The sequence below is a fragment of the Lycium barbarum genome, chromosome 5, assembly GCF_019175385.1.
Source record: "Lycium barbarum isolate Lr01 chromosome 5, ASM1917538v2, whole genome shotgun sequence".
Taxonomy (NCBI): domain Eukaryota; kingdom Viridiplantae; phylum Streptophyta; class Magnoliopsida; order Solanales; family Solanaceae; genus Lycium; species Lycium barbarum.
Window position 1 is genome coordinate 24873706 of NC_083341.1, and position 72089 is coordinate 24945794.

Consider the following 72089-nt stretch of genomic DNA (forward strand, 5'->3'; position numbering starts at 1 on the left):
TTGAAGTCAGATCACCCGAAAACGTTTTCTTAAAATATTCGTTTGGAGGACTTCCACTTTGATATGGCCCAAGGGTCCTTCTTGAGTTGTGTTTAACTTCTCATATGTGATTCATATGAATTTTCAGATGTCCCAAAAAAAATCTCGATGTGTGGGTCCCACCTCAGCAATTAATCTGACGTTCAAAAATACGGGATATAACATTCTCTCCCCCTTTAGAACATTCGTCCTCGAATGTTAAACTGGCCTCATAGTGTATCATAATACTTCGGGGAGGTCTCCTTCGTAGACATCTCACATGTCACTTAGGTCGCTTTTATGTCGTAAGTTCATTGAGTAAGCTCCGAACGTTGGCCCCACGTTAATAAGTCCCCTTTTTGTCACGCTTTCTCCTCTTCCGTTAGTCTTGTCCGTCTCAGCCTACATGACTTTTATAGGGTTTGTAACCACTCCACACACTCTAATTTACATTGGACTACCTAGCTTCACATTCGTCTCTTGTTCCCACATTTGTGAAAATTTTAGCATATTTCCCAGGGGGTCACCCATCATGGAATTGCTCCCACCTGAGCACGCTTAACCCAAAAGCTTCACTGAAATTTGGTGCCTTGATGCCGATATTTTCGCGTAAGCTTCCTCACATGACCTTTATTGCATGCTCTGGAGCAAGTCAAAGTCTTACAGTTCCCAAAACATTTTCGTAACACGTCCCTTCTTTTGTAATTACCGTTTTACCCTTTTGGTTCCCGATGTTCACCTTCCGCCTGTGTGTATGACCACCTCCTGTCTTGGGCTTCCAGATTCCCCATTATAGTAATCGCACCTTCGTCTTCATGCCAAACCCATAACCTTTCTGGAACAACGCATCTCACCTATTGCCGGTTTGCAATATTTCCTTTCCACGCGCCTTCCTGTTAGGCGTATCCATTCTTACGGAATCTTCTTTACCATTCCTACTCTTCACAGTCTGTACGTAACAAATATCAATAATACTTCACAGAACATGCGGCTATATATCATATTCCCACCGTCCAGGACTTCCAGTTCCGAGTAACAGAACAATTATCCAGGCTTACCTTTGTAACTTGCCATCTCGTCACTTGTCTTCTTTCGTCACCACTAGGCGTCTACGAAAATAGACGGTTAGTATAAGGAATCTTATTTCCTATGACTGTGCTCTATCGCACGATCTGAGACAGAAAGAAGGTCAACATTTCCTAGATTCCCTGTAGCCTCCTGTGTATAGATGTGGCGCGCTACACACCCATAAACAAGACTCTACTGGACACGGCTCGTAGACAAACTCCTAGGACCGAACTGCTCTGATACCACTTCTGTCACGACCCGTCTAGGGGCCGTGACGAGTACCCGATACTTGTACCGAGCACCCCTTGTCTATCGTTTTACCTTTACCTCTTAGCAAGCCATGTAAACAGAGCCATTTTTTTTTTTTGAACATTAACATTAGCGGCGTCATTCTGAACATAGACTAATAAACTTTGTTATCACTTATACATCAACATTAACATGCCAAAACACCATATATCTAACTGTACTTAACTGACTGTACATAACTGTCTACGAGCCTCTAGACATAGTACGTTTATACATAGAAAGGGCTGAGTACTGCCGTGCCCGAATATATATACACAAAATAGTACCAAGGAAGTGAGGCTCCGGAATAACTGGAGCGCTGTCAACACTGCTGGTAGAGCTTCTAAGTATCAAATCCGCCTGTCTGCTGACCTGCGCGGCATGAAACGCAGCGTCCACAAGAAGGGACGTCAGTACGAATAGTGTACCGAGTATGTAAGGCATGAATAGTAGCATACGGAAAGTATAAAACGGAAATAACGACATAAGAGAATAATAGCACATGTCCTGAGGTAGAAACATAACCTGTATATATATATACCCTTGGCAGGTGCTATGCGTACTTAGCTTTCCTTTAAGAATCTTTCCTTGTTCATATACATATACATATAAAATAGGACATCTCATATTGCCGAGGCGTCGGCAGCCGATCCATTTAACCATAAATATACACATCCCGCGTCCGGGCATCCCGCGTCCGGGACGATATCATATCATGTAATGCCAACTGATCAGGTGGATATGCGTTCATAACGCTCTGCCCTTACCTCCATTTCCCCCGTATACATATGCATATATCATGTACATATATCAACGTCTATAGCTCTCTAGCTCTTTTATCATATACATATACGTGTGTCATGTAGGTACATCAGCGTCTATAGCGCTCTGGTGCGTTTATCATATACATATACGTGTGTCATGTAGGTACATCAGCGTCTATAGCGCTCTAGCTCTTTCGTCATGTGCATATTTTAAAAATATATACGCATATCCTACATACATTTACATGTCTTATATGTATTTACGTATCCTATAAACATATATCTCATATGCACGCAGGAGAGCCCAAAGAAGCATCATGTAGTCATCGGAGTGATGTAAAGTCGGTAACCTCCGATTACATTATAGAATACTCGTGATCGCTTTGTCTCACCTTGAAGGAACGAGTATTTTAAGGTGAGACTATCAACGGGGAATAATATTAAAGTAAACGTAGAATGAAATCGGGGCATCATAGATGACAGTTCATAGACTTTGAAATCTTTTAGAAAATAAAGTCATAGCTAGGAAATATAAATAATATTCAAAAATTAGTTTTATCATTTTCATGTTTACATAAGATACTTAGCTTAGTCATCTTAGTCATAGAGTCGTTCCGGTAGTACGTATCATAGGCATATTCTCTTATCTAACATCATTGTTATCATTATCGTCATGGAAGTGCCCTCGTTAGAGGAGTCACAGTACTTATCATTTGGTAACAAAATCGGGATAAAAGTTCCCTTTGGATTCACTTTAAGTAAGTCAAGCAAGACTGTAAGGAAAAATCCGAGAGTAGCGGGCCCACCTCGGGCCGGATTGGGTGACGTATATGATTTACATATATTACGTGTCATGTCATTACTTGTGAGGGTCCTAGGGTAATCGGGTCCTACTTATGCAAGTTCTAAGGGTTTAAGAGGTCTTTCCATTATTTGCACACTTTCTAGTTCAATTCTATTGAACAAAAAGTGGAAAACTTTAGGTGCGGATTCCGGGGGCTAGGGTTGTCCCCGAGGCTCGTACCCGACTTATTACGTCTAAGACATGCCATAGAAAGAAGAGTGAAGCCTTACATACCTCTTTCCGCTTCTTTTGCTATTCCGAATTCACGTTGCAATCTCGTCAAAATCTGCAAATTGGTCACATTTACCCAAACTTTCATTAGGGTACTTAGAGTTAGAATCTTAAGGAACCACTTGGCTACCGAAATTTCGGCAGCACCTCCTCTGTAAATATACCATCCTCAACATTCAACATAGCCAAATTTTCATCAATCACAATCCGGGAATTCAAACCCGACCAAACTATTAACATAATTCAACAATCACACTAAAAATTCACATATTCCATTCAAGGTGCATTCCAACACTTCAATTAACATTCTACCTCCTTCAATACTCTCCAATTCCAATGAAACAACAATAACCTTATAATACATATATTCCAACAACATCATAGTAATACCATTACATGTCTTCCATACAAAAACATTATTTTCAATTTACACAGACTTCCAATTGCCAATACTTCACCAAACTTATCAAGTCTTTATTTGCGATATAACATCTACAACACAACAATTAAGATATTAATTACAACTCGCTCATTATTCTTTCACAACTCACCAATATACACGACTATACATCAAGTATACACGGCCACATATACCATGCACACTCACACGGCTCCAACATGTATACACCACTACAATCTCTCCAAACTCAATTAACTTCCATTTTCCACATATCATTCACAACAATAACAACTAAACACTAATTAAACTAATTGAAGCATGACTCCTACACACATATATATATACACGCCCATATACTATATTTCTCTCCTTCATGAATTTCATCCGTTTTAGCATACTACAACACATAAAACAAGATCAAAACTCACCTTTCTTCTTCAACTTCTCACTTGACTACAACTTGACAACTTGTATGATTTTGAATTTTTCTTGCTCCAACAACAACTCCACCTTGTTAATCACCCTTTACTTGGTAGAAAATGATTTTTGGAGAATTTTTGCAAATTTTTCTTGTGAAAATTGCTCTTGGCCGAAATGGCCTTAAGTTTTTCTCCTCTCTCTCTTGTTCTTGCTTTTCTTGAAATTTCTAGAACATTATGTGCAATAAGATGACTTAGTCATCTTATTTATTGACCAAATCTTATTTAATATGGGCTTGGGCCATAACCATGGCCGGTTGGGCCTCACAAATTTGGGCCTTATTATTATTTTTGATTTTTTTGGGCCAACTCGGTTTGGTCCCGAGTTGGGCCTAGCCCACTGACCTTTCGACCTTAAAACGTTCATATCTCCTTGTACCGACGTCACCTGGGGACCCACGACCTATGGTTGGAATGCTAATTCAATTATCTACAACTTCTAGTTCTTGGTACTTTTCCAAATTCCAAACTTATAATACTGTGTTTGCCCCTTGAAGTCAGATCACCCGAAAACGTTTTCTTAAAATATTCGTTTGGAGGACTTCCACTTTGATTTGGCCCAAGGGTCCTTCTTGAGTTGTGTTTAACTTCTCATATGTGATTCATATGAATTTTTAGATGTCCCAAAAAAAATCTCGATGTGTGGGTCCCACCTCAGCAATTAATCTGACGTTCAAAAATACGGGATATAACATCTCCACTATCCCCATACGGCGCAGCGACTCATGCATATCAAGAATAAACTCATAGGCATCCTCAGACGAAGTACTAGAGAACCTCAGCGGCTCTAACTTCCTGAAACTCCCCACCAGATCCTGATCAACAGCAGTCATAACGGCACCATCCATGGGCCTAATATCCTCCCTAGGAGCGGGTATAGCATCAACGCGGGGAGCCATAGCTGCGGCGGGATGTGCTACCCGCATAGGTCCCTGCTTAGGGGGTCTGTGCCCCAACCCTAGTTTATGAACCCCTGTTGGGAGTAGTAACACCTGCAGCCGCCTGCTGGGTAACAAGATGAAGTAGGACCCTGGCTATAGTGTCATGCACGGCCTGCTCAGAAGTAACCTTAGGCTGTGTCCGTGTTGGGGTCACGCCATCCTCTACGGTCTGGTCTCTACCTGGTTGGTACTCGGGCTCGGGAGATGGAGACCTCTCTCGTCGCTAGCCCACTGTCGGAGCTCTACCCTTGGCTGAGGCAGCCTCGTGGCCTCTCGCTCTGCCGCGTCCTCTGACTGTAGCACGCCCTCGGGTACCAGCTGTAGCTGCGGGCTCCGGTACCTGACCTCGGGCCATAGTAGCTCGGATCTTTACCATCTGTGAGAAAAGAGATAAGAGTCAGATACCAATTTGGTCTTTCCAGATACCAATTTGAATAAAGTAGCACCATGGAAAGAAAGAAGGTGAGATTTCCTAATTGTCCCATAGCCTCCCGCAGATAAGTACGGAGCTCATCGTACCGATCCACGAGACTCTACTAGACACGTTTTTGTATTAAATACCGGGTAACCTAGGGCTCTAATACCAATTTGTCACGACCCATTTTAGCTTAGGTCATGCGGGCACCTACCATTACCACCTCGGTAGGCGAACCCTTAACTCAACGTTCACAATCAATAAATATAATAAAATAGCGGAAGAAGTAAAATGACGTAAGTCTCACAAGATAATATAATATAGATAAGTGCAGAAGTAAATAAATCCACCCTAGTAAATGGTCTGGTCATACAAGAGCATCTAAATCCAAATACTAAGGTATGAATAATAATACATAAAATGTCTTGAGTGAAAAGTAAGACATAAGCAATAGAAAGGTCTTCGAGGTTAGCGGACACCATGCTCACCCTGGAAAACTCAAGTAGAAGCTGAGGAGTCGATCAGCCACGAGTCAGAGAAGTAGAACCGACCTGATACTCTGCATTCATAAAGGAATGCAGCAAGTGCAGTTCAGTACAAACAACAGTACTGGTAAGCATGATAGGCCGACTAAGCATAGTTAACACAATTCAGAAAATAATGCATATAAACAAGTAAGCCAATCATGCATGAATCTAGACCGGACATCTTTCTTTGCTAAGAGATATTTTAAAGCCGTATGATCAGTGAAAACAGTAACCTTAGTACCTATTAGATAGGAATGACATTTATCAAATGCAAACACCGCTGCTAGTAATTCTTTTTCAGTTGTGGCATAATTCAGCTGAGCCTCATTTAGCGTCCTACTGGTGTAGTAAATGGGATAATTTTTTTTATATCTTCTTTGGCCTAAAATAGCTCCGACTGCTATATCACTAGCATCACACATGACCTCAAAAGGTTGACTCCAATTAGGGGATAAGACTACAGGTGCAATTGATAATTTATCCTTAAGAGTTTCAAAAGCCTTCAAACAATCACTTGAAAAATTAAACTTAATATCTTTCATCAAGAGGTTAGTCAAAGGTTTTGAAATCCTTGAAAAGTCTTTTATGAATCTTCTGTAAAAATCTGTCTGACCGAGAAAACTTCTAATACCTTTAGTAGTTGTGAGAGGGGGTAATCCTGCTATAAGGTCAATTTTTGCTTTATCAACTTCTATCCCTTTTGCAGTGATTTTATGTCCTAAAACAATTCCCTCAGTAACCATAAAATGACATTTTTTCCAATTAAGAGTTAAGTTTGTCTCTTCACATCTTTTAAGAACTAGGGTCAAATGGTGAAGACAATCTTCAAATGTTTTTCCAAAAAGTGTGAAATCATCCATAAAAATCTCCAAAAACTTTTCATGCATGTCCGAAAAAATTGCAGACATGCAGCGTTGAAATGTGGCAGGTGCATTGCACAAATCAAATGGCATTCTCCTGTAGGCATATGTTCCACGGGGACATCTGACAGTTGTTTTATCCTGATCTTCTGGTGCAATTGGTATCTGATCATAACCTGAATATCCATCAAGAAAAAAAAAACTTATATCCTGCTACTTTTTCCAACATTTGATCAATAAAAGGTAAAGGAGAATGATCTTTTCTGGTAGCATCATTAGGACGTCTGTAATCAATATAGACTCTCCATCCTGTAACAGTTCTTGTAGGTATAAGTTCATTATTTTCATTTTTTATGAAAGTTATGCCTCCTTTTTTCGGTACCACCTGAACAGGACTTACCCACGGACTGTCAGAAATGGGGTAAATGATACTTGTGCTAGTAGTTTTATTATCTCATTTTTTACCACTTCTTGCATTGTAGGAATCAATCTCCTTTGAGGTTGGATTATTGGTTTGTAGCTATCTTCCATGAGGATTCCGTGTGTACAAATAGTTGGATTAATCCCTTTGATGTTGGCTGCAGTCCACCCTAAGGCTCTTTTATGTGCTCGTAGTACTTCAATCAAACTATCTTCCTGTTCTGCAGTCAAAGAAGATGAAATAATTATTGGAAATAATTCTTGCTCAAGATAAACATACTTTAAATGAGACGGGAGAATTTTGAGTTCAATTTTTTGTTGAACTTCTCCTGGTTGCATCTCATCAACCACTGAATCTTTCTCCAATAACTCAGCTTCTTCTTTTATGTTGGGATCATCATTCTCTGCGATGCCTGATGTGACCAAGCATCTTTCAATTAAGTCTGAAATTAATTGATCATTTTTGTATACATCTGTAAAGTCACTAATCATGTCAATCAAAAATCACGAAGATGATATCTCATCTCCTAAAAATCCTAGTATCTTTTGCATATCAAAAATGACTCTTTCTTTGTCTACTCTCAAAATCACTTGTCCTTGATGGACATCTATGATTACTCTACCTGTAGCAAGAAATGGTCTACCCAAAATTATTGGTTCAGCAGGACATTCCTCCATTTGAAGTACTATAAAATCTACAGGGAAAATAAACTTATCTACTTTAACAAGAACATTCTCAATGATTCCCTTAGGTTTCTTAGTACTTTGATATGCAAGATGAAGAGAAACAACTGTACTTTTCATCTCACCAAGATCTAATTTTTTAAAAATAGAAAATGGCATCAAATTTATTAAAACTCCAGAATCACAAAGTGCTTTTTCAAAGTATACCCCTCCCAACGTGCATGGAATTGTAAAACTACCTGGATCTCTGAGTTTTTGTGGTAGTTTGTTTTGAAGTATCGCACTGCATTTCTCAGTAAGCATTACCACAGAAACTTCTTCTAATTTCCTTTTGTTTGATAAAATATCTTTTAAAAATTTGGCATATGAAGGCATTTGCAATAAAGCATCAGTAAAAGGAATATTAATGTGGATTTGTTTTAAAATCTCCAGAAACTTTACAAATTGATTATCGAGCTTCTCTCTTTTCAGCTTTTGTGGAAAAGGAATTTTCACAGGGAAAGGAGTCATTTTTTCAATATCATCATTATTTTTCTTGCCTTCCCTTTCTTCTGATGTTTCAGAAAATGTTTCAGTCATTCTTACCCTTGTCTACCTGGTGTTCGAGCTGATTCTGGTCTTGTCTCTCTGCATAAGGTTCATCAAGATTCTTACCTGATCGTAAAGCAATGGCCTTAAGGTGCTCCTTTGGATTTTTCTCTGTATTACTTGGTAAGGGACCTTGAATCTTTTTTGACACAAGAGTTGCCAATTGACTTAACTGAATTTCCAAATTTTTTAGAGCCAAATTTTGAATCTCCATTTTTTCTTCAGTGGCTTTAATATACTTGTACAATAGGTCATCGAGATTTGAATGGGCTTGTTGAGGCCTTTGCTAGTATGGTGTTTTTTGTTGATATGGTCTAAAATTCGATGGCCCGCGGTTTTGATTATGGTATCCGGGTGGACCCTATACCTGTTGCTTTTGAACATTTTGGGAGTTTTCATCACCATTTGGATTGCTTCATTGAAAGCCTAGGTGTTTTTGTGCCAATACTACCAAAAGAGTATGGCTTGTAACCGAGGGCATTAACCTGCTCATCATTTTTATTGCTTGCTTGACATTCATGGTTTAGATGGTTTCCTCCACATATGTCACAAGCCTCAGCTTAGCTTGACTGTTCTGTATTCACCTGAAAAGATTCAAATTTTTGTGCCACAGAAACAATCTGTTGTGTCAGTGTATTTAAAGCATCTGCTTGATTTACAGTAGCAGCCTTCTTGATGATTACGTGGTTAGATGGCCATTGAATGGAATTTTTAGAGATTTCGTTCATCATTTGTAGTACTTCTTCTGTAGTTGTTCCCATAACGGAACCTCCTGCACCTGCATCTATCACATTTCTAGATGAAGGTTTTAGATCATGATAGAAAATATACAACTGCATATGTTCAGAAATATCGTGGTGCGGACATTTTCTTAGCACTGATTTTAATCTTTCCCATGCTTGATAAACTGACTCAGTGTCAATCTGCAAGAAATTGGAAATATCTTGTCTTAACTTTGTGGTTTAGTAGGAGAAAAATATTTATTTAAAAATTTCTGAGTCATCTGATCCTATGTGGTAATAGACCCTTAGGAAAATTTCTGAGGCATCTCCTTTAAAAGAGAAAAGAAATAGCCTCAACTTTATTGCTTCAGTAGGTACTCCATTACACTTAGCAGTTTCAACAAGTTCCAGAAAATAAATCAAATAACTGTGTGGATCTTCACCTAGATCACCAGTGAAGATACAAGATTGTTGAATTGTTGGAATCAGGCCTGTCCTGATTTCAAAGTTGTTGGCTGCCACCGGAGGGTTCCTAACGCTGGATTCACAATTGAAGCGATTTGGTCTAGCATAATCCCTTAAGATTCCGTTTGCTGGTCTTGGCACCACTTCATCAAACTGATCTTCTACATGGACTTGTGGTGGGATCTCCGGTGCATTAACATTATCTCTTAATTGGTGCTCCATTTTGTCACAAGTTATGCTTTGAGACGATGTTTGTTCTTTCCTGCGTAAACGAAAAGATTTCAATTTCAGGATCGTAACTGACCAACTCTTTTGTAGAAGAGCGGGTCATAAACTTCCTAAAAATTTTAGAACTAGAGAAATAGTTCCTAAAGTAGCAATAGTAGTAGTACATATATTTATATATTTAAAAATAACAATAATTAAGAATAGTAAATAGGCAAACAAAAAATAGAAAATAGAAAATTTACTAGGATGATAAAAGTAGTTGGTAAGGGAAATAATAAGATACTATTACCCTTAGATAATAATAGTTACTATGTTAATACTAGTAAAAAAAAAAGGTAACTAATGAGATAGTTACTGAATGTTCACTACAAAAAAAAATAAAAAAATCCCTTAGTTGCTTTACGTTTAAGAACTAAAGGGAGAGAAAGAGGTAAGACTTATGTGTTATTAAAATAGTAACAGTAGTAGTACTAAAAACAGAAATAACTATAATAATAATAATAATAATAATAATAATAATAATAATAAGTTCTCAAATTAGTAACAAAATATTTAATCTGAAGTAGATGTATGCCAATCCCCGACAACAGTGCCAATTTGACGAAGCTAATTTGTATAAGGTTTTATGCTCGTACTTTGCCAAATTCTAGTATAGTTTATGATATCGTCCCACAGATATTTGAACCACTTATGCTACAGATTTGTAATATCTTTACTACTGTTTGAGAGAATCAAACTAATGAAGGATAAGTTATGTTTTTTTTAAATGAAAGTTACTTGCATTAAAAACAAACTACTTCCGGTGCAATTGTATTTAGAAAGTGTTGGGAATCGTTGAATTCACTTAATATATTATTATTATAAAATCTCAGTTTCTACGTGCATTTCTCTAAAGAATAATTGCTTATTGCTAATACAATTATATTTTCGCACTAAAAAATAAATAATTAATTAACACTCCGTGAGGTTATGTTATTTAATTTGTTTAAAACTTGTGATGATTAAACGAAAATATTCTCTTGCTTGAATTGTGCTAAAAATAGTAAAAAATTCGTGAGAATATTTTTACTTTGAACCAATAATCTTGTCTACAACAATTCCTCCGTGAGAATTAAAATCGAGGCAAGCAAGATTATGGGCTTGGAATAATATGTTAATAAAAATTACTATCACTCTACTATTTTATTCATCTGTTATATATATATATATATATATATATATATATATATATTAATTTTGCTCTGTGAGAATTATAAAATTAATATAATGATAACTTAGAAATAAAATATATAGACGTGATAACAATGAATATAAAACCATCATTCCAACACATTATGAAATGTAGATGAAAGGTGCAGGCCAAGAATGTAAACAACCGAAATAGTATTATAAAATATATCAAGTTTCATGACTATCCCAACAAAATAAAAAATTACTCCATGTTGGAGTTAATATTGATAATGGAAATGTTCATGTCCATTAAATAAGAAAATAGAAAGAAATACTCAAGAAGAAGAATTTCCCCTACTTAATTAAGATCAGGAACTAGAGTAATTCCAGTCATGAAAAATTATTTTGAACAGCAAAGAAAATTACTCTCTAGAATGATTCAAAAGCCAAGTCCTTCACTTTTCCTCCAGAATTTGACAACATTTTATAGCCATAAGGTGACTTCGTCATAACCGTTTTGCTTGTTGGTAACGGTTTTGGTATGACAACATGTTATGACTTCTCGTAACCGTTTTGCTTGTTGGTAACGATTTTGGCATGACAACATGTTATGAATTCTTGATTTTGTTGTAGAATTCTTCCGTATTCTTTCAATGACACTCTTGCTCCTTTTTTTCTGGCTTTGGAGTTTGCATAAACACAATTGCCTAGAAATTGAAAGGAAAAGAAGAGAACTTTTAAGAAAAAAAAAAGATGATTTTTCTATGTGTCTTATGTTAACCACTGACACAACTTATAATAGGATATGGCAAAAGTTGTTACAAAGAGAAGACTTAATGGAGATTAATGAACATTAATAGAATTAAAGGATCATTATTCCATATGTGACAAAATTCATTTGGTAGAATTAATGGAATTAATGGATCATTATTCCATATGTTACAGAATTCATTTGGAAGGAATGAATATGTTCATATTCTTGTAACGTTTTTATATTCTTTGCATTACACAAAAGCACAAAAGGTAGGATTAGTTTCAATCAGATGCAATTAACATGATGACGAGGGGTTTATATATATTGTGAAAGGTAACACTGGAAACAAGTTTCTCGAGTTGGGACCATGTTAAAGGCGCCTTAAAGAATTTGATACCAACATGGACTTGACGAGTAGTGGTGGCGGTATAATTTTCTCACCAATCTATATATAATATAAAGTTAGGCATAAAAAATCGTATGTGGCACATCTCTATGGCTTCTATTGATATTTATCTTTTTTCTCCTTTTTTTTTTTGACAATTTTGCCTTCATTTCTCTACATAATATACTAAATAATTGAATTAAGAAAAGCCCTAAATAAGCTATTGCATTGACAAAAGCCTTAAATAAGCTTTGCCGTTTAACCCTATGTGATCCCACGTACAACTAATTAATCCCAATTCCCAAGTAACCCTCTGTTGATCCACATAACAGCAATACTTACTCATAATAATCAACGCAAAGCCGATTTTTTTTCTTGATAATTAATTAGAAACTGATAATTACAATAAATTTCATTCCTCTGCCTTTTGATACTCTATTACGTGACCTATATATTTTCTTATTCTTCTTCTCTTTTTGGGTAAGCTATTCCCCTTGTGTTGTTCATTTTTGGCTGTGCATTAGGACTATTTTAAAAAAAATTGTGGATGATTTTATTTGTCATAATTCTCATTCAGTAAATTAATTTTTAGTATTTCTTTACAATTCTTATTCATAGTCTATCGATTTTTGTGATGTATTTTCTTGTAGGGATAAAGAAGGGGAGGGAGGAGGAGAAGACCAAATGGTGGACAAATGAAAAAGAAGACTAGAAAATGACTATGGGAAATTTGACAATATCCACAAGTAGTGTTCTTCATATTTGACTTTGCGAAAAAAGTTATTTCACATCTCTTTTGGACCACATGCAAGGTATGTAATTTTCTTATAATCTGAATAGTTAGATGACTTAATTTTATTCATACTAATTGTTTATTTGTTTTTTTTATTTGTTCATTGTTTTCGCTCCGTAACTAATTCCTCTTTCTTTGTTTGTTTTTCATTATTTTAGTAAGTGATTATTACAGATGTGATAAACTGTCAAATAATACGACCGTTAGAATTGTCTATAGAAATTAGTTGGTTATTTCTCTGATTGCCATTATTTTTGCATGCTAAATGGTTTGGTTTTAGTATTAACATATCGTGTCCGTAAAATTAAATTCCCTTTCTGAATATACTACTAAAACTGAATTGAATATTTTTATCTGTATGGCTGTTATAGCTATAAAACGAATTCTTCAAAATTTTAGTTATAATTTTACCTTTTTTAGTACTCTTTAAAATTTATACAAAAGTTACATAACTTTCATTGGTAAAGTATATTAAGTTGTATTTTACATAAAAGTATATGCTTCAAACTACACAGTGTATGAATTAGCTAATAGTTAGACAATAAACGGAAGTCGGCTCTTTTTTTATCATAAAAAAAAAAAAAAGTTAATATAAAAATTCATTATTGGGAACTAACAGTCATTTCAAATTCAAATTCACTGATATATCAACTGTTTGCTTTCATTAGTAAAGTCCAACAAATGGATGTTGCCATTTTTTTTTTAATAAATTTCAAAAGTTTCTACTAAAGAAAAAGTTATACTATTAAAGAGCTCAAGTTTAAAGCATAATTAAAATGCTTCAGCCCACATGTTAACAAATAATCGAGGCAAATTCACCTTTTTAGATATTCTATATATTAATGTTAGCACCCTTGTAAGTTTAAATAGTTTGTGTATACACATACACATATGAATGAAAACATTTTCTTATTTTATATTTTAAAACATTTATTACGTCGTTTACAGAGAATTAAATAAATCAGATTATCTCTTAGGCTTGCCTTACATTTTTTCATTACTTTTTCTAACTTCCATTCAAATTGACATTAAATGAGTTTCAAATTCGATTATAATGTTTCTCAATATTCTTTCAGTTAAATGTCACTCAATATCCTTTTAGTTAAAAGATTATGTATAAATTATTTAAAGAATCATGAAAAGATGTTTCATTAAAAAATATTGAACATTAATATCTATTCATATTTATATCTTTTTTATAGCCGCACGTAGTGCGAGCAAGCACACTAGTTAGATATAACGTAGGTCACTCTGTGGTTATGCTAGAGCTAAACTCAAACTGCCGGCAATAGAATAGCAAAATACATGATATACTACTCAGGCTTAATCATTACTGTTGGAGAAGATTTTGTCTTTTTGCACATGATCATGCAAAAGTGAGAAGTTTTGGCGAAATTAAAATTCAGATGCCAAAAGTTTAAAGTCGATCATCCATATTTGTAATAAAATATATGTGATTGATAGAGTAGTTCCAAAGAGAAGTATTTCAAGTAGCAGGCATGCATTACAAATGAATGGCATGAGCTACGTTTTTAAAGTCGACTCAATATTCAAATTCGACATCTTAATGATACTTCAAGTCTCGTCTTTGGTTTCGACAAGTTCACATCCCGACAAACCTTGAAGTAGGGGGCACTTGTGGACAATGAAATTTTATTAAATTTAAATTCATAAGAAATTGGGATAACATTCAAGATATATTAGTTCAAATAAATAAATTATGGACTAATATAATTGGGTTAATGAAAAAGTCCAAATGTGTTGAGCTAGCCCATTTAATTGGGCTGCAAATGATGAGCCCACTTTGCCAAGCCCAAGATAACATCTTATTCTAGAGCCCACTTTGGTGCCACATGTCAAATGACGTGGCACGCCAAGTCAAACGAAAGAGCCAATAGGATCACGCCACATGCCAGAATGATGCAGCATGCCTAGTCAAATCAAAGGCAAATGAAGATGTGTCGTGTGTACAAGTAACATGTTCCGACCAATCAAATATCGCCATATCAATTTAAATCTGATTGGCCGAAAGGAATCCTTCCTTATCACAACTTCCATCCTACAACTATAAATAGAGGCCTCAAAATTCAGAAAAGGGACCAGAATTCAGAACAAGAAGCCAGAGGGAGCTCGTGGATCAAACGCTACAAGTTTTCTACAAGCTGCAAGCAGTCAAGTACTCCTCTACAAGTTTCAATTACCCGAAGATCAAGAACGAACACTACAACAAATGTGATATGTAGCTACAAAATTACTAGCTACGACATGAAATTCGTCACCAATTATTCATTTTCGTGACAAAAATTATATTTCGTCTTTAAATACATGAGGCACATACTTTTAATGACGAAACACAAAAAGTCGTAGCAAAGTTTTGTCCACTAAAATTTACCACCAAAAAATGAGTTGGCGCCATTTATTGAGTACTATTAGCCACGAATTTAAAATTATCAGTGACACTATTTTGTCATTAATGATGCACCCAATTTGTGACGAACCATTTTTTGTCCTAAATTAGTTAAACTTTAGACAAGAAAAACTTTTGTCACAAAAAATACATTCATACAATAATGACGAATTAGTATTTGTAGTTAATCATTGTACATTTTAGCCAAAAATTTTGTATTTAATTGTGACCTTTATTTTTGTCACTAATAGTTGAAACAATTAGTTACGATCGTATTATTGTCTCTATTTAACCTAAAATTTAGTGACGACGAAATTTTGTCACAGAAAATACATATTTCAAACGGCTACGACATAAATTCATAAATTTCATAGTTGAGTAGTGAAATTATTGGCTACGAAAAACATTCGTAATTATAAATTGAAAGATCATCAATGATAGACATATCTTTAATCTGATAAAATAAAATTTAGAGTTTTATCCATCAATAAACATGCAACACACAAGCAGCTTGTTGCATTGAATAGGGTCTAGACTGCCAAACGTTGGACAATTAGGCCAAATTTTGAACCTTGCATTTGTAATCAAATTCTATTTAACTCGTAGCCAAAATTATTTCAAGCATAGCAATTAATTGCCAAACTAGTCATTTTGTTTTAAAGTAAAATAAATTTCTTGCATAATTAAACCAAATTCAAATATAATATTAAAAATTGACCAAATTAGAGTGAAATTGAGATTGAATTATGTATTAAATTAATTAATTAAACTTTTAGGACTAAACAAAGATAAAACAAATACCGTACATAGATTACATATATAGTAATAAGCTGTAAATAGTTATAAATTAGTAATTTTCTGATTGAATATGTATGTAATCAGACAATTATTTTCTTTTTTTAACTGATTTGTAATTTCTAAATAACAAATACATTTTGTACTTTAGGAAATAATATGTAATTTATTTGATATATTTTTTTTTTTGGTAATTAAAGATTTTATTACCAGGGAAATAATATATACAACCAAACCAGACCCTCTAAAACTGGACAGCCCCAGTTTTAGACTTAACAAAACATCAGCAACACCTAGCAACAACTGCTACCTTTGAAATCAAACACTACCAAAATATCACCTATACTATCTAGGAAGCTAGGGATAAAAATTGAGAGTGACCATCATTCTAGCCAGCCTAGGAAAGGTATTTGCTCGACAGAGAACATCCTGTATAATTAGCCTCACAACTTGATCACCAGTCCTGGATGGATTCTGAAAGATGTTATTTCTGAGCTGCCAAATGTAGTAGACTGTGGTTGCCAACGCCATCCTATATACCTCTGCCTTAGAGCCCTTGTTTGCAGCAAAGTTCACAGCCCATTGCAACTCATTATGCCAGCTCATTGCCTGTCTAGTATATCCTTGCCATTTAAGAATTTTGCACCAGATATAAGAAGAGGTAGGACATTCAAAGAAGAGGTGCTGAATTGATTCCTCCGTAGCTTCGCATATTGGACAGGTTTGGTCGTTGATCATGCCCCATTTGATATATATTATGTATGTATATTAGGGTATTTTGTCAAATGAAATGACAAAATAGCACAAAAATAATATGAAAATTATTTTGGACTTTTATAATAGGAGTAATAATAAGTAGATATTTCTAATCAGTTTAAATTCACGAAACTTAATAAATTAAATTAAAACGTGGAGATCCAAAATTGAATGTCAACACATATATGCATAATTAATTTTACATTCAATAAAATGTTTCAATTTTGTTACTGGATATAGATATTTTATTTGGTCTAATTCTTACTTCATAACTCAAAAAATCATACTAAATATATATACAGTCAGACCTTTCTATAACAACACCTCTCTATAACAGTTAAATTTTTCGGAATAGATATTTTATGTTACATTTTACTTCTCTATGACAACATTTTACATATAACAGCAACAACTAATTTTATAACAGTACGCTATTTGTAAACCCTCTTATAACAACTATATTCTTTTTTTGGTAATATAATAATTGACCATATTTAAAAAAAAAAAATAGAATATCTATGATTACTATAACAAGTGTAGAGATTTCAAATTAAACATATTTAATTTAATATATTATATTTGTGACAAAATATTACATATGAATATATATATTTGTAATCTAAAAATATCATTGTCTTCTATTTTTATTTATAAATATTTCAAGAAGGAAAACAAAGTGAATAAGGAGTATGAATCCTATTAGTTAGAGCAAGCAAAGAAACAAATCTCTAATTACTTCCTTTTTTAAACAAGCTATAATTATAAATTTCTTCCATCAATCTTGAAAGAATTTAATTTTCAAGTAGATTTAAAATGTGAGCCATAGAACTTAAAACTTTATACATTCAATCATGAATTTATTGAAATTGTATTAACTTTTTCCAATGTTTAGTTAGTGAAGTATCCATATCTTTGAGGTTAAATATTTAAATAATTTTATTATTTTTTATTACATTAAAAGATAAAACTTAGATTTTATGCATCATTTTTGCTGTAACGACCAACTATTATTTAAATGTCAAATATTGTTATAGCTGTATAACAATTAAAAATAAATTCGAACAATATTATTATAGATAGACTTGACTGTGCGAATGTGTGTGCGTGTGTGTCTATATATATATATATATATATATATATATATATATTCAGTACAATTTTTGTAATGACTAGCACACTGAACATCTCTAATGACCAGTTATATTAAAATCGCGATAGTAAATCTATCACTAATCCATTATAATACATAATATATTTATTATATGAGCAATTTTTTTTTTCTTTTGGTCATAGTTCTATCACAAAATTTTGCATTATTATTATTTTTCAAATTATTTGGCCATCATTCTATCACTATATTGGTAAGACTTACTGCGAGAAACTGTTTATCTCAATCATTTTCAATTTCATTTATTTGAACCTTGCAATTGTAGCCAAATTCTATTTAACTCATAGGCAAAATTATTTCAATCATAGCCATTAAGTTGCCAGAATAGTCAAATTAAAATATAATTTTAAATTGACCAAATTGGAGTAAAATTGAAATTGAGTTATGTATCAAATTAATTAATTAAACTTTTTGGAATAAACAAAGATAAAACTATAAATACCGTAAATAGACTAAATAAATAGTAATTGGCCGTAAATAGTTATAACTTAATAATTCTAAATGTGTATGTAACTAGACAAGTTTTTTATTTTGAAACGATTTGTAATTTTTAAACATCAAATACATTTTGTACTTTAGGAAATAATATGTAACTAATATACATACACAAAATTAATACTTCAAAACATCAAATACATTTTGTACTTTAGGAAATAATATGTAACTAATATACATAAACAAAATTAATATAAATTATATAAAATATATACATAATATATATTAAGGTATTTTGCCAAATGAAATGGTAAATAGCACCAAAATAATACGAAAAATATTTTTGACTTTTATAATAGTAATCAATAGATATTTCTACTATGTTTAGAGGTCACGGAGCTTGATAAATTAACGTAAAATGTGGAGAGTTATAATATGATGTCTACACATATATGCATAATTAATTTTATGTTCAATAAAATAGTTGGAAAAATGTTTTACGTCATAGATTTTTATATATTCAAATTTCTACTTCATAACTCAAAAAGCATTCTAATATATATATATATATATATATATATATATATATATATATATATATATATATATATATATAGTATAATTTTTGCAATGATTAGCACACTACAGTATAATTTTTGTAATGATTAGCACACTACACATCTCTAATGATCAATTGTATTAAAGTTGTGATAGTAAATCTATCGCTAATCCATTATAATAGATAATATATTTATTATAAGAAAGGCTTTTACGAGACTCTATCACATAAATTTGCATTATTATTATTGTTGTTTTTCAAATAATTTGCCATGATTTTGTCATTGTATTGGTAAGAATTACTGTGAGAAATAATTTATCTCAATAATTTTTTATTTCATTTATCTGAATCTTGCAATTGTAACCAAATTCGTTTTAACTCGTAGCCAAGATTATTTCAATCATAGCCATTAGTTTCCAGAATAGTCAATTGTTTTAAATTAATATCAATTTCTTGCACAATTAAACCAAATTCAAATATAATTTTAAAAATTGACCAAATTGGAGTAAAAATGAGATTTAATTATGTATCAAATAAATTAAACAAACTTATTGGACTAAAAAAGATAAAATTAAATACCATAAATAGACTAAATGAATAGTAATAAGCCGTAAATAGTTATAAGTTAGTAATTTTAACTATGTATGTAATTAGACAATTCTTTATTTTGAAATGATTTGTAATTTTCTAAAGATCAAATACATTTTGTACTTTAAGAAATAATATGTATTTAATTTACATAAATAAAACTAATACTCAAATTATATAAAGTATACATGTAATATATATTAAGGTATTTTGGCAAATGAAATGACAAAATAGCACCAAAATAATATGAAAAGTATTTTTAAATTTTATAATAATAATACATAGATATGTATGCTCTTTTTAAAATTCACAAAGCTTAGTGCCTGTTTGGTCATGAGAATTATTCACTTTTTTCCGGATTTTTTTTTATTTTATTTGAAAATCACCGTTTGACCATGAAAATTTCAAATACAACTTGAAGTTGTATTTGGAAAACGCCTAAAACCTTGTTTTCACTTTTTTTTCACTTTTAGTACATTCAAACAACCAAATATTCGTTACAAAACTATAACCAAACACAACTCCATCTTCAACTTCAACTTCAGAAATTTCAAATAAAGTAAAAAATATTTGGTTTCTATGGCCATACGCCCACTTAATAAGTTAACTTAAAATTTGGAGAGTCAAAATTGAAAAATGCATAATAAATTTTATGTTCAACAAAATATTTTGAAAAATGTTTTACGTCGAATATGTTTTATATGTTCTAATTTCTACTTCATAACTCAAAAAACCATTCCAAAATATATATTCAATACAATTTTTGTAATGATTAGCGCACTGTGTATTTCTAATGACCATACAAATTAAAATCGTGATAGTAAATCTATCACTAATCCATTACAATAGATAATATATTTATTATATGAAAAGTTTTTAAGATAATTTTTGTATCGTAGCTCTATCACATAATTTTGCATTATTATTATTTCTTAAATAAATTGGCCATTATTCTGTCGCTGTATTGGTAATAGTTACCTTGAGAAACAATTTATCTCAATCATTATTTATTTCATTTATTTGAGACTCTTCAGTATTAATGTCACGCCCCAGATTAAAAGAGACGCGACCAACACCCGATGCCTTAAACTTATCCCATATTCGTGGTACCATATTCTACTTATTTTTGACGTTGTATGGGTCACACAAGCCCGGAATTACTTTAATTGCATTTTCGTTAAACTTGTAATTAATCTATTTTAAATATAAAAATTTGTGCTACCTTACCAATAATATGTACAATTATCGTAACATTAAGCCTGCTCATGTGCATATTTAATATCGATCATATACAAAATTGTTTTCAAAGTGACTTTGTGAGGTAAAAAGTGTTGAAACCATTCATAATACAAAAATCAAAGATAGGAATATAATTTTAATATTTAATGGTAAGTCGTTTAAGTTGTTTTTTTTTAATTTTTTTTTTGTAAGTATGGGAATTTGACATGAAATATTGGAGGGGAAGTAAAATAACAAAAGTTGACTTTCAATTATTTTGGCTTCCCTCTAATATGTTTGTGTATAATTCCCTATGTCACCCATTCCCCATATTCCCTCCCTGTAACCCACGACCAACCCCACTCAGATAAACTTGAAGTATCCAATTCAAATGCTACTACATACACTCCAAAGAAAAAAGAATTCCTTGCGTGTATTTCTGTTTTTTTTCTCTCTCAATGTCTTGCTATTTCCCCACCTGATGGTCATCCAACAATCGCTGTAAATTAACCCCTCTCTTGTGTAGTTTTTACTCATCAATAGCTCTACCTAATAAAAGTTCCTATTATAATTTTTATTTGAATATTTATTTCAGTTAGCACAAGGAACAGTTATTCTATGGAGTTTTCAACTCCAGCACATAATTTGTCTTAATGGAGGAATTCTTAACATCCTTTTAATAAGGAGGTAGGTTTTTATTGATCCTTATAATCGAATAGTTAACTATTTTATATAGAAGTTACTATTTCTTTCTCATTCTTTTGTTTTCTTCACTAATTAATGTTAGTTTTATGATTAAAGATTGAAGATGTACTTTGCTTAAATCATGATATCAAAAAAGTATATACTAAATTATGATTTTTTTTTTCTTTTCACACAGGTACATGAAGGTGCAAAAAGTGTCTCAAGAGTGAAGTTTTTAGTTTAAAGATGTTGCATTAGCACATGAGGAAGCAACATACTTTTACTTTTTCAATTAATCATTATTCATGTATTTCAATTAGATTTTTTATGATTAGTGATTTCACTCTATTTACTCAATTTTGGACCCATATGTTATCGCATAATTATAGATGTAATTAGCAGTTGGTTTTGTATGACTTTTGTGATGTCTTTTATTTAAAGATTTAAATACTCCCTAGTACGCTTTTGATCACAAAGTATCTATTTACGGAAAGTAGATTGTATTGCACATTTTCATCCTGCATCAAATTTTAAATTCAGTGAAAAAAGTAATTTATTCCATAATGGCCTTCATATTAACAACATAATTATATTTTTAATTACAAATTAACTTTATTTGATGACAATTGAAATTTTCACAAATTAACGTAACGTATAGTGACGAATTAGTCTTGACAAAAAAAAAAAAAAAAGATTCAACGAAGAAATTGGTGCCTTTCCTAGAAAGACAAATTTGTCACTAATTTAATTATTTAGGGACGAAAATTTCCTTTCGTACACAAAGCATATAGCGTTTAGTGACGTAATCACATTCTTTTAACTACAAATTATGCATAGCTTTAAAGACAATTTGTATCATCACTAATTAAAATTATAGTTAGTGACAAATTAGATTTCTCGGTAATAGCCACATTTTTAGTGACGTACAATATTTTTAGCTACAAAACTTTTACGCTATTCATGACAAATAGGTTCGTCATAAATACTACTCATTTGGGACAAAACTTTATTTTGTAGTTAATATAACTTTATTCAGCGACGAAACAGTAAGTTGTCTCCATATACTTTTAGCGACCCACTTTTACAGACGAAAGATTGACGAACTTTTTTTTGTCACGAAAGATCTTTTGTGACGAAATATGACATTTAAGTCATTCATCACAAATAATGAAATTTGTTGTAGTGGAAGGCAAATCAAATAGCAAGGCGTTCAACATCAAAGTCAACGAAGGCAAATTAAATACCAAGGCGTTCAAGATCAAATTCACCTGTTCGTTTGAGAATTATTGTTCGTGGCGGTCATCAAATCAATTCAAGTCAAAATCATGACTACCAAATTCAAGATCAAGCTCAAAGGCCCTTGAATTCAAGTACAAGTCAAAATCAAATCCATCAAATTCAAGATCAAGCTCAAAAGCCCTTCAATTTATAATTGTAAAGAAGAATAAGAGGAATCATAGAGATTGTAACACTCGTAGTTGAAATCAAATAATATGATTGTTGCGATATTTTCCTGTCTTGATTATTATTTTCTTGACGCGAATTTTATTGTCTACAATATTATCACCTGATTAAAAAAAACTCTTAGACAACCTTCAAGGGAAAGCTATTGAATTCCCTTTTGCTGAAAGTTTGGACAAGAATCTTCATCAATTAAAGCCTTATATTATCACTAAGAGACTGAAATTTACAAAAACAACCTACAATCGTAGAGTTCTTACTTCAAACTTGAAATATTAAAACTTTTAATTAATATTATCAGGGTCGGCCTAATAATTCAATGCCGGAAACGTTAGTTTAAGCCTTTAAATCGTCGAAGGGGAGGATCAAATTATATACCTAACAGCGCAAAAGTGCCAATGCATGAATAGCTATTCCTGCACTTTATGTTTTGCTATTTACTAGCCTCTCAAGAGTTCCTCCAAAGTCTCATAAGAACCTCCCAAATTAATGCCAATGCGTGAATGACAATATAATTGAAGTATAGTTTTACAATAAGATACCCAAGCTTTAGCAGTAGAAACATATACGAGCATCTACACTTTTACATGTACACTCCTGTTGATCACATCCGTGTACAAATTAAGAATTCAGTGAAATTTAGAAGACAATATGGTATACTAACAAGAGTTTATTTTTTGGGTATGCTATAATAGAATTTATAGGCGACGGCCACCGGTACCACTCTCCCTGTTGCAATTGAAGTAAACAGCAGCAACAGGCATACCAAGATTGTGAAACCTTGCACAGTCTCTTGTGTTAAAATTGTGTCGAGAATCAATAATATCGGGAGCACTGATAGCTTCTCGACACAATTGCCGAAACAGCACGAAAATATAGCGATGAATTCCCATTGAAGGCCGCGGGCTTTCGTAGCATACAACTTCATTGCCTGTATATATTGTGCAGTAAATAAATGAGAAAGTTATACATTTAGCCGCTTGCCAAACATAATTACAAGCGCTAGCTAGTCATAGATACAAAATAAAAATAAAAAATACACTAGTTATGTATAAAGTATAGCGATTGAATTCCCATTGAAGGCCGAGGCCTCTCGTAGCGTACAACTTCATTCCCTCTATAGTGCAGTAAATAAACCAATTTTAACAAGGATTTTCGTTAAGGTTTGTATGAATGCATATGCACAAATAATTGTTTTTTTGGTAGGTTCGTCTCCCCATTTCTTGGTTAAATCAAAACTTGTGTATAATAAATTTTTAGTCCAAGGAATACATGCTTAGATCTTTTAATCATCGCAGTTGAGAGAATGTGTTGTTATTTCCTTATATGATCTTGGACAATCATCACTTCATAAGTAAACGAGACAACATTCTTTCATTCTTCAGCTAATGTGGTACGATCTACATCCCACACACATCCCGGCTTGGTTAGCTGAGTGTGAACAACATAATATGTGGCTCATTTTTATCTAAGTATTACGAAAGTCATTAATTAAACTATTTTTTGTAAAAGAAAATCGCTCAGCTTTACCTTATTAAGTATCACGAAAGTCACAAAACTATTTTTTATAACCAAAAGTCGTTCTATGTTGCATAAGTATCACATAAAGTCATTAAAAGGAGAATAAAAAGACATTTTATATGATGTGTAAGCAAAGTTTGAATGATCGTTTTGTTACAAAAAAAAAATTGTTTGGTGACTTTTGTGATTCTTAGACAAAGTTGAACCAAAAGTAGTTTGGTGACATTTGTGAGACTCGAACAAACTTACGTATCGAGAGAATGAAATTTAATTACACAATGAGGATATTCAGATTTTTTGATGTGCTTTCCACTATGGGTATAAATTGAGAAGCCCTCAATAGTTCAAAGGCATTGAAGAATAAAAGGTGTAGGTGATGTGGTCATTTGTGCTACTTCCGATTCCTATTTCTTCTCACATGTCAATAAGCAAGCAAGTTGGATGCTGTCTCTTAACGAGGTAGGACTCTATTGCAAGTCTTGATGTTGACTGAATAAAAAAGGTATATCCATTTGGGAGAATTTGTAAAGATCCCACACAAATGTCAAGGAATTGCTAAGACTAAGGTAATATTCTATCAAAATTTTATAGGTTATAATCATCTATGGATGTGGTGAAAAGGAAATGATTCCTCCACCCTTAATCAGAGATTTCGGGTCCAAGCCTTAAAAATGAAAAAAAATCTGATAGAAAATGCTTCCCCTTTTAATAAATCATATGCGGCACGATTCGAATTGAATTCTCTTGACACATGAGAAGAGTCTAGTCATGTGGTTGCAAATAGGGTTCAAAAATAATTGCTTTAGGTCACTATTAATTTAATAGGTGTGACACTTTAGTATTTTGTTGAATTGTATTGTATGAATTCCTTGCTCGGTCATTGGCTAAGGTTGAGCCATTAAGGAATATAAGATTGCGTTCAGGTTTGAGAAATGACATTGAATTGATTATACACTTTAAGAAATTTATTTAGCTTTGAAGAGATTATGGACTACCTAAAGTCTGCCCCCGCAGTAACTGACCATGATATTTTATGTAAGAACACTTACCAAAGTTAACCCCTGTAGTTCCTGGGATATCTGTGACCAGCCTACCAAAAAAGAAGGTGTTAGCGTTAGATAATTAAAAAAAAAAAAAAAAAAAAAAAAAGAGGGTTGGTGTTGAGGGGGGGGGGGGGGGGGGGGGGGATATGTGTGTGTGTTTAGTGTTATCTTTCTTTGTTCAAAGCAGTAATTTACTAAAATCAGTTTCTGTTCAAGAACCCAAAAATAGAAAAAACGTTAAGAATAGAAATGTAGAAGAATTAAAATATTTCCGAGCCCACAAATTTCTTGTTTGTCCTTAAGAAAACAAAACTCCATCACAGTTGTCAAGGTTAATGGATTAATTCCTCCCAGGATAGAGCGGAAAACTATTCTGCAATAGCGACAATGCAAATTGCAGAACTTCAGCGAACTCAAATGGAGGCAGCAAATCATACGACACTTACGTTTTGTTTGAAAACGAAAGCGATGCACAAAGAAAGAAGAAGAGGAATTTCAAAACTTCAAATTTTCAGTGTTTTTATGCTTCAGTGAATTAAAAATCTGAAGCAAAACTTATATAGCCAACTTATAGGTGTTATAAAAAGGTGTGGTAACTTTACAGAAATGTAAAGTCACATCTTTTGCTCCGGTGCCTTTTCGGGGAAATCACTTAATTTTCCGTTCACACCACACAAAACCCAACATTTTGCACTTTAGCTGTAGGAGACTAAGCAATCAATTTTGGTTCTTTTTTGTGCTTCATCCGATGTTTGATATCCGTTGGGACTGACTAATTTGAATTTGCGACCATAAATCTCACTTTATAAAATAAAACAAATCTTACTTTATAAAATAAAACAATCTTTACCCTAAATAATTTCATTCTCAGAATTGGAATTTAATAACTCTAATTAATCTTGCTTCTCACGTTTCAAATAATCTCTGGAAGGCCCCACTGAAATGGGTGCAAACCCTAAACTGTTTCGGTACTCATGAAAGAATTAAGGTCAACGCACCTAGTTTTAGGTATGACTTCAAATATCATTTTGTTTTAATTTTTTAAAAATACATTTGCAGGTTAGGAAATATTCGCTCTTTTATCATGGTACCAAAGTAATTTTATGAACAATTTAACTTATATATTAATAGTGTAAGAAAATTTATATTATTAAATCACTCAAAAAATATTTCTAGATAATTTCCATAAATATCTATTTCAATAGAATTTTTTCTTATGTCAAGAGGATTCAACTACTTATATATAATTAAAAAAATTATTTTTACCCTACTTCATTGCACAACATAAAATTTCAAAAAGGAAATTCAATTGCTTCAACGTAACCTAGCTAAGCCGTGGTTGTAGTGAATAAAAGTTAAGTTCATAAAAATATTAGAGAAAGAAGCTTGAATGTTGTTTCCACTATAATATTTTGGGTCGTCTATGTTATGTGCTCTTTTGATTTATTAGTGTGTGATGAGTGTCTGATAAACTTAATGAAGCTCGTAATGGAATAAAGGACCCATTAGATTTTCTTATTTGCAGTTAGGTCCTAATTCTAGTTCTTATATAAGCTCACGTCACCTTTTGTCTTCTCTATCAGCGATTGGTTTGAGAGAGATAAAAAGTATTTGATCGTTGTTCCTTTGACGCCGTCATCTCGAGGAAGAACTATAGGGAAGCAAAGTGAACTATCTGTATATATAATATATAAGCTAGACTTACCAGTGTAGATACTCCCTCAGGGTTGGGTTGCTTGGGTTTGGAGCATCAGGATCCACCATAATCTTTCAAAAGAGAAGAATGTTTCAAATATTTTAAGAAATAATCCAAAATTAAGAAAATAAAGAACGAAATAACCTAGATACCATATTGTCTATCCAAATGTACTATATGACGTTGTTTGATCAGGCATATAGTATTTTAAAAAGAAAAAATAGCATTTCAAAAATATCTTCTAACCTGCCGCGGTATTAAATGTGCATGTCGTGACATTTTTATCACTAGAAACAGGAGGTTATACTAATGTGGGGATCTTTGTTTCCACAGTGGAGTCCACAACTTCAAATAAAAGCCATGAAACAAGGACTTAGCTGGTAAATTAAAATTAGAACTAGTTATAGTTCGAATAATTGGAAGCCTTTGTACAGTTTGCTTATGATCACCATGAAGCTACTCAAAATCAATATTGGCAAAAAAGTCAACAATTACGTGAATTGCTTAATTAAACAATTTCTATCAGTTTTAACATGAAAGTTTAAAGTTAAAGAGTTTTAAATATAAAAAAAATATGTCATTGTTTCTCGACGTGATTAAAAGCAGAATATATAAGTATCACATAAAATGAAACAGATGGAATACGAGGATTACTAGAGTGTAAAAAGCGTGAGGATCATTTCCTCCAATGTCAACCCTAGGCTGGTTGACAACTTGTGAAGGCCTCAAGGCACAGCCATTGTAAACCGCCATGCTATTGTTGTACAACACACTAAAGTCTTCACACCTTGTGAATGGATCCAACACATCCCCTATTACCCCTGAAACTATTAGAGGATCCCTTGTCATGTTCGTGGATTTTTTTCTTAATTAATCAGCTCAATTTGTTTCTTATAATATGAGCTGATGATGTTCATGAGCAGAGGAGGAGCTAGCTATCTTTATATATACTACTACTCCTCATACTACATGATAAGTCTCTATTTACCTTCATAGGAATCTAAACTTTTTGAAGCTTTTCCCTAATGGAAAACCATATATATTCGCATCAATTATTGTTGAACTGTCTAGGGAGGAAAGGAATAATAATTGACAATTTAAAATATTTAAAAGGTATATGAAAAGTTGCGATTAAAAAATTCATTTGACTCTCTAAATCCGAAAGATGTCATGTAAATTGGACGGAGAGAGTAATAAAGTACAAGGAGGCCTGGGCACGCTCTGACAAGAAAGAATAAAAGACTAAATATTTTCTTGTAGTATTCTTATTAGCTAGCTCTGGCCAGTAAGTGGTCTCGGTAGGTTCTTAATATATACAGTAACTTAATCAAATAATTGTGCTCTCTAATTCTTAAACTTTTAGACGGGCGATCGCATGCAAGAGGTACATTCAGTATTTGAACGCATTATGGATTCAAATTTGAAATTCTGCCACAACTTAATAAGATGTGTGGCTATCAAATGTGACTTCACAATTTGAACATTATGGATTCAAGTTCGGAATTGTACCATAATCTATTCAATTGATTGGGTTTCAAAGTCTATTATTTATACTTACTTAGTGAAAAGTATAATACATAAACATGAGTTGAGCCAAAATTTATGAGTTCGGGCGAATTGGAAACTTTAGGGCTACATACAACACACCTTTTGACCATGCAATTTAATATAGTATTAAAGCAAGTTTAATTAAGTCATGAGTTCAAAGCTCACCTCTAGTCATTTTACCATTTTCTTAGACTTTAAGGTGAGGTGGTTCACAAATTTTTTTCTTTCTCTTAAGGTTCACACAATTCAAACATATATAAATTTTCCCTTTTGATGAGATAATAATTAAAACATCATTATAATCTTAAGCATAGGGTCTGAAAGATTACGATGTGCAAAAGGAAAGAGTATCCAAAGAAGAAAAAAGCTTGGTTCATAGATGAAAAGAGATGCCTATATGTCATATTTATCACCACATATGCCTAAAAAGAGATCTCTAGATTCCAAGCGATAAGAGTGAGGAATTTTTTTCTTTATTTATTGGGGCTTTTACTTCATTATTAATGAAGGTATAAAGATTTACAGAGGAAATTGAGGAAATTTTCAAAAAGATATAATTCCATTATTCCAGCAAATGAAGAGGTATGCCAGCTTTAGATTGCGGGGGATTTTCATTCTGTTGACAGAGACAGATATTCTAAAAATAAGATTCAGAAAAAATATGAGAATATTATTATACCTGAGATTGAATTTGTCACCAAAAGAAACTTTTGAACCACTTTTTTTGCTCTATGCTCCCTCCGTCCCAATTTATGTATTACTTTTCATTTTTCGAGAGGCAATTTGATAAAATTTTAAAGTTAAATTAGATTAGATTAACTCAATAATTTAAGATGAAAATTTATATATTTGAAAACTATATGAAAAGTACTATTTATATATTTAAAAACTACATAAAAAGTACTATAAGTTGCAACATTTCTCATATCAATTTTGTGAAAAATTACATCATAAAACATTAGTCAAAATTCATGTAGTTCGATCTCAAAAAGCGAAAAGTATCACATAGATTGGAACAGATAAAGTACATTAAAAGTTTCCCTAATATAAGGGGATTTAATGATTTTTTATATACATAACGAATTTACTTTTACTTTATTCTGTCCGATTAATTTTCCGATGAGTTGATGCCGGCCACTTTGAAGTTTGAACCATATATCTCCGCTCCTATATATTGTTATTTTTAACTGCTGCTATTGTATGCTATAATAATCATCTTAATGGAAAAAGAAAGAGATGCATGGCACATTTTTTAGGGGGAACTTTACAAAAATAGTCGGCCAAATTTACTATTCACTTTTTCTAGTTGGTATATATAGATTATATATTGATCATACACAATAGGGGTGTATAAAGAAAACCGACAAAATCGATAATTTGAGTCAAACCGAGAAAAAAACATGACTACTGGTTTGGTTTGACATTCGTTTGATATTGAAAAAAAAAAATCCGACCATAATTGGTTTGGTTCGGTTTTAACAACCAAAAAAAAAAAAAAATCAAACCAAATCAAACTAACCCGACATTACATGTATACAAATTTTAAAATATTTTTATACATAAAATATTTATTTGTAATGTAATTTATAAATATTTTTTAAATTTTTTCATAGTTTTTGTCTTTTAACATATTATTTCAAGCTTAGACTTAGAATTTTAAATGGTCCAATAAGTTAACCCATAGATGTTTGTAACGCAAATAAAGTCCAATCCAAAACTAAATCAATACTAATGCTAACAAAAGAAACTCAATTCTAACACAAATGACAATAATGTTGGACATCTATTCTTGAGTTTTGAATTGATTTTTTATTTTTTTCTTTGTCATATAATTAATACTTATTAGCCGTACTTATTTTAACATGACTTAGTATTTTTAGATTACGATCATCTTCATTATGGCTTATTAATTAGCAATATTTATTTTATGTGATTTCATTATATTTTTTATTGAATATTTTATTACAATGTCACCATCTCACATTTTATGTTACTTTTTTAAGAAACACTTTAATTGTATAGTTGTATCTTACTAGGACAAGAGAAATATTTGAGGTAAAAGTAATATGTTTTGTACAAACTTCTCCGGAGAAAACAAAAATCAAAAAAATCGAGAAAACTGAAAAATCCGAGGTTGAAAAGCCTGACTTTTCTTGGTTTGATTTGATTTATAGATTTAAAAACCTAACACAATTAATTTGATTTGATATTTAAAAAAAATCGAACTAACCCGTTTCATGTACATGCCTAATGCACATATTATACATGGTCCGTACATATATTCTACATCTATCGATTATTTTTAATTTAGCCGACTGAGCGAGCGACTATATTCTTACTTTTTTTTTTTACGAGTGCATGGCACAATCAGTTGGTGAGATGTACAGATGAGGAAAGAAAGAATATTTAGCTTTTTTGTCCTATTTCATACGTCTCTCCCATCAATTTGTTTCTCCCTTTGGAAATCTAAGATTTAACGATTTGCAAGAAAGTTTTTAGTGGCTATAAATTTTTTGCAGGATACCCTCTTGAGTTATTTTGTGGCTGTAAAATAAATAGCAAATATTTGTCAAGACAATTTAGTGGACCTATTCTTGGATCAAAAATTCGAAAGTGACAGTAGAAGCAACCCTCGCCCAAAAGTTTTTTGGCACGAGACGCTTTCTATCTCTTTTTTTCTTTTCTTCAAATAACAGTATAAGGGTCAATTTAGAGAAATGACAAAAATAATTCAGTTATGTTTCAGGGTAGGTTCAAAATAATCCCTTAAGTATGCAGTGAACATTTTAGGTCCTATAAGTTTATTGAAGGTTAACAGATTTAGTCTCTATCAAATATTTACCAATTTATGTTCGTTAGTGATAGACTATGTAATAGTCTATGTAAATATTGTAAATATTCTCTTCCTTATGTATAGTAATTAGGTCCTATAATTTAGCCGAGTATCATTCTGATAGTGAGATACCTACTTTGTATATAATGACTTTCATACATCAATACAAATCACGGATTGATTTCCTACATGGTATCAGACTAGGTTTCTCCTAAAAACCCTAGCTTCCTAAACCCTAGCCGTCCACCTCCCTCTTCTCTCTTCAATGGCTGACAACAAAAATTTCCATTCTGCTTTAACCGTCACGAATGTGAAATCTTTAATCCCAATCACTCTAGACATGGAAACCGGCCATTATCACGAATAGGTGACACTATTCAAAGTTCTATCCCGCGTCCACTCCGTACTTGAACACATCATACCACCAACTGACACCACTGAACTCACCGCATACAACGCAACAAAGGCAGCTAACCTTCCGCTCGGGAAACGGCTAGATGCGGTGGTCCTTCAATGGATATACGCCACCGTATCCCATGATATTCTTACCTCTATTCTCGTGGCGGGTGATGTTGCAGAGAAGGCTTGGAATCGAGTTGCTCAACTTTTCCAAGATAACAAGCACTCAAGGGCAGCGTACCTTGAAACTGAATTCACCACCACAAAAATGGCCGACTTCGGCTCGGTTATGGCCTATTATAATAGGCTCAAGTCTCTCTCGGATCAGCTTGCCAACGTGGGGTCGCCGGTGTCCGACCAACGTCTGGTCTTACGCCTCCTTGCAGGCTTACCGGAGACATATGCACACTTTGTCACCACCATCCAGCAGAAGGATGTGCTGCCCGCTTTCTCTGAAGTGTGCTCCAGACTCAAGCTCGAAGACACAGCAGCCAAGGAACGTGCCCGCGATTCCAGTCTCGCGGCTCTACTTGTTGATAATGATACTCCCTCCCCGCCACCTGGCGGCAACAATAATCCAACTAACCGTCGTGATAATAATCGTGGCAGGAATTCTAACAGGAACAAGGGAAAGGGGAACAACAACAACAACCGCGGGAAATTCGGCAGCGGCGGCGGCGGACAGACCAGCAACGGCCAGTGGCCGACGGGACAGCCACCGGCAGGGGGCTACTACTGGCCTGCCTGGCCGCCCCAGCAGTAGCCAATGCCCCCCTGCCCATATCCGACGAGACAGTGGCAGCAGCGTCCCACCACACCGCGGCCCGGCAGCGGCATTCTCGGTGCGGGTCCACGACCTCAGCAAGCCTATTCCATGCATGGTCCGACCTATTCTGGGTACACTCCGACAGACGTGGAGGCAGCCATGCACACTCTGTCCATGCATCAACCGGATGATAATTGGTACATGGACACCGGAGCGACTTCCCACATGACTGCCAACTCAGGTACTCTCACATCTTATTTTAATTTGAGCAATAATTCTGGAATCATTATTGGTAATGGTAGCACTATTCCAATTCGAGGCTATGGTCATACATCCCTACCCCCCCCCCCCTAATCATCAATTACGTCTCCGAAATGTCTTGCATGCTCCAAAACTCATCAAAAACCTTATTTCCGTACGTAAATTCACTAAGGACAATAATTTTTCTGTTGAGTTTGATCCTCTTGGGTTTTCTGTGAAGGATTTACCGACAGGGAGCCGTCTAATAAGATGTGAGAGCACCAGAGAATTGTATCCTATCATTGCCACAAAATGGACCACTCTACCATCCACCTTCATTGTCGCATCACCTAGCTTGTGGCATTCCCGACTCGGCCATCCGGGAAATGCTATCCTTAGTTCTCTTCGTAGTAATGCCTTAATTGAATGTAATAGAGCCCGAACTTCTTTTTGGATCTCTTGTCCTTTGGGGAAACATGTTAAATTGACATTTTATGATTCATTGTCATTTACTACTATGCCGTTTGATATCATTCATAGTGATTTATGGACATCTCCTGTTTTAAGTTCTAATGGGCACCACTATTATGTTTTCTTTCTTGATGATTATAGTAATTTTCTTGGGACTTTTCCAATCTCTAACAAGTCCCAAGTCTATTCCACTTTTCTATCTTTTAAGGCATTAATACGGACTCAATTCGAAAGAGACATTAAAAACATTCAATGTGATAATGGGCGGGAGTTCGCCAATGGGCATTTTCAATCTTTTTGCGCCTCAAATGGTTTAAATTTCCGATTTTCTTGCCCCCATACCTCTCCTCAAAACGGCAAAGCGGAAAGAAAAATTAAATTCATTAACAACATAGTGCGCACTCTTCTTGTCCACTCTTCCATGCCCCCCTCTTTTTGGCATCATGCTCTCCAAATGGCCACATACCTCCTTAATGTACTTCCCACCAAAGTCCTTGGGTATAAATCACCAACGTAAGTTCTCTATCAACGAACCCCCTCCTATTCTCATCTCCGGGTTTTTGGGTGTCTATGCTATCCACTTTTCCCATCTACAACTATTCATAAGTTACAAGCAAGATTCACCCCGTGTGTATTTTTGGGCTATCCGTTGAATCATAGAGGATATAAATGTTATGATTTATCCACCAACAAAATCATCATCTCAAGGCATGTCATCTTTGAGGAAACTCAATTTCCCTTCTCCAAATTGCACTCACCAACCTCAACTTCTTATGATTTTTTGGACCATGGGATTTCTCCATATACCCTGCATTTTCTGTCAGAGCCTCCTCCACCCTTCGTTCCCTCGGTCCAGCCCATCCCTCCCCCCTCCCCCCCGCTGCTCCACCCGTGACTTCCCAGCAACCCTCTCCCCCCACTGCCCAGCAGTCCAACCCCACGGTCACTGCCCCACAACCCCTACCCCCCACTGCCCCACCCGTGACTGCCCAGCAGCCCACCCGCATGGTCACTAGAAGCCAACATGGGATTTTTAAGCCCAAACAACCATTCAACTTAAATACTTCTAGCACTCCCTCCATCTCGCCTATCCCACGAAATCCTGTCAGTGCTCTAAATGACCACAATTGGAAAGCTGCCATGGTTGATGAATATAATGCTCTAATTAGTAATAAGACGTGGGAGTTGGTTCCACGTCCCACTGATGTGAATCTTATTCGTTCTATGTGGATTTTTCGTCATAAAAAGAAATCTGATGGTTCTTTTGAGAGGCACAAAGCCCGTCTTGTCTGTGATGGAAGGTCTCAACAGGTTGGAGTTGACTACGATGAGACTTTCAGTCCGGTTGTCAAACCGGATACTATTCGCGTTGTCTTGAGCATTGCACTTGCACATTCTTGGCCCATTCATCAGTTGGACGTCAAGAATTCTTTCCTACACGGTAATCTTAATGAGACTGTTTATATGCATCAGCCTATTGGGTTTAAGGATCCAAAGCATCCACATCATGTCTGTCTCTTGAAGAAATCGTTGTACGGACTTAAGCAAGCTCCTCGTGCATGGTTCCAACGCTTTGCAGACTATGTCTCCACTATTGGTTTTTCACATAGCCGATCTGATCACTCTCTCTTTATTTATTGTCGAGGTTCTGACATTGCTTACATTCTGCTATATGTTGATGATATTATTCTCACAGCTTCCTCAGATGCTCTCAGAAAATCCATCATATCTCTGCTTAGTGCCGAATTTGCTATGAAGGATTTGGGCCCTCAAAGCTATTTTCTGGGTATCACTGTTACCCGGACTTCACACGGCATATTTCTCTCTCAGAAAAATTATGCAGCAGATATTATAGAGCGTGCGGGCATGACTGCCTGTAAGCCAAGTCAGACACCGGTCGACACCAAAGCCAAACTTGGTGCCACGGCCGGGCCTTCTTGCGATGATCCCACCCAATATCGTAAGTTGGCCGACGCGTTGCAATACCTTACCTTTACAAGACCAGACATCTCCTATGCGGTTCAACAAGTATGCCTTCACATGCATGATCCAAAGGTTGCACATATGCATGCTCTTAAACGCATAGTCCGATACATTCAAGGTACTATTGAGTTTGGTCTCCATCTGTACAAATCCTCCATTTCCTCTCTTGTTTCTTATACAAATGCAGATTGGGGTAGTTGTCCAGACACTCGCCGATCCACATCAGGTTACTGTGTCTTCCTTGGCGATAATCTCCTCTCATGGTCATCCAAACGGCAACCTACTATGTCTAAGTCGAGTGCCGAGGCCGAATACCGTGACGTCGCTAATGTCGTCTCTGAGTCCTGTTGGCTTCGCAACCTTCTTTTGGAGCTCCGTTGTCCCATCCGGACAGCTACATTGGTTTATTGTGATAATGTTAGTGCCATATACCTATCAGGTAATCCAGTTCAGCACCAACGCACTAAACATATTGAGATGGACATACATTTCGTACGTGAGAAAGTTGCCCGTGGAGAAGTTCGTGTTCTTCACGTCCCGTCCCGTTACCAGATCGCAGATATCTTCACTAAAGGTCTTCCGCGCGTGCTCTTTGATGATTTCAGGGACAGTCTAAGCGTACGACAACCTCCCGCTTCGACTGCGGGGGTGTGATAGACTATGTAATAGTCTATGTAAATATTGTAAATATTCTCTTCCTTATGTATAGTAATTAGGTCCTATAATTTAGCCGAGTATCATTCTGATAGTGAGATACCTACTTTGTATATAATGACTTTCATACATCAATACAAATCACGGATTGATTTCCTACAGTTAGGTTTGACGGAAATGGTGAGAAAAATATTTAATAATAAACACCAAGAAAGTCCACCAAATACAAAAAACTGCACTAGACATTACAAAGATATAAAAATTAGCAGAACTTACATCTCAAAAAGTTGCACCAAACTCTTAAAATAAATAAAAAATAGTAGAAGCTACAAAAAGGTTACCTTTAAAAGTGAGTTCCCGCTAATTTCCTTGTTTCATAGTTAATCTAACAGAAAGTGTTTAATAAATATTTAGAGGATACTAAAAGTATTAACTTTTCACAAACTTAAAAGATAAAGTTGTTCAGTACATACTTAAGGGGCTATTCTGAACCTAGTCAGTAAAGGGACCATATTTGTCATTTTCTCCATCAATTAATATACATTCCTTTATCTCATTAAATAAATGTTATCTTTCTTTCACCTGTAAACATATCGAATAATTAACTTTGTTTATTGAGACTTGCGCAAATAAAAAAGAGATCACCTAAACTAGTTTTTTCTTTTTCTTTTTTTGCTTAGTTTCGTACCATAATCTTCTATGATTTTCATCACAATTTAAACATCATTAGGTCACATCTGCTATGAATATTCTTAAACAGCAAAATGAAAAACATTTATCATTTATGTTTGTTCCTTGACAAAGACTGTGATGTTTACTTGTGTAAATGATTCTCCCTAGCCAACTTGTCTTCTAACGTTGTCCAAGCGGTATACCTCTGGGTTCTGGAGTGGAAGCTTTTAGCTTCGGTATACTTCAAGGCACTATCTTAGCTTTCCATTGGTTTCTTTCCCATGCGTAATTGAAATTTCTGGAGAGTAATATATTTGTATACTGACAAGATCGGTTTATTATTTTTTGAAGGTCGATCTCTCTCTCAGATGAACCATATCGTTAAGAGAAATTAAATCATGAAGACACCAATTATGTGGTACAGCTGGTATTGTAAAGTCAGGCTCTTAGAATGTAACCAAAAAAAAAAAAAAAAAAGGCACCGTAATAAGAAGCATTAGATTTATCTGAATAGTTTTCTATAAAAGTTGATCTTGTTGAGAAATTGAAATCTTACTTCATAACTTTCAAGGAATTATAGCCAAGCAAAGGTTCGGTCCAATTTTGACGCCCACTTATGATGTACCAAACAAACTCCATCATTGTCTAAGAATTTTTCTAAATTTTATCCAAATGCAAAAGAAGATGTGATATTTACACACGAATTATGTATGTGAATAGACAATGAATAAGAAGAAACAATTACACGTTATTCGAATCTATAGGATCTTGTTAATACCAAAATTTGGGTTTGGATAACTGTCGTTAAATCTATTTTAATTTTTGTTGTGTGGAAGTAATATACAACTCTACAACGATTTTGTGCGACGAGTAATATAAGTTGTAATATGATATCTGTTAATTCTATAAAATGTTAAACCTAATTTTAGTAACCTCTGAAGAGGGAAATAAACCATTGTATTTTGGAATATAATTTTCTTAAAAAGCAACCGTGATTCCACTTTTAATGATATTGGGACAGTTATAACATGTTGTACTTGTTTTAGTTAATTCGGTAATATCTTATTAGGCAGTAAATGGATTATGGAACTGGTCAATAAATTTGTTAGCACAACATACAAGTAGAGTGTACCCAGACTTTACCCCTACCTTGAGAGGTAGAGAGGTTGTTTCCGGTTACCTTTAGCACAAGAGGTCAATAAATTTATCCTAACTAAAAATATCTATCCCCAAATATTCATCAACGACAAATTGAAATTGTATGAAAACAACATATATACCTTCCATTCAACAAATTCAATAGAAGACAATCATTTATTTCTCAACAACATATTCTTTCCCCGTCTTACCTATCAGAAGCAAGAGAACTAAAAAAGGACCACACTAGTTCAACAACAAAATAGGGAGCATTCTCCTTTAAATGGCCCTACACAATACAAATTTAGATTAATCCGACCAGTGCATTCTCAATACCAGATACATAAACCAAATAAAAAAATGTTGTTAGGCTTCTTTTAATTAATTATTATGAAGTTTGAATTAGACTCAGAATTACCCTAATGCAAAGACTAATGATTGCTTCCACGACTCGAACTCGTGCTCTATTGATCACAAAGAAACAACTTTACGGTTGGTCTAAGGTATGTCAACACGAAATAAAGAAAATAACGTATTCAAAAGCCATAGGTAAAACCATCTATTTTTCACCTAAAATAATAATAAAAGTTTGGATGATTTCTTCTAATTTTTAAATATGTAAATTTCATTTTAAAGTGTCATAATATTGTACACCCTTCTACATGAATATATTTATAATTATAAAATAGGCGTAACACATAGATAGATCTGTGTATATATATATATATCCATTCCATTCCAATATATATCCTTTATTATATATATATATATATATATATATATATATATATATATATATATATATATATATATATATAATAAAGTTTTAGATACGGAGCACAAACTATAATATTATATTAAACGTGTTTTGAACATAATATATGTGTATATAAAGAAATTGTGGGCCCCATAATTCTAATATATATATATATATATATATATAAAGTTTTAGATACGGAGCACAAACTACAATGTTATATTAATCGTATTTTGAATATAATATATGTATATATATTATATGCATAAAAATAGTACAAACTAATAATGTCCAAAAAAAAAAAACTGCACCCCATAAAGGGTGGACCTCATACCAAACAACATGAAGCAATATTAAAAAAAAAAAAAAAAAAAGGACAAAAAAAAGTAGAACCCACCATCTCCAAACTCACTGTAAAAAAAGTGCTCATACTAAACAACATCAAACAATTTAAAAAAAAAATAAAAGACAACAAAAAGTGGAACCCACCATCTCCAAACTCACTGTAAAAAAAAAGTGGACCCCATATTAACAAAATCAAGCAATATTTAAAAAAAAAAGAAGTGAACCCCATATTAAAAAAAAAACTAATGTAAAAAAAAAATTGCAGATTTTGTATTCGTAGTAAACACTAATATAATAAAGTTCCTAATATAATAAAGTTTTAAATAAGGAGCACAAACTACAATATTATATTAATCGTGTTTTGAACATAGTATCCCATATTGACAAAATCAAGCGATATATAAAAAAAAAAAAAAAAAAAAAAATTAGCCCAATCGGCTCTTCTTAATAGTAGAAATATAATAAAGTTTTAAATACGGAGCACAAACTACAATGTTATATTAATCGTGTTTTGAACATAGTATCTCATATTGACAACATCAAGCAATATATATAAAAAAATTATGGGCCCCATAATTCTAATATATATATATATATAAAAAAGTTTTAGATACGGAACACAAACTACAATGTTATATTAATCGTGTTTTGAACATAGTATATGTATATATATTATATGCATAAAAATAGTGCAAACTAATAATGTCCAAAAAAAAAAACTGCACCCCATAAAGGGTGGACCTCATACTAAACAACATCAAGCAAAATTAAAAAAAAAAAACAAAAACAAAAAAAAAAAAATGAAACCCACCATCTCCAAACTCACTGTAAAAAAAAAAAAAAAAAAAAAAGTGGACCTCATATTAACAAAATCAAGCAATATCAAAAAAAAAGTGAACCTCATATTAAAAAAAAAAAGTGTAGACTTTGTATTCGTAGTAAACACTAATATACTAAAGTTTTAAATACGGAGTACAAACTACAATGTTATATTAATCGTGTTTTGAACATATATATATATATATATATATATATATATATATATATATATATATATATATATATATATATATATATATGCATAAAAATAGTGCAAATTAATAATGTTAAAAAAAAAATGCGCTTCATATTAAAAAATCAAACAATATTCATGTAATTTTCAAAGTATCTCATTAAGTCAATAATGATGGATTCATTGCGACGTGAGTGTCAATCCATTAGTGGGAGCAAATGAAATTACTTTCCTTCAAAAAGTTAAGTAGTCAAATATTTATATTTTAAAATAAGATAAAACTTAATTACTTTTTTATTTTTATTCTTAGTATAATAAATGTGAAAAGAGATTAATGTCGTAAAACAATATATAAAATGGAGATCAAATAATGAATAAGATAAATTAGTCAAATTATAATTCTAATCGACGTTTTCTTAAAAAAAACCATCCAAAAGACAACATGATAAGTAAAATGAGCTAAACCGAGAATATTTATCAAAAATTAAAAAATAGTATTTCTTCGTTTAAATAGAAAATTAATTTTTACTTTGTTTCGTTTTAAACATGTAAAATTAGTTTAATAATTGGAATTAGAATTATCCAAATCAAAATTTGATAAAAAATAATAAGTATTTTACACCTTTAAATTAATCGAATTAAAATTGAAAGTATCAACTGATGCTTAAATATTGCTATTGTTTTATCTCAAAGAGAAAAAAATAGTTTCCTTTTAAACAAGTCTTCTCTTTTAAAAAATATTAATAAATTTGTCGATTTTGTATTCGTAGCAAACATTAATATAATAAAATTTTAGATACGGAGCACAAACTACAATGTTATATTAATCGTGTTTTGAACATAATATATACTCTATATATATATATAAAATCACTATTCAAAGATAACTACATATACATAGATGCACTATAATCTAAAGTGTTAAGCCCGTGCGCAACACGGGCATAGACCGTCTAGTATATTTATAATTATAAAATAGGCGTAACACATTGATAGATCCATGAATTTGCCAGCGTATTCTATTTAGACATAGAGCCCGTTTGGATTGGCTTACAGCTTAAAGCTGTTTGCAGCTTATAAGCTGAAAAAAATAAGTTGGGGTAGTCCAACTTATTTTTTTTGGCTTATAAGCTGTTTTCAGCTTATAAGCTGCTTTAGATAAACTAAGTCAAATGGGTCCAATTATTTTTTTGAGCTTATTTTAAGCATAAAATGACTTTAAGCTGGCCAGCCAAACACTCAAAAAAGCTGAAAACAGCTTATAAGCCAACTTATAAGCCAATCCAAACGGGCTCATATATACGAGGGGTCTTACCAGTTAAACACTTGAATTGTGCCAATCAGACACGTATTTCCCAATTATAGATAATATATAAAATGCGTGAACGCCGCTCGCTATGATGTGGCAAAAGCAACCAATAATAGAAAGACAAGTCACAGTAAAGGAAATAAGTCAGAATTTGTAAGGAAAAACAAAAACAGAAAATGAGTGGACCGGAAAAGAAAAGAATCCCGGCGCTCTTCCTTTCGACAAATTCCTAGAAGTGTAGAGTCTAAAGGAACTTTTGACAGTCAAAGCAACAGTTAACAATGGCTTGATATAGTTCTCTATAGACAATCATCCATTTTGGACCATGGGATGATCCTCGAAACTCGGCCTCCTCTCGCCCGTTGAAAGGCTTGTCGGCAAAAATGGCACTTTCAGTCATTTTGCTAACAATATGAACATAAAATTTAAGCCCCACCATCCAATAACCCACTACAAAGCCTAATGGCATTTTAATCATGGAACCTTTTGAATCTTCAGAATCATTTATCCCAGCGAGCTTAGGATCGGAAAATATGGCTATTCCGACGACTTCTAGAAACAAGGTCACCGTCAGCCTTTATCCTTCATCAAAGGAACACCAAAGAAGCATTAATTTTCTTGCTTTATTTTTGGGCGTATTTCTGAAGTTCGGTGAAAATTTGTTGTTTTTATTTGAGAATGTGTTGGATTTCTGGTGATTCAAAAGATTGTTGGAAAGTTCCAACACTCAACAAACCCTGCCCATACAGTACATCATGCCTAATTTTAGGCCGAAATTTCGGAGAAGAAGACCGAAAATTTATTTCTCCGGCAAAATTGGAAAATTTCGAGCTAAAGTTAATGGTTCTTCAAGGTTACTGTAACACCTCAGACCTTCAACTAAGCTTTGACTATGATTCTAGACTTAGAAAATCAGACAGAAGTATTGGAGCTGGAAACTGGAAATTTTAGATCAGTACGAGTCGTACTTCAAGTGCGGGATCCAAGTGTGGGACGCACATGGAAGGAAGGGACGAACTCCTGTCCCGTACTTCGACAAGAAAATTAGTTACTCACTGGAATTTGACATTCCAGGCACGGGCCACAAGGTGCGGTCCGTACTTCAAAATACGGGACGTACCTGTGCCCGTACTTCACCAGGGAAATTAACTAATTACTGGAATTTGACATTCTAGGTACGGGCCACAAGGTGCGGCCCGTACTTCAAAGTACGAGACGTACTTGGAGTTCGTACTTCGTCCGCTCTGGTGAACAGTATAAATACGCAGACTCAGCCTTATTTTATTATTTTTCAAATCATGAACCCTAGAACGACCTGCTCTCCTCCTCCATCACCAATAACACTAAGGTGAGAAATCCTAGCATATTCCAAATGGATTCTAACATATATTTATGAACATTAAGCAAGAATTCATTGTTCTTAACCTTGGGTTTTCAAGAAAACCCATATGAGGGTTCAACACTTAGGCTTTTGGGATTCTTCTCAAAGTTCAGACCTTTCTTGCAAAGTATGGAGCATATACATGTATGCGAGGCTAACTATCTACGTTAGGGAATGTTTATGATTCTCCCTACACCTCATTCTACATGCTTATCAGTAATTTGACTCAGAATACAGTTTAGCCCTAGTTTCTTAAATAGTTGTAGAACTGCTACCTTTTAGGGTTATAGTTTCATAATTCGTTCATGGTGATCATTTTGAATATCATGAACTCAGTACGTAATCATTATAGACTTGTGTATTAACATCACATGAGTCTCAGTCAGTATATAATCAGTTATTGGCCTAAGTTCCATAATCAGGAACAGTTATCATGCTATCAGCTATAGCTAGTCTCAGTTTGTAAATTGTATAATGTTGAACACCTGTATTTGTATTTTTGGGCCCTAGGCCACAGTTTATGCATACGTATTGCTTGGGTCTGAGGCCACAATTTTTGTGCATATTATTTGGGCCCTAGGCCACAGTTTATATTTACAGTTATACAGGTGATTCTTCATTCAAAATGGGGAGTACTTCAGATTTTTACTTTCCTGTTTAGCTCAGTTTCAGTATTTAAATTTCTTCTTTCAGTTGCTTTACATAACAGTACAATTCAAATGTGCTGATGTCCCTTTTACTGCTTGGGGGCCTTCATCTCGCGATGCAGGCAACGATACACAGGTTGACGATCCAGCTAGCTAGGACTACTCGTATCAGCTGCTTGGTGAGCCCCAGTTCCTTCGAGGCGTTATCTTGCTTTCAGTCTTACCGGTTTCAGATAATTATCTTTTCAGTATTCTTTAGAGGCTTCATAGACATAGTTCAATCAGTCAGATATTAGCAATCTTTTATGTATTAGCCTTGTTAGCTATTTATTCAAATGTTTCAGATCTAAACCAGTATATCCGCATTTAATATATTTTCAGTCAGACTCTTAGTAGATCAGAATGTGTTAGTCTTATTTCCTTAATATTACTTGTTTTGATATCACATGTTGATTCAGCCAGCGTATGGGTTCGGTCGGTCACATGCAGTTAGGCACCGAGTGCCGTGTTACGCCTAGGCTATGGTTCGGGGCGTAACAAAGCTTAGTATCAAAGCACTAATTTCAAGTGTCTTAGGAAGTCTATGAAGCCGTGTCTAGTGGGGTTGCCTTTATATGTGTGAGGACCCCACACATATAAATAGTTGACCACCAGGACATTCAGGATTTGTTTCACTTCTTTCATACTCTAGTTCATGCAGTTAGAGAAGTACTTTAGGAATTCTTCTAACTCGAGAAAATTACGTATTTCAGAAATGGCTCCGAAAAGAAAGTACAACAAGAGGAATATAGCTACTAGCCAGAGGGCTACCATTGATGCAGCTACAGAAGAGAACACTCAGGCTCAGGCAGCCGCCCCAGCTAATACTGCAGCTACACCTCCCAATGCTTCGGACGAGGATGTTAGGGGAGCTATTCAGCTGCTCACTCAAATTTTGGCAATCCAAGCCCAGCGACAAGCAACAGCCCCTAGCTCAGGTGCTAAAAATAGGTCGAACAGTTCTAGGACTCAAAAGTTTCTGTGGATGAAGCCGCCAATGTTCAGAAGATCAAAGAAGGATGAGGACACGCAAAATTTTATTGATGGGATCCAGAAAGTATTTCATGTGATGCATGATACTAATACAAAGGCAGCAAAATTTGGAGCTTTCCAGCTGCAAGATGTGGCCCATATTCGGTATGAGACATGGGAGCAGTCCCGAGGGGAGGATGCACCTTCTGCTACTTGGGATGAATTTGCAGACGCTTTCATTGGACACTTGATTCCGATCGAAGTCAAGGAAGCAAAGGTTACTGAGGTTGAGAATCTAAGGCAGAATGACATGATTGCTCAGGACTACTATCTCAAGTTTGTGTCATTGTCTAGACATGCACCTCACATGGATCCTGATATGAGGGTCGTGGTTAGAAGGTTTGTACTGGGGCTTAAACCCGAATTGCATAGGGATGCCAATACAGCCACTCAGAATGACAAGATGACTATTTCTAAGATACTGGTATTTGTGCAAGGTAACGAGACTAGGTTGAAGGAAGATGAAGCCCTGTAGAAGTAGAAAGATAGAGAATTCAACAAGAAGGCTAAGTCTGCTGGTAATTTCAATTAGGGAAGATCTCAAGGAGGTGGGAATCAACAGTTCTTTAAGAATAGGTCATCAGGACCTGCTCCCTCTACAGCTAATACTCCATCTCAGAGGTCCAAGTTTAATCAGAGGAAACTTTGGAACAACAAGCTCACAGTCACAGGCCAGCGTCACCGACCGTGGTTTCCAACACCCTACTTGCAACACTTGTGGTAAGAAGCACTCAGGAGTATGCCATTCGGGCATGGATGGTTTTTTTGGGTGTGGTCAGCTAGGTCACTTTCTGTGGGATTGTCCGTCAGCAATACAGAATACCGGAGGTAATGATAATGTAGCTCGGTCCACTAATTCAGCAGCCCCTCGGAATTCCCAAGCCCAGCAGAGGCGTGGGGCAGCAAAGTCTGGAAATACGGGCGGTGGTCAGAACCGTCTGTATGCACTGTCAGGACATCAGGATACGGAGACTCATTACGCTGTTGTCACAGTTATGCTAACAATCTTCACCTTCGATGTTTTTGCTCTTATGGACCCAGGATCCACTCTATCTTATGTAACCTTTTATATTGCTACTAAATTTGGGATAGAACCTGAATGTTACATAAACCCTTTGAAGTATCCACACCAGTTGGGGAATCAGTTATAACTAGATGTATCTATAGGTAGAGCTATCAATATGGGCCTGGCCGGCCCAACCCAACCCTTTATTTAAGTAGGATTAGGCTAAAATTTCTTTAGCTCGTATAGAAGTGATGCTCAAAAGCCCAGCTTCTCTTAGTCTGCCGGCCTCAAGGGTTGGGCTGGGTCAGCCCTTGAGGCTAGAAAAGAATAATAAATAAATAAATTTTTAAAAAATATATAAGTAGATTAAATAAAAAGATAAAAAGTAACGAGAAAAAAGAATTTTCTTACTACTAAGTAGTAATTAGACACTGGAGTAATTCTTTTTAGTCTTAGAATTTATATTATGTTTAATTTCTTTTGAACGTGATCTGAGTTAGTGATTAAAAATAATAATTTATATTTATTCTCTTGATATGAATTTGCGCAAGAATGGGTGGTAGAAGATTCTATTTCATATTGCAAAAGTTTCATGTTCAAATTGTACCAAAAATCACTTAGAAAATGTTATTTCGGAAGACGAAAAAACTTAAAGGGTTGGCCTGTCCTGGCCCGCGGCCCGCTTAGGGTTGGGTTGGGCTGCCATTTTGCAGGCCCTTCAATTAAAAGGGCCAGCCCATCCTAGCTCATTTAATTCTTTGGCCCTTTAGGGCTGGGTTGGGTTGGGCTGGGCCAGCCCATTTTGACACCTCTATCTATAGGGATTGTCCAGTGTTAATCTACCACCGCAGTACCACAGCAGATTTAGTAGAACTAGAAATGGTAGATTTCGATATGATCATGGATATGGACTGGTTAGAGTCCTGTTATGCCTCAATGGGGTGTAGAACCAAAACAGTAACCTTCGATTTTCCCGACGGACTCATAGAATGGAAAGGTAGTTTAACAGCACCTAGAGGTAGATTCATTTCCTATCTTATAGCCAGAAAGATGATTTCCAAGGGGTACATTTACCACTTAGTTCGAGTCAGGAATACAGATGCCCAGCCTCCGACTTTCCAGTCAGTACCAGTTGTCAGTGAGATTCCATAAGTCTTTCCAGATGATCTACCCGGAGTTCCTGCTGATAGGGAAATTGACTTTGGGATTGACCTACTTCCCGGCACTATGCCGATATCTATTCCACCGTATAGAATGGCCCCAGCAGAATTGAAAGAGTTAAAAGTTTAGTTGAAAGATCTCCTTGAGAAGAGATTTATAAGGTCAAGTGTCTCACCTTGGGGTGCGCCAGTCTTGTTTGTCCAAAAGAAAGATGGATGCTTGCGTATGTGTGTAAACTACCGCTAGTTGAACAAGGTCTCCATTAAGAACAAGTATCCTCTTCCCAGAATTGATGACTTATTCGATCAACTTCAGGGTGCTCGGTATTATTGCAAGATTGACCTCAAATCAGGCTACCATCTGCTAAAAGTTAAGGAAGTTGATATTCCTAAGACCGCTTTCAGAACCCGCTACGGTCATTTCGAATTTCTTGCCATGTCATTTGGGTTGATGAATGCACCAGCAGCTTTCATGGACCTTATAAATAGGGTCTTCAAGCCGCATCTCGATTTATTCTTCATTGTCTTTGTTAATGACATATTGGTGTATTCCCGTAGTGAGGCTGATCATGCAGAACATCTCAGAATAGTGTTGCAGACACTCAAGGATCACAAGCTTTATGGAAAATTCTCAAAGTGAGAGTTTTGTCTCAAGTTAGTGGCATTCTTAGGCCATGTGATTTCAGAAGAAGATGTCAAAGTTGATTTCCAGAAAATTGACGCTGTTAAGAATTGGCCCAGACCCACCTCAGCATTAGATATCAGAAGTTTCTTGGGTCTAGCAGGTTAATATAGGAGGTTCGTGGAGGTATCTTTCTCTATCTCAGCTCTATTGACTAAGTTAACTCAGAAGAAGGTCAAGTTTCAATGGTCAGATGCATATGAACCGAGTTTCAAAGAGTTGAAGAAGAGATTGACTTCTGCTCCAGTTTTGACACTACCAAAAGGAACCGAAGGCTTCTTAGTATATTGCGATGCTTCAGGAATTGGTCTTGGATGTGTTCTAATGCTGCATGGTAAAGTTGTGGCTTATGCATCTAGACAGCTGAAGGCTCATGAAAAGAATTATCCGACTCATGATTTAGAATTGGTAGATGTGGTTTTTGCACTTAAGATATGGCGTCACTACTTGTATGGAGTGCATGTAGATATTTTCACCGATCATAAAATCCTGCAGTATATTTTCAAGCTAAGAGAGTTGAATCTTAGGCAGAGAAGATAGCTCGAATTTCTTAAGGACTATGATATGGATATTCTCTATCATCCAGGGAAGGTGAATGTTGTTGCCGATGCTCTTAGTCGACGTTCCATAGGAAGCTTAGCTCACATTGATGCAGATAAGAGAGTTATGACCAAGGAAGTTCACCATTTGGCCAGTCTTAGAGTTTGACTTTTAGACTCCGAGGATGGCGGTGTAGTTGTTCAGAATAGAGCCCTTTCCTCCTTAGTCGTTGAAGTTATAGAGAAGCGGTATAAAGATCCCTACTCGTTGTAGCTGAAAGAGGGGATTCACAAGCATAAGACGATGCCTTTTGAACAAAGGGGAGATTACGGTACCTTGAGATACCGAGGCAGATTATGTATTCCAGATGTGGATGGGCTCAGAGAGAGAATTATGTCAGAAGCTCACCATTCCAGCTATTCCATTCATCTAGTTTCCACAAAAATGTATCATGATCTTAAGGAGATTCATTGGTGGAATGATATGAAAAATAATGTAGCAGATTTTGTGGCTAAGTGTCCGAATTGTTAGCAAGTGATTGACGAACACCAAACGCCTGGTGTTTTGGCTTAGAATATTGAAATTCCTATTTGGAAATGGGAGATGATAAACATGGATTTCATCACAGGTCTACCTCGTTCAACTAAGAGGCATGATTCGATTTGGGTAATGTGGACAGACTTACGAAGTCAGTGCACTTCTTGCCAGTTAAGACAACAGATTTAGCAGAGGAATATGCCAAGTTGTATGTTTGTGAAATTGTCAGACTTTATGGGACTCTAGTGTCCATTATTTCAGATCGTGGTGCCAGTTCACAACAAATTTTTAGAGATCCTTTCAGAAAGGATTGGGTACAAAAGTTAATCCTAGCACGGCTTTTCATCCTCAGACAGATGGCCAGGAAGAGCGTACCATTCAGACTCTCGAGGACATGTTGAGGGCATGTGTCCTTGAATTGAAAGGTAATTAGGATGATCACTTGCCTCTTATTGAGTTTTCTTATAATAACAGTTACCATGCTAGTATTGGGATGGCACCGTATGAAGCTTTGTATGAGCGCCAATGTGGATCACTGATTGGTTGGTTCAAAATTGGTGAAGAAGAGTTATTGGGTCCAGACTTGGTCTACCAGGCTATAGAGAAAGTCAAATTGATTGAAAAGCAGTTGAAAACGACTCAGAGCCGCCAGAAGTCTTACACAGATGTGAGACGGAGAGACTTATAGTTTCAAGTTAATGATTAGGTGTTTCTTAAAGTTTCGCCTATAAAGGGTGTCATGAGATTTGGCAGAAGGGGAAGCTTAGTCCCCGCTATATTGGACCATACAAAATCCTACGAAAGGTTGATCAAGTGGCTTATGAGCTTGAATTGCCATATGTTACACCTCGTATTCTCAGAGCATGAGCATGCCACATACTTCACCATATTAATGGAGTATCGGAGACGTTCCATGAAGTTTTGGAAGGTACAAGCCATGGGAAGTTCGTAACAATGAAGTAAATGATGAATTACGATCTCGTAAGTCGTAACCGGGAAGGACAACCTTGAAACCAAAGGAAATGACCATTATCAAGTATGATTAATGATAAATATCATGTATGGAGAGTTTTAGAAGATTCTGGGACCAAGCAAAGCGAAGAAAATAAGTTTGTCAAAAATTTGAAAAAAAAAAAGTTGGCAGAATTCTGGATAGAATTTTGGGTCAACTTTGGAGGGGTATATCTCCGAGTATATGAGGAGTTTTAAGGTGTTTTCAAAAGCCTAAAATGAAGTTCATCGAGTCTAGTTTCCAACACAACAAACAGTTCGTCAATCCGACATCAGAGCAGGGAGTTATGAGAATTTTAAAATAGACAGTCAGAGGAAGCCGAACCTGGGCGGGAATCCGAAAAATCCACTTAAAAGACCACTTATGTTTTGACCCGGCCCAATCCGAATTTGTCACCTATAAAAGGGCCATTACACTTCATTTTAGTCATTTTTCTTGAACTCCATAATCCTCAATAACTCCCCTAACCTCTCCACACCTCTCTAGAATTTTTCACACTTCTCTCTCCACTACAAGAATATTCTTGAAGGCTCTCCACCATTCCAAAACATTCTATACCATCACAAAAGAGGATTAAACTCCAAAGCCCCGAGTTAAGTCATGGAGAAGGATTGTTCTTGTCTCAACTTAATGTTGTGATAAATTTGGTCTTGGAAAAAGTTGAGTGGGGTGAAGTTCTTCTAGTGTAAGGTATGTTATCCATCCTATTTCTCATGATTAAGTTGATTTGAAGGTTTAGCAAGTCCTATAAAAGAAGAGAATCATAGTATAGAAGTTGCAAATTATTAAAGTGAAGATGATGACTATGGAATGAATTTGAAAGGAGATTTTGGATTAATTTGAAGTTAAATTGAATATAATTCTTTGATTATGGTATTGTGGATATTGTTATGGTTAGTTGAGAAGTTTGGAAAACATCGTGTGGGATGTTTTATGGAGGCTATTAGTGTTGATAATATTGTTGTGATGTGGGTATAGTTGTTGTTGTTGTTGGTTGTTGGATTGTGATTTCGGGCTAGGCATATAAACAGGGGAGGTGCTGCCTGAATTTCGGCAGATTCTAAACGGAATTAAATTGAAGGCTTAAGATGAGTGTATGACACTGAGCCTAATAATAGCATGAATGGTTTATATGTAGATTTACGAGCTTAGAAGGATAAACCTTAAACGACTAAGGCGACCGAAAGGTATGTTAAGGCTCGTCCCTTTCTTTCAAAGGCATGATTCCTATGGTATGAGTCCATAAGTGTTTCCATAACCTCCTTGATTTCAAAAGCTAGAATTTTATGACTCTTAAAGCTTCTTATGATGTTAAAAATTAGAGTGTTTTTATGAGGATTATGTTGAGGATGATTTTATGCTTAAAGGTCCCCAATATGATTTCAACGATGATGTGAAAATGTTAAGCTATTTCATGATTTTCTGATTAATTTCATTGTTGTTGATCTCACCTTATAAATTGTTCCTTCAAGGTGGGATAAAGCGATAGATTTTAGTTGAACTCCTATGCATGCCATGAGTATAATATATGTACATAACTATTTTGTGACATTATAGAGTTCTATTATTTCATTTTGATTATGCACTGCATTCATTATGTTGACAGGAGGTGACGCTGTGACCTTTATTGTATATATATAAGGCACAATTGACAGGGGGTGATCCTGTGACCTTTGTTGTATATATATAAGGCACAGTTGATAGGGGATGACGTTGTGACCTTTGTTGTGTGTATATATGGCACAGTTGACAGGGGGTGACGCTGTGGCCTTTGTTGTGATGTGTATATGTATGGCACAATTGACAGGGGGTTAAGCTGTGGCCTTTGTCGTGATGTGTATATGTATGGCACAGTTGACAGGGGGTGACGCTGTGTCCTTTGTTGTGGTATGTATATATATGGCACAGTTGACAGGGAGTGACGTTGTGGCCTTTGTTATGACATTGCTATGGATATATGTGGTTCTTTGATATAGCTGTGCTGATGTATTTATTTTGCCCATTCATTGACATGTCTCAAATGTTTTCTAGGATTTTATGTACATGTTGATTTCATGCCTTACATACTCAGTACACTATTCGTACTGACCCCCTTTCTTCGAGGGCTGCGTTTCATGCCTGCAGGTACAGACACTCAATTTGATGATCCTCCGGTTTAGGACTTCAGCTCAGCTTCTTAGAGGGCTCTAGTGTTCCGGAGCTCGAGTCGTTTTGGTACAGATCCTTTGACATAGGCGTTGTTATACTTGTCATACCCCATTTTAACCGGGTTAAAGTAGAGTACAATATAATGGTGATTCCTCTTTTGTTTATTTTAAGGAGTCGCCACCTAATTATTTATGGTAAATTAGGACACCTAAAGTTTATTATTTATCTAAAGTTGATTTTAAAGTCTACCAAACCAAATGATTCTAAGTAAGGGTTCAATTAGTCTAAAGGGAAGGTATTAGGCACCCTTTAAGACCCATTAACAATGGTTAACCGACCGGACTCAAATTTAATTAGGCTAAGTGTAAGAGGTGAACATTTTATGAAAGAAAGTATGTTGAAAATCTATTTATAAGTATAGTATAATGTATAAATTGGTTAACATGATATTTTAACAAAAAGACCGACATAATTAAAAAAAAAAAAAAAGACTTTGGTTTGGAGACTTAAGAAAGTTTGGTGATATTTCATTAGCTTTCAACGATTTTTGGACTTTAATAAGTCCGAATGTTAAGCTTTTCAGAAATTACTTCTTCTCAAAGTTCAACTGACTTAAAATGGGTTTTAACTCATGAAACTCCCGATTACTTAGCTGATTTTTTTTAAAGTTGAAACTTTCTTGAAATAAAAGTCATTTCTACTAAAGTATTTGCTCAATTACAACTAATAATATGATTAATACATCTTGGTTATTGCTTCCTAAAATTAATCATTTGAGACTAACTCTTATAGGGTCGAGCTCTAGATAAAATAATCTCACCACAAGGTCTAACATCATAGGCAAACAGTCATCCAAATAGACAAAGAAAATCACATAATCAGTGTATACGAGTAAGAAAATTGAAAACTATAATCGGGACATCCACTGCTTTGCTTCATCCCTCTCATTCGTTTTCTGTTTAGCTGTAATTCGAGAGGAGTATGCGAGGGAAATGAGAAGGAGATGTTATCGATTTTAGCGGCGACATAGTCTCCAAACGAGACTGCTCGGGCAGTGGGAGTCTTTATGAAGACTCCATTTTGCTCCGAAGTGTACATGTAAAAGAAAGGGAAAATAACGGTTAAATGGTATCCATGCTTAACAAATTAAATCAAGAAGAGAGCTTAACACAAGAATGATCAATTTGAAACATTACTTAAGAAATAATTCGTGATGACAAACAAACGTTAAGGCGTAAAAACATGTACATACAATACAAAACAGAGGCCACCGAACTGATGACAAGTAAAATAAAAAAATAATAATAATAAAAGGGGCAGTAGACAGCCACCACTAGTGTAATTCCAAATGTAGCAATTAGCACAGCTACAAGTAGCATCAAATCATCAACTATTTTATCGCGTGTCACATCTGCATAGCCGCCAAGTATAACCACATTTTTTCTCAACATAGGCATTGGATTACCACACCAACATAGTAGCTGTTTGTAGTATAGCAGCAGCCCAAAAGTGGCAACGACAACTAGCTAAAAATAGTGGCCAAAGTGCAGGTAGTAAGCAAGAACTTTGAAAAGATCAAACCACATTAGCCATCTAAGGCACAAAAGTCACAAGGTGAGTTAATTCTAACATCATTAACCAGTACCTAAAGTCGCTGGACAGATTTGCATGTAAGACTGATTTGCAGAGAGGGGAAATGGGGAAAGGGATACACATGTGCACAAGAAGAACAAATAAACAGAGAAAAACAGGAAAGCAGTTTGGAACACATGGTGCAGGGCCTTGACAGCATGAGTATAAAGTCGCAAAGTTCCAAGATAAGTAATCCAAGAATCGGGACACTGGACCAATTGATCATACAAGGCACAAAGGCAAACTAAGTGAAAGTAAGCATTCAAAACAAAAGGCAGAGGAAAACATTCAGATATAATGGTCATAGCAAAACCAGGCAAATATGAATGCAAATGGTCCAGTTAAAACTGAGCAGAATAGGCAAGTAGGATCAACGCTACTTAAGCAAATTAGACTATATACTGAACATACAAGAGCAAACACAGAAAAAAGTTTGAACAACTGATTCACGTACTCAGTCTTCACATCAGCATTATCCAAAAACTTACCAGAAACCTAGAGCTAAATCACACTTAAAGGCTATACCAAACTAATGCAAAAAATAGTAAATAAGAACTGAATATGCTAATCATACACCTACTAAACTAAAACATGGATGAAGACAGAAATTAAATGAAAGAAACTAAGGATTACTTACTAAAGCATAAACTAAACTAACATAGTTAATCTACAGAATTCGAAAATAAAACAGAACTGAACTAAACCAGGAAAAGGGAAACAAAACATGCTGGTGGCTAAGTTTAGACAGGAACAAGAACTTAAATACCATAACCAACATGACGACACTAAACTAAACAAACATCAAGTGCCACAGCCAACAGGGTATGACTAACCAAACAAGAAAAGGAAATCAAACACTAATGCTGAACACAATACTAACTTAAACATGAAACAAGAATTTAAGCACTATAACTGACAGGATACAGCTAACTAAACAAGAAACAATGATAAAAAAAAAAACCATAACAAACAATAAGGAAGCCCGCAATGTGAAACAAAAACTATAAAATACAAAAAGAGACAGATTACCATATGCTAATATTGATACTATTTCAAACAACTCAGAATGCAAAAGGGGAGAACCAACCTATTCATAGAGTTAAGACTAATTTTAAGCCGTATTTAGCTACATTAAACAGGAAACCGAACCAGAAACAGACTATCGACTAAATTAATTATAACAAAACTAAAATGAAGGAAATTTATTTATCTGGTTCTAACAGGATTTCGAAAATAAAAATCTAATCTACCATAACATTGAAAACACATAGAACCTTTTTTGAGAAAAAAAAATAAAGTTGAGATGAGGAAGAAATTACCTTTTGTGGTACAGTGAACTGAGGCATCGGGGTCTCAGATCTACTCTCTCGTATGAGCGACTTCGAAACTAGAGTTGGGTTAGTCGAATACCTTGGTCACGACTAAAGTTCACCGGAAAAAGGGAAAAATCAAGCTTGGAATATAGTTGGATCTTTGAAAATGCTGAGTAATTCCTGGCTAAAGTTCAACGGAAAGGAGAAATCAAGTTTTTGAGATTATCTGTGTCCCTCAAAAACTGAATGATTCCCCTTAATGTCGAGTAATTCCTCTCCCTTTATAGTGTGAGAAAAGAGAGGAGCGGGGGAGAGAGAGGAGTAAGGGACAGAGAGGAATGGAGGAGACAGAGGGTAGTGGAAGGGAGCATGAGAGAGAGAGGTGAGTGGAGAGGAGCGTGGGAGAGAGGAAAGAGAGGGTAGGGTAGAGAGAGATAGGTGAGGGACGGCGAGGGTGAGAAAAGAGAGGGATAGGGATTAGGGTAGGAAGATGAAAATGAGAGGAAGTGGAGCGGGTCGGGTAAAAAGGTGGGCTGGACCGGGTATTGTGGTGTGGGCTGGACTGATGAGTATGGGTAATGGGCTGAATTGTTTTGGGTCGGGAATAATGTGGGCTAATTATTTGGGCTGGTATTGTGGTTAATGGACTGGTCGAATTAATTAGAATATGGGCTAATAATTTAGCTGAAAATGTTGATCCTCTATTTAATTATTCTTGGGCTTCTAATTTAATAACTAGTACAATATATACTATGTGAAGATAATTAATAATTAATATGTACAAAAAAAAGGATTTAACAAAGTGTTGTCTTGTAATTAATTTAACGAGTCCACCCGAAAATGAAACGATGACGAACCATTTAAAATTTGTGATAAAGTAATACTAGTAATATTGATAGTAAAGTAGTGAAAATGAAAGTAATGATACTAATAGTAGTAGCAGTAAAAATAAATAGTGAAAATAAAGTGTTTAACTCGTTAATGAATTTAGAAGCCCGAGTAAATAAGTTGAAATAAAGGAGGGACAAAATTGGGTATCAACAATACTCTTAGAGGTCTGTAGACATATGTGGGTTGCGTATTTACGGTTTGATCAGCTATGCAGATGTAGTTCATTTTGGATATTCCCGTGCATAGTGGCATCGACTTGCATATTTTGTTATGTTCTGTTAGCTGTGGCTTCTCGAGAGACGGGTTCTTTTTGATGTATGATATGATTAGTTTACAGCGTGCTTTTACAGATTGCCGTATTGTTTCCAGTTTCGGTTTGATCATATTGAGCAGGTTCGTATACGGGTGTCCAGTTCGGGCACTGGTCATGGCCCATCAGTTTGGGTCGTGACAAAACTGGTATCAGAGCAGTTCATCCTAGGGATTGTCTACAGACCGTGTCCAGTAGAGTCCTGTTTATGGGTGTGAAGCCGGCCACACTTATAAACAGGAGGCTGCGGGGCATTTAGGAATCATTGACCTTTCTTTCTATCTTAGATCGTGCGATAGAGCCAGAGTCTAGGAGAGGTCGCTTCTGACCCTTTTCTCCTACAGGTAAGTGCAAACTAACGAAGGATGAAGAGATCAGCCTCGTGTAGTGAGGGTTCTAAGAAGGCTCCCAAAGTAGATCCAGGACCCCAGGCTCCAGGACCATGCAGGAGGAGCCTCAGTTACTCCATTGAGACTGATCCCTCGGAGGACCCAGCGACGATTCCTCCGGAGTTTTCGGACTTCCAGAGAGGAGGACCCCTCAAGGGACAACTATGACACAGATCCGTCTGAGTATTGGTCTGGGACACCGGAGAAGGAGATCCCCGAGGCCGTGCCAGCTGCTCCTATGGTGGAGCACTACGTCAGACCAGCTACTCCGGTGAGTGTTACGGATTACTCTAGCCCTCTATCCTGGCTGTCGGTAAACCAGGAGTTGCCCGATTATCCATATCCCTTGGACTCGGAGGAGAGAGATGATGAAGGCCAAACGAGCAGATGGTGGGTAGACGATGATGAAGAGCACACTTCACCTTATTGGCCACCAGATCAGACTAGAGGCCGATCGACTACAGGTATATGAGACTTTATTGGAAGTTCCTATGTATGTGCATTTGGTGTAGATTATTACTTAGTAGCGGCGAGCGAGAATCCTAAAGGGGCCGATAACCAAGTATTTATAAGTAACGGCGATTAAGGTGTTTTCGCCACTATTGGGAATCTTGAAATTTTGGACGAAAGGTAGTTATACATACAGATGAAAGGTGAATATCGAGTAAAATAATATTTGTGTAGTCAGAAGAATAAGAGATCTTTTCTAATCCGGAGGGAGATGCATTATGAGAATGTTGTGGAATCTGTTAAGACCTCAACTTGCTCTAGATGATGTGATGAAGGTCGTGCAGTAAGGTGTGTGCGGCCAAACCAGCACTAACGCACCGGATTTCATCAGAGTTTCAAGGTTAAGCGTGCTGGGGTGAGAGAAATCCTAGGAGGGGTGACCCCTCGGGAAGTGTACTAAAAATCTTACAAAGTCAGACATAAGAGGCAGATGGAAAATTAGAGTAACCTAAGGGGAATTGGAGTATGCGGAGTGGTTGGAAACTCTAAAGGATTGTGAAGAAGGAGCCGGACTAGATCGGCAAAGAGAAAGATGGTGCATCACAGCTCTAGAACTAGGATGAGTTTAAACAACATTTAGAAATACTTTGTGAGCAAGGTGTTAGAAAATATATGCGTATGCGTGTGATATCTCATATGTGGTTGTACCAACGAGTATATGTATCCCAGCAACCGACGTTGCAGTATATGGAAGGCATTAATCGAATAAGGTAACGAAGTTCAAGTGGCAAAAATAGTACGAATGTTACAAGGTAAGTTAATGTTATTCTCACTGCAAGTTAAAGTTGAAAGGTCCTAATGCAATAACATCGGGGAAAGGAAGAAAGTGAGTATGTATAGGAAGAGAAGAGATTAGAATGTCTTCAGAAAAGAGGATAGAAGTGAGAAATGAGGGTGAGTGAAGCTTCCAAGAGAGATGACGGGCAAAGCAAGGGACTATTTGGATAAAATTTGGGAGTAGGTGTGTGAAAGGAATAGGGTAGGATAGCACGGACAGGAAATGAACGTACAAAATTAGGAGAACAAATACTGGTAAGTAGGACTGAAGGGAAGTAACGACGAAGAGGAAGGGGAAGTGAGGAAGAATAAGCAGGTTCGGTAACAATGTTAGGGGATTCCCAGTTCTTGAGAAGCAATCGAGGAACTAAAGGCACGGCCAAGCAGACATAATCACCTTGGAAAGGGAGGAAGCCTTCCTAAAAGATGATTTGGAAGTAAAACGGATCTGCAACTCTAAAAGGATATTCGATGAACATTTAGGGTCAATGTTATAATATGACAAAAGGAGGAGAGCATTTAGGAGTAAAGTAACTGGAAATATTTAACCCTAGGGGTACACAGGATGCTTTAACGATTTAGCTGTAAGAAACCGATCAATCATCGAGATAAGAACGAGGATGATGGGACGACACAAATTATTAGAAAATTAATGGCATGGGACAAGAATTCCGGTAAAGGCCGAGAGATTCGGTCATAGAGGGAGTAGAATGAAATATAAGGAACGTGTATGGAAGACAACTCAGCCGTAGCGTCAGAAAGACGGATAAAGGCTCGATGAATGAAGCATGGAAAGAGTGTAAACTGTAAGAATTCCGTGCTAAGAGCAAGAAGTAGTAGGACACTAGGAAAACTTGATGTACGGCTGCAACACGAACACATAGTTAGGAAGAATTGCGAGTAAATGAGCTAAACGGGTGGAAGGACTAACAGTGGATGGAAGGGCATGGAATAGTGACGGGGTGGTACGGTATAGACCTAAATGGAAGGAGAACTTAGGATAAAAAGAGATTTTCAGTGTTAAAAGGGATTCGCACTCGTAACGAAACACTCCAAAGTTTCCTAACCTAAGAGTAAAGGATGACTAATGGAAATAGGCATTGTACAAGTAAAAGAAACTATGAGGACTAAAGGAAGGAGAAGGTGTCAATGAAATAGTTAAAGGAAATTATGTGGCCGCCAACAACAAGGAGAAGGTTAGTGAATCAGTAGGCTTGCCCAAGGGAAAACAAATTGAAATTATAAGACAATAGTTATGTGAAAGATGCAAAGATGTGATCATGAAGAAAATCGATTTTTTTTAGTTATATATCTATATGTGTGTGCACAAGTTGTAGTATCATAAAGGAAGATGAAGACTCGACGAAAAAATAAAGGAAAGGTGAGGATTTCATGTTAGGAACAAGAGATGACAAAACACTAGAAGGACTATGATGCATAGCTGCGATGTAAACGAGTAGTTAAGGAGAATTACGGAACAAATTCAGTTCTAAGATGAGCTACAATATTCCGAAGCTCAAGAAAGGAAAATCTTAGCACTAGAAGAGATGAAAATTTTAGCAAGAGGAATAAGTATAGGGAGTTCAATGATCTCCAAAGGAAAGGGAGATAATGTGGCTATGAATAGCAAGACAACAGTGCTACCTAAGATTAGAAAGTACCTCGCAAGTCATGGAGTCACAAGTCACCGGTCATATCAAATGTGAGAGTATATGTTATAGAACCATATAGACAATCGTCTTGATGCAATGGCCGACAAAAATGGTGTAAGAACATCTATAGGGAGTCGAAGAATAACATCGGCTAATTTAAGTCTCAAATGATCACCGGTACAAGAGAATCAGGGACTTAAGAAGAAAGCATACTCGTATCAAAAGGAAGTTATGATTAAGTAGGATTTTATCTTAGTTCCATGTTTATGAGTTTATATTGCAATTATGCTAAAACTAAGGAGAGGAAATTGTAGGAAAAGTTCAGGTATGAATAGGATGATATTGTAAGGAATTAAAGAGTTCGACCAAGGAATTAAAAAGGAGATAATGTGGTATGTATATAAGGTCGACGAGTACAAAAAGGGATAATCTAAAATAGCACCAAGAACCAAGCAAGGAAGAGTGCCATATCTGAACAAGGGAATTTGTCTACTAGTAGAGAAATAAGGAGCAAAGCAAAAGAGTACAACAATTTAGAGTGCTCATAGACTGGCAGGGAGCCGTAGCAATCATGAGTTAAGACCATCTTAATGGCAACAGGTCCCAGGACAGTAACTAGATATCAGTTGACCACTGAGTACATACATAAGAACATGAGGATATGGAACTAATGAATGAGTTCGATAGAGAATTGGGAGGATATGAAAGAAGACTAATGAGCCCATAGTATAAGAACAAAGAGATTAGGAACTAAAGGAGGACAACCATTTCAAGAAACTAATAAAAGCGTCGTAAGCTCGCAAGCTACAACATTCGAGGACGAATGTTCCTAAGGGGGGAAGGATGTTTCACCTCGCATTCTCAGAGCATGAGCATGCCACGTACTTCACCATATTAATGGAGTATCGGAGACGTTCCATGAAGGTTTGGAAGGTACAAGCCATGGGAAGTTCGTAACAATGAAGTAAAGGATGAATTACGATCTCGTAAGTCGTAACCAGGAAGGACAACCTTGAAACCAAAGGACATGAACATTATCAAGTATTATTAATGATAAATATCATGTATGGAGAGTTTTAGAAGATTTCGGGACCAAGCAAAGCGAAGAAAATAAGTTTGTCGAAAATTTGGAAAAAAAAAGTTGGCAGAATTTTGGACAGAATTTTGGATAGAATTTTGGGTCAACTTTGGAGGGGTATATATCCTAGTATATGAGGGGTTTAAGGTGTTTCAAAAGCCTAAAATGAAGTTCATCGAGTCTAGTTTCCAACGCAACAAACCGTTCGTCAATCCGACATCAGAACAGGGAGTTATGGGTATTTTAAAATGGACAGTCAGAGGAACCCGAACCTGGGCGGGAATCCGAAAAATCCACTTAAAAAGCCCACTTATATTTTGACTCGGACCAATCCGAATTCGGCACCTACAAAAGGGCCTCTACACTTCATTTTAGTCATTTTTCTTCAACTCCATAATCCTCTAGAACTCCCCTAACCTCTCCACACCTCTCTAGAATTTTTCACACTTCTCTCTCCACTACAAGAATATTCTTGAAGGCTCTCCACCATTCCAAAACATTCTATACCATCACAAAAGAGGATTAAACTCTAAAGCCCCGAGCTAAGTCATGGAGAAGGATTGTTCTTGTCTCCACTTAATGTTGTGATAAATTTGGTCTTGGAAAAAGTTGAGTGGGGTGAATTTCTTCTAGTTTAAGGTATGTTATCCATCCTATTTCTCATGATTAAGTTGATTTGAAGGTTTAGAAAGTCATATAAAAGAAGAGAATCATAGTATAGAAGTTGCAAATTATTAAAGTGAAGATGATGACTATGGAATGAATTTGAAAGGAGATTTTGGATTAATTTGAGGTTAAATTGAATATAATTCTTTGATTATGGTATTGTGGATATTGTTATGGTTAGTTGAGAAATTTGGAAAACATCGTGTGGGATGTTTTATGGAGCCTATTGGTGTTGATAATATTGTTGTGATGTGGGTATTGTTGTTGTTGTCGTTGGTTGTTGGATTGTGATTTCGGGCTAGGCATATAAACAGGGGAGGTGCTGCCCGAATTTCGGCAGATTCTAAATGGAATTAAATTGAAGGCTTAAGATGAGCGTATGACACTAAGTCTAATAATAGTATGAATGATTTATATGTAGATTTATGAGCTTGGAAGGATAAACGTTGAACGACTAAGGTGACCAAAAGGTATGTTAAGGCTCGTCCCTTTCTTTCAAAGGCATGATTCCTATGGTATGAGTCCATAAATGTTTCCATAACCTCCTTGATTTCAAAAGCTAGAAGTTTATGACTCTTAAAGCTTCTTATGATGTTAAAAATTAGAGTGTTTTTATGAGGATTATGTTGAGGATGATTTTATGCTTAAAGGTCCCCAATATGATTTCAACGATGATGTGAAAATGTTAAGCTATTTCATGATTTTCTGATTAATTTCATTGTTGTTGATCTCACCTTATAAATTGTTCCTTCAAGGTGGGATAAAGCGATAGATTTTAGTTGAACTCCTATGCATGCCATTAGTATAATATATATATATATATATAGCTATTTTGTGACATTACAGAGTTTTATTATCTCATTTAGATTATGCACTGCATTCATTTTCATTCTTTATGCATATATAAGGCACAGTTGACAGGGGGTGACGCTGTGACCTTTATTGTATATATATAAGGCACAGTTGACAGGGGGTGATGCTGTGACCTTTGTTGTATATATATAAGGCACAGTTGACAGGGGGTGGCTCTGTGACCTTTGTTGTGTGTATATATGGCATAGTTGACAAGGGGTGACGATGTGGCCTTTGTTGTGATGTGTATATGTATGGCACAATTGACATGAGGTTAAGCTGTGGCCTTTGTCGTGATGTGTATATGTATGGCACAGTTGACAGGGGGTGACGCTATGGCTTTTGTTGTGGTGTGTATATATATATGGCACAGTTGGCAGGGGGTGACGTTGTGGCCTTTGTTGTGACATTTCTATGGATATATGTGTTTCTTTGATATAGCTGTACTGATGCATTTATTTTGCCCATTCATTGACATGTCTCAAATATTTTCTAGGATTTTATGTACATGTTGATTTCATGCCTTACATACTGAGTACACTATTCGTATTGACCCCCTTTCTTCGAGGGCTGCGTTTCATGCCCGCAGGTACAGACACTCAGTTTGGTGATCCTCCGATTTAGGACTTCAGCTCAGCTGCTTGGAGGGCTCTAGTGTTCCGGAGCTCGAGTCGTTTTGGTACAGATCCTTTGACATAGGCTTTGTTATACTACTAGAGGTCTGTAGACATATGTGGGTTGCGTATATACGGTTTGATCAGCTATGCAGATGTAGTTCGTTTTGGATATTCCCGTGCATAGTGGCAGCCTTATCGGCTTGCATATTTTGTTATGTTTGGTTAGCTGTGGCTTCTCAAGAGACAGGTTCTTTTTGATGTATGATATGATGAGTTTACAGCGTTCTTTTACAAATTTCCATATTGTTTCCAGTTTTGGTCTAATCATATCGAGCAGGTTCGTATACCGGTGTCCAGTTCGAGCACTGGTCATGGCCCATCGGTTTGGGTCATGACACCATAAGTCTTGATTGGTGTGCATCTAATGTTTTATGTGCCCATGTTGAGAAGGTGTGTGGGAGACTCGTCGTTGGTTTTCCCGACTGATAGCATAATGGCCAATGATAATTTAACTTATGAAGAAGTTCCAGCGGAGATCCTTAATCGTCAAGTGCGCAAGCTAAGAACGAAAGAAATGGCCTCAATGAAAGTCCTTTGGAGGAGTCAGAAAGCTGAGGAGGCTACGTAGAAAGCCAAAGAAGACATGAAGTCTAGATATCCCCATCTCTTTGAAGAGTTAGCAGAAAATGTTGAAGGTAATTTATCTTCCCATTTAGATTTCACTCTATAGTTCCATGTTTTAGTATTTAGTCAGATCGGTGGACACCCAGTCAGTCTTGTTCAGCCAATTCAATAGCTATTCAGTTCAGTATGCTAACCAGTTTAGTATCCCTTTCAGTTCAATTTTCAGGTGTTCATGTCAATTAGTGTACACATGCCTTAGCAGTCACCCCTTACCAGAATCCATCATTCGAGGATGAATAATCCCAAGGGGGAGATATTGTAATACCTCAGACCTTTAACTAAGCTTTGACCATGATTCTACACTTAGAAAATCAGACTGAAGTTTCGGAGCTGGAAACGGGGAATTTCAGGTCAAGTACGGGTCGTACTTCAAGTGCGGGACGTACTTCAAGTGCGGGACGCATATGGAAGGACGGGACATACTCTTGTCCCGTAATTTGACAGGAAAATTAGTTACTCACTGGAATTTGACATTCCAAGTACGGGCCACAAGGTGCGGCCCGTACTTCAAAATTAGGGACGTACCTGGTGCTCATACTTCACCAGGGAAATTAACTACTCACTAGAATTATATAATAGAGGTACAGGCCATACCTTGTGGCCCGTACTTCAAAGTATGGGATGTACTTGGAGTCTGTACTTCGTCCACTCCAATACTCAATATAAATACGCAGACTCAGTCTTATTTTAATATTTTTCAAATTCCTGAACCTTGGAATGACCTGCTCTCCTCCTCTATCACCAAGAACACTAAGGTGAGCAATCCTAGCCTATTCCTAGTGGATTCTAACATATATTTATGAACATTAAGCAAGAATTAATTGTTCTTAACCTAGCGTTTTCGAGAAAACCCATATAAGGGTTCAAGACTTAGGCTTTTGGTATTCTTCTCAAAGTTCAGACCTTTCTTGCAATGTTTGGAGTATATACAAGTATGTGAGGATAACTATCTACGTTAGGTAATGTTTATGATTCGCACTACGCCTCATTCTACATACTTATCAGTAATTTGACTCAGAATGCAATTTAGTCCTAGTTTCTTGAATAGTTGTAGAACTGCTACCTTTTAGGGTTATAGTTTCATAATTTGTTCATGGTGATCATTTTGAATATCATGAATTCAGTACATAATTATTATAGACTTGTGTATTGACATCACATGAGTCTCTGTCAGTGTATAATCAGTTACTGGCTTAAGTTTCATAATCAGGAACAATTATCATGCTATCAGCCACTACAAGAAAGTATAGAAATCGCAACAAAAAAATTTATATTTGGCAACAACTTAGTTTTATTGTTGGCAAATGATTTTTTTGTTGCCAAAGAATTTAATTTTGTTGCCATAGTATTGATTATTGTTGCAAAAAGTACTTTTGGCAACCAAAAAAAAAAAATATTGCACGTTGTTGCAATAACAGCCGTTGGGAAAAGTTCATGCAACAAAATATTTTTTTTGTTTCCAAAAGTACTTTTTGCAACAATAATCAATCTATGACAACAAAAAAAAAATTGTTGCCAAATATAATTTTTCTTGTTGTGAGCTATAGCCAGTCTCAGTCTTATAAATTTTTTAATGTTGAACACTTGTATCTGTATTTCTGCACCCTAGGCCACAGTTTATGCATACATATTGCTTGGGCCTGAGGCCACAATTTTTGTGCATATTATTTGGGCCCTAGGTCACAGTTTATATTTACAGTTATACAAGTGATTCTTCTTTCAGAACGGGGAGTACTTCAGATTCTTACTTTCCTGTTTAGTTCAGTTTCAGTTTCAGTATTTATATTTCTTCTTTCAGTTGCTTTACATACCAGTACAATTCAAATGTGCTGATGTCTCTTTTATTGCTTGGGGGCCTTCATCTCGCGATGCAGGCAACGATATACAGGTTGATGATTCAGCTAGCTAGGACTACTCGTATCAGCTGCTTGGTGAGCCCCAATTCCTCCAAGGCATTATCCTGCTTTCAGTCTTACCAGTTTCAAACAATTATCTTTTCAGTATTCTTTAGAAGCTTCATAGACATAGTTCAATCAGTCAGATATTAGCAGTCTTTTATATATTAGCCTTGTTGGCTATTTATTCAAATGTTTCAGATTTAAACCAGTATATCCGCATTTAATATATTTTCAGTCAGTCTCTTAGTAGATCAGTATGTGTTAGTCTTATTTCCTTAATATTGCATATTTTGATATCACTTGTTGATTCAGCCAGCCTATGGGCTCGCTCGGACACATGTAGTTAGGCACCAAGTGTCGTTTTATGCTTAGGCCATGGTTCGGGGTGTGACAGTTACGTGGCCAAGCTCGAGTAGATTACACATGACTTGCTATGTAACCAAGATGTGTCCAATTGGCATATTTTGGGCATAATTCAAGTGTTCAACTCGTAAAATCCCTCATATAGGTGTCTAAATAGAACACTCAGACAAGTTCAAGGGTATATCTATGTGTTACATGTAAATGTATGTATTGTCACCATGTTAAGCCTAATGACACAGTGATTACCATTGTGGATGAGAGATTTGTTGAAGCACAAAAGTCTAAGTCACAAGCTAGTAAGGTTAGTTTAGTAATTTTCCCCTAATGTAGTTATGTAACTAATTGGTCCATTAGTTAGTGAAGTATACAATTAGTTGTTAAGCCTAGAACTAATCATAGCTTAGCTATATATGTTGAAGCTCTTCTATGTGAAAATTGATTCATTCAGTTTTCTTTATCTGAATAAGATCAAATACTTTTTCTCCCAATTATCTTCATGGTATCAGAGCGATCTTAACTACGTTTCTTGGTTGAGAAGAGCTCTATTGATTAGCTATCACGAAAAGAATATAAGTTGATTGTCAAAAAAGTTCAATTCGTCACATTAACAGATATCTGAAATGGGGACGATTGAGGAACATGTTAAAATCAATCTTCAACAAAATATTAACAATAATACAAATGATCTGAATTAGAATGTAAATCTTGGAGTGAATTATAACAATATACTCCAACCGCAGAATCTGAAGTTAGGGCCAATTCTGAAAATGGCTCAAATTCTGGATCAATTCCTGGTGGTCAAGGTGTTGGTTACAATCACCCTCTATTTATTAGCCCAACTGATGTAGGTGGAATTATTATAATTACCTTTCAATTGACTGGAACATGAAACTATACTGTTTGGTTTCGTTCTATGAGGATTGCACAGTTGGGTAGGAATGAAACAGGGATAGTCGGTTGGTCATATCCAAAAGAAAGTTTTGGGGAAGAACTGTGGTACCATTGGGAAAGGGTAAATGCTACAGTTCTTTCTTGGTTAAATAACTCAATCTCACAATATTTGTTAGGATGAGTTATTTTTGGATCAAGTGCCCATGACGTGTGGGAAGATCTTAGGAAATGGTTCAATCTTATTGATAGTTCAAGAACCTTCAATTTACATAAAGAAATTGCTACCTTGAACCAGGTTGCTTCTACTGTTGCTGCTTATTTTAATAGGCTTAAAAATCTGTGGGCTAAATCTAAAGCTTTGGTTCCTTCACCAGGGTATAAATACGAAAAGTCTAAAGATTTTGTGGTATTTTTATAAAGACAAAAATTGTATCAGTTCTTGATGGGTCTCGATGACTCATACTTACAAATAAGAAGTCATATCTTGATGATGAATCCTCTTCCCAACACCAATCAGGCATATGTCATGATAGTTAGGGATAAGGGACAAAAGGTTGTTTGTTCAAGTTCTGGTGTGAATAATGGTGCTATTGGTATGAATACTATTTCAACTAGTGAACATCTTGAATCTATTTCTATGTATTCCAAAACTGGTGGTATCCAAAGTTCAAGAAAAATTATAATGTTATCTGTGAATTCTGTTAATGTAATGGACATACAAAAGAAAGTTGTTACAAATTGGTTGGATATCCACCTAATTTCAATTATAAGAGAAACCATATGGTACTAATGGAGCATCTTACAATGTGATATGTAAGGCTTAGACAGCATGCTATAGCAATAATAGAAAAGGACAACAAGTCACGAATTTCAACTATGGAACAAATACTAATGTCACGAATGCTGGTAGTTCCGGTGCAAGTCGTCAAGTAAATTGTGCAACAAATGGTTATCAAAGGCTTGACAACTTTGCTAAACAATTACAAGGATGCACTTATACTCATGATCAATACAATCAAATACTTCACATGCTACAGGAATCATCATCTGTGAATGGTAACGAGTCTGCAAATGCAACAAGTAAAGCTCTTTTAGTTACAGAAAATGGTGAAATCTGGGTAATAGATACATGTGCTACTAACCAGATGGTATCTAAGATTGGTACGCTGTCTCAAGGGTCAATAGTTAAGTTTGATAATCCAAATAAAGTGTCTCTACCTAATGATGTTATTGTACAAGTTACACTTAATGGGAATAATTCAAGTTCAGCTAGAAGTATAATTACTAATGTCTTTCATGTGCCACAGTTTAAGTATAACTTAATGTTTGTTAGTAAGATTACAAAGGAGTTAGGGTGCTCAATTACATTCTTCCCTCACTTTTGTGTTTTCCAAGAACTCTGTAGTGGCAAGGTGAGGGAGATTGGTAAGGAGGAAGGAGGGTTATACCTACTACTCAGACAATTGACTGTAGATTCTGGAAAGTCAACCTCATTTGCTATGAAAGGCACCTCAAAGATTCAAGAAGAGAATAATCATGTAGACATTAGGTTGTGGCATATGAGACTATGACATGTATCATCAGTTGTATTGAGCAAGTTTTTAAGTGTGAATAAGCTGAATATCAACAAAGAAGTTGATAAGTGTGTAGTTTGTGCATTAGCTAAGCAGAAAAGACTCGGTTTTCCATCTAATAGTATAAAAATTGTTAATTATTTTGATTTGATTCATGTAGATTTGTAGGGCCCTTACAGACATGTTACATATGATGGAAATAAATACTCCATTACTATAGTTAATGATCTTACTAGAATGACATGGATTTTCTTGTTAAAGAACAAATCTAATGTATGCGTTTCACTTCAGCATTCCATTAGTTTTGTCAAAACACAGTTTAATAAAATTGTAAGAACAGACAATGGCACTGAATTTTTAAATAGTGTATGTAATGATTTGTTCTAAAATATGGGAATTGTGCATCAGAAGTCATGTGCTTATACCCCTCAGCAAAATGGAGTAGCCGAGAGGAAGCACAGACATATATTAAAAATAACAAGAGACATAAGATTTCAAGAAAAAATTTCGATCAGATTTTTGGGACACTATGTCCTTATTGCTGTGTATCTTAATTATGTGATATACAGTCAATCACCATATGAAAGGTTGTATGGTAAGAACCCATGGTAACACATTCAAGAGTATTGGAGTGTTTGTGTTTTGCCAAAATATTATCAGAAAATGACAAACTCATGCACATGTCTAGAACTTCAATACATATGGGGTATTCTGAAACTCAGAAAGGTTATATACTGTTTTCTATAAATCACAAAATATTCTTTGTGAGTATAGATGTAATAGTTAAACAAAATGTGTTTCCATTTGCTAACACTAACAATGCAGCAGACAAGTCTATCTTTGTTGACAACTTGTAGGACTTAGGGTCACTATATGAGTATCATACTCAAGTGTCAGTGCCCATTAGACAGAATCAACACATACAACTGACATAAATCAAACTCAAAGAACTAATTTGAAAAATGCGCATGTTAACTCACCTGATGCTGAACACACACAACAATTTGGATCAACTGATGCTGAAACTACATAACAAATAGAACTTCCACTACTGGATCAATGGGAAAATGATCATATACATGCTCAGATCGATAATCATCCAGTACAGGCTCATGTTGAAGATAATCCTGCACTAGTTCAAGTCAATGTTCATGATCAACCTCATGCTGAAAGTAGGAAGTCAAACAGAGGGAAAGCCCTCCTATATGGATAAAGTATTTTGTGTCATTAAATGTCAATGTAGGAGTAAACTATCCATTGTGCCATTACATTAGCTATGATAAGCTTTCACCAACCTATCAAACTTACATTGCAGCTACTTCAGATTTCATAGAACCAAATTCTTAGGCTGAAACAATTAAGAATCCAAGATAGGAAGAGGCTGTGAACACTGAGATACAAACACTAGAAGGGAATAACACTTGGAGAGTTGTGGACTTACATAAGGAAAAATTCCCATAGGATGACAATGGATAAAATCACATAAAAGGCTTCTAGAGAAGTGTAGAGGATCAAAGCAACGATTGTAGCTAAAGGATATAGCCAAAAAGAAGGTATAGAGTACAAGGAGATATTCTCTCCTGTGGTTAAAATGGTTAGAGTTAGAATAGTGTTGGCTTTGGCAGCTTCAAGACAATGGCATATTGTAACACTCTGTAAATATGAGTTAGCTGCAAATGTGTTAAATGAGTATTTTTGGGATAATTTATCTATATGAAGTCCTACCGGGAAGATTTTGGGGGAAATATTTGCTTAAGGTCAAGATGAACAGTAAGGTGCATAAGATCCGATAGAATCAGTTACACCCCGTATTTTATACGTTGAGTTTTGCCGTAAGATAGCCGATGTGAAGTTAGTGAGTGAAGTTATTATCACGGTCATAAGAGATTCTACATGATTATTCCACGTATACGGGAGTTTAAGTTATGCGCAACAAGTATCGGGAAGATTAGAGGCTGAATGAACCAAAGAAACTAAATGGGACAACTGGGCAAATTGACGGTTGCAATAGATGGACCATCGAATGGTCGACGGACCGTCAATCTGCACCATCAAATTGTTCTCTATGAATCAGAGGCTGCCACCATTCAACGGTTGCAAGATCAAGTGAAAATCAAGCTTTGGAACCCTAATCTAGCTCATGGATGATGATGGTCCTTGCTTTTAGTTAAAGTTGTGGTAGTTTAGGTTTGAAAACAAGATAGGGTGAGTTGAATCTCTTAGAGAATAAGGTAAGCTCTTCCTTTATTTCTTATATTGGGTTGATTTGGAGGTTAGTAAGACTTAAAGGTGAAGGAAATTGTGGTAAGGAAAGTTATGAGGCATTGTGTTGTAGTTGTTAATTATGAATGGAATTTGGAAGTAAGTTTTGGTCTAAATTAGGTGTAAATTTTATATAATTTCTTAAATATGCAATTGCTGACATTGTTGTTGGTATTTGGGTGTTGTTTGGAGAATTGGTAGAAGTAAAAGATATAAAAGAAATGCTGCCCGATTTTCATTATTGATTTTATTCATTGATGTTAATCTCATCTTATGGTTGTTGTTCCTTCAAGGTGAGATATGCCCATGATGATAGTTCTATAATGACAATCGGAGGTTTACCGACCTTACGTCACTACGATAGATTTATAGCTTTTATTTGGGCTCTCATGCATGCTTTATATATATGTATGTATTTTCTCACACCGCACCGCGCTATAATAGGTCAGGCTAGGTCAGGCAGACACGTAGATGTGCACACCACTACAGTGGGCAGGTTATGATGTTACCCCAGACGTGGGATGATAATGATAACACCGAGCATAAATGGCCTGGCAGGGTACTATATATATATGTATGTATAAAAATATATTTTTTTAAATGCTAAGCATGTATGAGATTCCCCTTAAGAGGCACTCAGAGGTACAGATTGATCTCTTCATCTAATGTTTTCTTCATACTTTTGTAATTCTGTTATTCATGCCTTACATACTCGGTACATTATTCGTACCGACCTCCTTTTGTTTATGGATGCTGCGTTCATGCTCGCAGGTAGACAGGGAGGCGGACCAGACCCTTAGGCTGCTTCATCAACGATTGTACAGGAGCGCTCCTTTTGTTCCGGAGCAGTGATTCAGCTGGTATTATTCTTTTGTGCACATATATGGGCATAGCGGGGTCCTATCCCTTCTTTATGATGTTATGCACTCCATGTAGAGGCTTGTAGACAAATGTATATAGTTAGATGTTCTATAACCTCATCGGTTCTCATTTTTGTATATCATTTTGGCAGCCTTGTCGGCTTGCTTATATGGGTATAGTTGATGATGATTATATAGATGTGCATATATCTTTTGGACTTGTGTCTCTCGTAGATTATGATATTTATAAGTTATCCTTGTGGTCCATCTAGATATGATTATGAGTTGTATGTTAAGAGGTGCTCGGTAGGTTAGCTCCGGGTGCTCGTCATGGCCCTCTGGTTGGGTCGTGACAAAAGGGGTATAAGAGCAATTCATCCTAGGGTTTGTCTATGAGTCGTATCCAATAGAGTCTTGTTTATGGGTGTGAAGCACGCCACACTTATAAATAGGAGGTCGCTGGGCATTTAGGAATGATCGACCTTTATTTCTTATCTTAGATCGTGCGATAGAGCCATGTTATAAGGACTCTCCTTTTCTGACTGTGTTATGATTTCAGCGATGCCTGTGAAGAGAAAAGCTATAGAGGCCCAGAAGGGCAAGTCAGTGACAGGTAAGAGAACTAAACGGGTACCGCCTACAGATGTAGAGGAGGGCGAGTATCAGAATAAGGTTCCATCTCAGTCCTCTCACAATCCGCCCACTCCAAATGAGTATATAGGAGCTCCAGCTCTGGCACCTCCAGTTCCTCTACTGGATGCCTCAGTCTAGGAGATGAGAGAGGCTATAAAGTTTTTGACCTAGTTAGTAGCCGCCAGGCTCAGCGACAGAGTACGGGTTATGGTGATAGGGTTGTTAGTGCCAGAGTTCATGATTTCATTATTTAGACCCTCCATAATTCTTTGGATCAAAACGAAATGAGGACCCCTAGAACTTTATAGATGGGATGTTGAGGACATTGCGGGTGATGCATGCTTCAAATGTGGAGTCTGCAAAGTTGGCCTCGTACAAATTACGGGATGTTGTTGTTTATTGGTATAATATCTGGATATCTTTTAGGGGGGTTGACGCACCTCCACCTATGTGGCAAGAGTTTGTGGATGCTTTTCTTCGACATTACATGCCGCTAGAGATTCGACGGGCCAAAGTTGATAGGTTTCTAAACCTTAGACAGGGTAATATGAG

General features: G+C 35.5%; 1 protein-coding gene and 1 long non-coding RNA gene across 2 annotated transcripts; one reads left to right on the forward strand and one right to left on the reverse strand.

The window, feature by feature from the left end:
- The first annotated feature begins 20877 nt into the window (after positions 1 to 20877).
- On the forward strand, positions 20878 to 22324 carry LOC132642407 (uncharacterized). The gene is made up of 3 exons (XR_009583138.1): positions 20878 to 21471; positions 21566 to 21657; positions 21851 to 22324. It is a non-coding gene; the product is annotated as an uncharacterized LOC132642407 (long non-coding RNA).
- A 1283-nt stretch (positions 22325 to 23607) lies between these two features.
- LOC132642408 (protein VERNALIZATION 3-like) lies at positions 23608 to 28270 on the reverse strand. Its single transcript, XM_060359624.1, has 4 exons — positions 28030 to 28270; positions 27385 to 27446; positions 25686 to 25726; positions 23608 to 24046 (listed from the first exon to the last, which is right to left on the reverse strand). Exons 1-4 carry the CDS (start codon positions 28222 to 28224, stop codon positions 23814 to 23816), a joined length of 531 nt encoding a protein of 176 aa, XP_060215607.1. The 5' UTR covers positions 28225 to 28270; the 3' UTR covers positions 23608 to 23813.
- Between the last annotated feature and the right edge of the window lie 43819 nt (positions 28271 to 72089).

Coding starts and splice junctions, on each gene's coding strand:
- LOC132642408 (XM_060359624.1), bottom strand. CDS start 28,224: ATGACAAGGGATCCTCTAATAGTTTCAGGGGTAATAGGGGATGTGTTG. Junction 27,447..28,029: donor CTCACGCTTTTTACACTCTA/GTAATCCTCGTA, acceptor CTCTTTTGAAAG/ATTATGGTGGATCCTGATGC. Junction 24,047..25,685: donor AACTACAGGGGTTAACTTTG/GTAAGTGTTCTT, acceptor CAATATATACAG/GCAATGAAGTTGTATGCTAC.